Below are 71,508 nucleotides of genomic sequence, written 5' to 3'. Positions count from 1 at the left end.
CTTACTTTACTCAAGTTGTTAATTATTCTGATAGCAAGCTACCTGTAATCTCCGAATACTCAAAAACTCGATTTCCAAAGGTGTATAACAAAATCTATCAGTTTTCTTGACTACTTTCATAATGGTAATAAAAATCTCATCAAAGACAAAGAGCTTTCAGATTATGACTGTTGTAACAACCCGATACTGTTCTCACAAATTACAAAGGCTAAAGCGAAAAACGATTTCGTTTCAACTCTGTCACTCGTTAGATAATACGTTGATGTTATGTGGTTGCAAGCTATTTTATTCCAAAGAATTTTCTTTTTCAGAGTTAAATTTCTACGGTCGATGCCTATCAGCACTCGCTAATAATGGATCGCTTTCCAATAGTCTATTTAAAACTTACTAAAGCTTGATTTACAACTTTCAATAATCAGGGGTTAGTACCTATACAAAACAAACATTTAAGCACCTGCCTTTTAGCATTAGCGACTGCACGGAAAATCGAAGTGCTGTTCGCACCTGCCTGCTGGGCCAAAAAATATGTACCGTAAACGCACTTGCCCCACGTTGGGCGCCAAAAATCTATGTGGCGTAATTTCGCCGTTAAAAGGGGAAAACATAAACAGGGTATCGTTGTTCTCGATCATACCTCCGAGTGTTAACCACATTCAGGCTTGTCGACCCTTAACCATCAGCTGAGCGGGACCCATTGATTCCTAGCTCTAGCGGGAGATGTGGGGGGGGGGGTTTTTGCTGCGGATAAGGATTGTTACGTCAAAGGTTTTATTATAGAGTCCCTCCTGAATCTACACAATGAGACGATCCTCATTCGAAACCAACACACAAAACAATTGTCTCATAATTAGTAAAATATGAAACAAGGCAAAACTAAACTGCGAGAAAAAAATTGAGAAACGAAAAAGCACGAATTAGTGTTTGAGCCTGCAGGGGTGGCCTTAGGTGTTGTTCGCCACACCCTATATCTTTACCCTCCCAACCATGGTCCTTCTTGTAATCGTTAGCGAAAGACCCCAAAAGTATTTACGTATACATCAGTTTGTTAGTCTCCCATGCCATAAGTAAGAAAACTTAAAAATTCATCATCATTATAATAATTTTTAATAATCAAGCAAAAATTCCTTTCCGATATTTCTTTAGTGTACATCTCTCCAAATTCACAATAATAAACAAAATCCTAAGATAATTATGTTTTCTGCGTACATTTCAAGGCCTAATTTATTTATTTATTAATGTCTATACCCTATCCTTACATAGCCTATTTTATTTACTTATGTTAATATAATTATTTATTTAATCATTTATTTTTTTTTTTTTTTCAGTGTCATTATAATTTTATTTTGTTTAGTGTAAATCAGTGATAATGGTAATGTGGTGCCTAATTATGATGCTAGAAAATATTCTGAAAATATAACTATACCCATTTAATTGTTTTTATTTTTGTTGTTTTTTTTTTCGTTTGTTTTGGGTCTACATAATTTCATTTATTTATTATTATTCTATTTTTGTTTCGCTTACAATAAAACAGTTTCTATTGCTGAAAACAAGAAAATATGTATATGTAAAGGAAATAAAATAATTCGGTTGAAATTCTCTCAGTGTAGCGCATGTTTTGGCTTTACATTTAAATGCTTTAAATTTACGATGATAACATGAATCAGAATAAAAAAGAGGAATTGGCAAAATAGCAAAAAATCAATCGATGCTGATAAGCATTAAAGCCGGTAATCAGCCTTTACACTGGGTGACATAATTTGTTTTCTGTTTTCACTCACCCACTTTGTTGTTCTCGAAGAAGGCCTTCTTGTCAATGATGTTTTGGAGTGTATTAGGGGAAAATTAAAATTTAAAAATATAGCCGCATGATCTTAATTTGTTTGTTTGTTTTGTTTTTTTTTTTTTTTTTTTTTTTTAATATTTAAAATATGTAAAAGTTATTAAAATTTTTTTTTTTTCAGTTACGTTTTTTTTTCCTATCATATTGACTACTCATATGCATCACCATCACTACCACTGTCATTGTTTTTACACCGTTTACATGCCTATTTTAAATTTTTATTTCTTATCCAATTTGAGGCACTTCAATACTAATTCATTTCATCATTTGGCAATAATGACGATGTTTCGAGAGGGTTTTACTCTATTGGTATTTAATAAAAAAATAAGATTTATATATATGTAGTTACACTATTCTGCATGTTTTTTTTTTTTTTTCATTTTGCGGTCGGGTTTTGGAGATTTTACATTTTTACTAGTCGTGTATTTTATGAGTCGATTTAACCCATTTCCTCGTCTTCGTTAACTTTTAATTTGTCACTAGATTTTAAGGATTTTTAATTTAAAATTTTTTTTTTTAATCTGCACTGTGTTTACACGTTTATTTTTGGGTCACTTTTTGTGGGTTTTTCTCTGCTCCAAGCTGCTGCGAACTCCAAATAAATTTTCCCCAGCAGAGATAGCTGCTCCAGCCGCCTTTTTTGGCCAGAGCGGAATAGCGTAACCAATCTGCTCTGCTGCCTCGTTTAGCTACAGGAATTAAAATAATTAATGTTGTGCAAACGAGCCCAGGAATATTTTTAGAAATATTTACCCAGTGCTTCCTTTTCTTGTATTTCTTTCTGCTCAATCGACCTAGCGATTTCTCGCCGTGTAGTCGAAGAAAATAAGCGTGACCTACACGTGCAAAGAAAATATTATTATATGTCGATCGGCTTGGACATTTTTTTTTATAAAAAATATTTACCTTGCCGACACGGCAATCTTTGGCAGCCGGTAGATTGGCGTTTGATGATGGCCTTTTTCAACCGATGCCGAAATAGCAGTGGGATTAGGGTCCGGAGCACATGTGCATTTGCTCTCTTGTATATTTTCCCTGCTGGGTTCGGGACCAACTTCTCAGCTTGACGACTCCAATAGAAAAGATCGAAGCCAGAAGCTGGAGACCCGAAGAACCCTTCACCGATTTGCACTTCGGTATTCACCAGCTGGTGGTTTCAACTGTCATTTTTAAGACGTTGCCAGATAAGGGGGCGATACTAATTATCGCTACTATTTTTAGGCGCGTATCATTTTAATTTCAAAAAAAAATACTAAAAAGTTTTTATATGGGTCCATAACAATCTGTAAATTTGTACACAAAAAATTCACAACTCAGCTAATCCATCCACGTATCCACGGCAGAATATGTACTTATATTAGTTTTTACACGGCTTATACATTTGCATACTCAATTGTAAATTTGTAAACAAAAAGTTCACAACTCCGCTAATAATGCCTGTATCCACTTCAGAATTTGTATTTATAATAGTTTTACACGGCTAATACATTTGCATACTTAATTGTAAATTTGAAAACAAAAAGTTCACAACTCAGCTAATAATGCCTGAATCCACTTCAGAATTTGTATTTATATTAGTTTTTAAACGGCTAATACATTTGCATACTCAATTGTAAATTTGTAAACAAAAAGTTCACATCTCAGCTATAATGCATGTATCCACGGCAGAATTTATATTTAAATTAGTTCTTACAATGCTAATACATTTGCATACTCAATTGAAAATTTGTAAACAAAAAGTTCACAACTCAGCTAATAATGCATGTATCGACGGCAGAATTTGTACTTATATTAGTTTTTACACGGCTTATACATTTGCATAATCAATTGTAAATTTGTAAACAAAAAGTTCACAACTCAGCTAATAATGCCTGAATCCACTTCAGAATTTATATTTATATTAGTTTTTACACGTCTAATACATATGCATACTCAATTGTAAATTTGTAAATAAAAAGTTCACATCTCAGCTAATAATGCATGTATACACGGCAGAATTTATATTTAAATTAGTTCTTACAATGCTAATACATTTGCATTCTCAATTGTAAATTTGTAAACAAAAAGTTCACAACTCAGCTAATAATGCCTGAACCCACTTCAGAATTTATATTTATATTAGTTTTTACACGTCTAATACATTTGCATACTCAGCTAATAATGTCTGTATCCACTTCAGAATTTGTATTTATAATAGTTTTTACACGGCTAATACATTTGCATACTCAGCTAATAATGCCTGAATCCACTTCAGAATTTTTATTTATATTAGTTTTTACACGGCTAATACATTTGCATACTCAATTGTAAATTTGTAAACAAAAAGTTCACATCTCAGCTAATAATGCATGTATCCACGGCAGAATTTATATTTAAATTAGTTCTTACAATGCTAATACATTTGCATACTCAATTGTAAATGTGTAAACAAAAAGTTCACAACTCAGCTAATAATGCTTGTATCCACGGCAGAATTTGTACTTATATTAGTTTTTAAAAGGCTAATACATTTGCATACTCAATTGTAAATTTGTAAACAAAAAGTTCACAACTCAGCTAATAATGCCTGAACCCACTTCAGAATTTATATTTATATTAGTTTTTACACGTCTAATACATTTGCATACTCAGCTAATAATGTCTGTATCCACTTCAGAATTTGTATTTATAATAGTTTTTACACGGCTAATACATTTGCATACTCAGCTAATAATGCCTGAATCCTCTTCAGAATTTTTATTTATATTAGTTTTTACACGGCTAATACATTTGCATACTCAATTGTAAATTTGTAAACAAAAAGTTCACAACTCCGCTAATTATGCATGTATCCACGGCAGAATTTGTACTTATATTAGTTTTTAGAAGGCTAATACATTTGCATACTCAATTGTAAATGTGTAAACAAAAAGTTCACAACTCAGCTAATAATGCCTGAATCCACTTCAGAATTTATATTTATATGAGTTTTACACGTCTAATACATTTGCATACTCAATTGTAAATTTGTAAACAAAAAGTTCACAACTCCGCTAAAATGCATGTATCCACGGCAGAATTTGTACTTATATTAGTTTTTAGAAGGCTAATACATTTGCATACTCAATTGTAAATGTGTAAACAAAAAGTTCACAACTCAGCTAATAATGCCTGAATCCACTTCAGAATTTATATTTATATGAGTTTTACACGTCTAATACATTTGCATACTCAATTGTAAATTTGTAAACAAAAAGTTCACAACTCCGCTAAAATGCATGTATCCACGGCAGAATTTGTACTTATATTAGTTTTTAGAAGGCTAATACATTTGCATACTCAATTGTAAATTTGTTAACAAAAAGTTCACAACTCCGCTAATAATGCATGTATCCACGTCAGAATTTGTACTTATATTAGTTTTTAGAAGGCTAATACATTTGCATACTCAATTGTAAATTTGTAAACAAAAAATTCACAACTCAGCTAATAATGCCTGAATCCACTTCAGAATTTATATTTATATTAGTTTTTACACGTCTAATACATTTGCATACTCAGCTAATAATGCCTGAATCCACTTCAGAATTTTTATTTATATTAGTTTTTACACGGCTAATACATTTGCATAGTCAATTGTAAATTTGTAAACAAAAAGTTCACATCTCAGCTAATAATGCATGTATCCACGGCAGAATTTATATTTAAATTAGTTCTTACAATGCTAATACATTTGCATACTCAATTGTAAATTTGTAGACAAAAAGTTCACAACTCAGCTAATAATGCTTGTATCCACGGCAGAATTTGTACTTATATGTAGGATTTGAAACAGGCGGGTTTCCTTCGCGGCACACTCGAAGCGGTTTAAGCTATCTGGCAACGCGAGGTCAGGACGATATTGAAGTAATTCTCGATAGTTAGAATAAGCAGAATTAAGAAAATGGAAGATGCCATGTTTTGTCATCACTAGATCGTCGAGAGAAAAAAGAGGAGGTCGTGAAATAAGAGCTCGTGCAAACTAAAAGAAAAGAACATTGTAAAATTAATCTAAGCACTTATGTTTAAACCAAATCCCACAAATAAAATCATTGTATTGAATATTAAATTCCTACAATTTGGGGGCTCAACCGGGATTTAACCCAAACATCAAGTGCCAGACAATTGGAGAGTGCTGAAGTGCGTTTTCACACACAACTACAGATGAACAAAAATTGCGAAGTGTGGTGAAATTGCAACTGAAACGAGGCAGTTTGTGAAACGAGGCAACGCTGGAGAGCAACATTTTGAATGTGTGAGCGCATTTGAGACGAGCTAGAAGACACGCAAAGGAGACGCATGTGGATGTAGCGGCTGAAGTCCAGAGGCAGTGCATCAATTATCGTCAGAGCGGCAGTCTGAGATCGGGCCGGTCACGGAAAACTGAAGTTTGCAAAGGCTGATCTGTGGAAGGCGTTGGGAGCAGCGTAAGGCAGAGGCGAGCGGAGCAAGTCAGGTGCGTGAGGCAGGGACTGGACAAGCAGAGACAACGGAAGTGAATCTGGAGCAGGCAGATCATCGTGGAAGAGCACAGGCGGACAAGCAGAGACAACGGAAGTGAATCTGGAGCAGGCAGATCATCGTGGAAGAGCACAGGCGGACAAGCAGAGACAACGGAAGTGAATCTGGAGCAGGCAGATCATCGCGGAAGGGCACAGGCGGACAAGCAGCGACAAGCACAAAAAGTGACGCTAACTGGAGCAAGCAGATTTGGCGGTCAAGCAGTTGGCAAGTAACTGGTGGAAGGCGAGACAGGCGGTCAAGCAGTCTCGAAAGCAGTGCACCGGAAGAGGTGCAAAACGTTAAGGCGAAGAAGATCTAATTGGAAGTGGCTGAGAAGCAGTGTTAAGCAGACTGTATGTATAAAATTTGAACTGAACTGAACGTAAGAACAACTGAAACGTAAGAAATTCTTAAAATCTTGAAAAAACATATTGTTATTGTTAAGCTAATATCAATTATTGTAAACATTTCAAAATGCAGCTCGAAGAAATAATGGTTATGAGATGCGAAGATTTGCGCGCGAAGCTAGGAGAGTTGAATTTAGTCACAACCGGTAGAAAGCGCGATTTACAGGATAGGCTTCTTGCTCACTTTAATATTCGTGATGAGGATGAAAACAGCGATTCAGAAATCGAATCTGTAGCTACCGCTCTCGATCGTACAATGCCGGAAATGCCGAAAAGCCGTTCTATGTTCACTCTTAAAGATGTAGAAGGCAGTGTAACAACTTTTGCAGGAACAGGTAGCCCAGATGTTGACCATTGGATTCAAGAGTTAGAAGAATGTGCTTTAACCGTTGAGTGAAATCAGCTCCAACTATTTATTTACTCTAAACAGTTGCTCAGTGGAGCTGCAAAATCTTTCATTCGCAGTCAGGTTAATATTCGCAATTGGGATTCTCTCAAGGCAGCATTGCGTAGGGAATTTGCAGTTAAAATATCGTCGGCTGAGGTGCATCGCAAGCTAGGTCAGCGGGTGCAAGCAAAAGGAGAAACTCTTCAGGAATATTTGTATGCGTTGATGGAAATTGCTAAGCCAGTCAATTTAGACGAAGAGAGTTTAATCGAATACTTCGTGAAGGGAGTGCCAGATGCGAAGGCAAACAAGATCATGTTATACCAGGCCAAAACTATAAGGGATCTGAAGGAGCAGATCGAAGTCTACAAGAAAGTTCGTGGCACTTATAAGGGATCATTCAAGAATGAGCAGCGTACAGCTGAGACGGAAGGATCAAAAGGTTTTGTCTCAAAACCTGAATTTGTGCGAAAATGCTTTAAGTGCGGAGATCCGTCCCACTTAAAAAAGGATTGCAAGAAGAAGGACAATTTCAATTGCTATCGTTGCGGACAGCCAGGTCATCGTGCTGCACAGTGCAAGGCCGAACTCGAGGTAAAGCAAGAGAGTAACACTAATGCTATTCACTTGGAGACCGCAGCCACGAAACCAAAAAGCGAGTTTACAGCTTCCGGCCTTGAACTAAAAGTTGTAAAGCATCCCGTTGTTCAATTTAAAGGACTCGTCGACACAGGTGCAGATCTATGCTTGATGCGCAGGAACATTTTCCTCAAGATAGGCAGCAAACTTCTCACTGGAAGAGAGAAATGCTTGACTGGAATAGGCGACAGTCAGGTATTGACGTTTGGAAGTATAATCCTACCAGTTGAAATAGACAACATCGAAATGGAAGTAGAGTTCCACGTAGTTCCGGAAGAAGACATGGGTTTTGACGCTATTTTAGGCAGAACTATTCTTGACATTGTGGACATGAAAGTTACTAAAGAAGGCACCGAGTTTTTGCGTCGAAACGCATCCAGAAGTATCGATGAAGAGCAGAGCAACATAGATACCGAGTTTTTACAAGAGTTTAGGGGCATGTGTGCAGAACAGGTGGCAGTTTCAGGTCAAGTTGATTTGTCGCATTTAGATCAATCTCAGGTGGTCGAGGTCAAGAATTTGATCGAGGAGTACGTAGCCGAACGCAATGTAGACGCACCAGTACAAATGAAAATCATTCTGAAGGACGAGATACCTGTTTATCAGCATCCACGGCGCTTACCTGTCTGTGACCAGAAAACAGTGGACGATCAAGTTAAGGAGTGGCTTTCTGAGAAGATAATCCAACCGAGTACCTCGGAATATGCGTCGCCAGTAGTTTTGGTATCCAAGAAAAACGGAAAGAAGCGTCTATGTTGTGACTATCGGAAGCTAAACGAAAAGATTATACGAGACAATTTCCCTATGGCTCATATGGAGACCGTTCTGGACAAGCTGCAAGGATCCAAAATATTCACCACTTTGGATCTAACCAACGGTTTCTTCCACGTTCCCATTGAACCAGGTTCTCGAAAGTATACCTCATTTGTAACTCAGTCAGGACAGTTCGAATTCCTTTATGTTCCGTTTGGCATATCGAATTCGCCTGCGGTTTTCACCAGATTTATCATGGCAGTTCTAAGAGAACTCATTGCTACCAATGTTGTCGTTGTTTACATGGACGACGTAATTATTCCCAGCCAGGATATTAAAGAAGGACTTGCTAAGTTGAAAGATGTGTTAGAGGTCGCTTCTAGAAACGGTTTGCGTATCAACTGGAGTAAATGTCAAATACTGAGCAACAGAGTACAGTTTTTAGGCTACATAATTCAGAGTGGAACCATCACTCCAGGTCCCGAGAAAATACAAGCCGTGAAAGAATTTCCCGAACCGCGAGACAAGAAAGGTATTCAGAGATTCCTAGGTCTAACGTCCTATTTTCGAAAATTCATCAACGGATACGCTTCCATTGCCAGGCCCTTGTCGGATTTGCTGAGAGGTGATTTTAAGTATGAATTCGGGGAGAAACAACGATTGGCGTTTGAAAAGCTGAAGACTGCTCTCATCAGTGAACCAGTCCTGAAGCTGTATAATCCAAATTTACAAACAGAAATTCACACAGATGCTTCTAAGCACGGTTTCGGCGCTGTTTTATTGCAGAAAGATCCAGAAGACAGTTCCTTTCACCCGGTTCAATACATGAGCCGCAAAACTTCACCATTTGAAGAAAAATACGACTCGTACGAGCTGGAGGTGTTGGCTATTATTGGAGCTCTAGTCAAGTGGCGTGTTTATGTTTTGGGCATAAAGTTTACAATCGTTACGGACTGTAACGCATTCAAGATGACAATGAACAAGAAGGAAGTTCCTCTTCGAGTCGCACGGTGGGCGTTGTATTTGCAGGACTTCAACTACAAGATAGAGCATCGTTCAGGGACGCAAATGAAACATGCGGATGCTCTGAGCCGAGCTTCGTGTTATTTCTTATCGGACTCTGCAACACATCGTTTAAAGGAAGCTCAAGTTAAGGATGAGTGGACTCAAGCAGTTAGGAGCCTTGTGGAAAAGGATTCTTACCAGGATTTCTACATTCAAAACGACGTTCTTTTCAAAGACCCAAATCGCGAACTACTTGTTGTACCTTCGGCCATGGAAAATGAAATAATCCAAAACGCACATAATCAAGGACATTTCTCAACCAAAAAGACACAGGATCTCATCGAAAAGTCTTACTTCATTCCCAAGTTGAAAGAGAAGACAGAGCGAATTGTCGAAAATTGCATCAGATGCATAATCGTAAATGCCAAAGCAGGAAAAAGGGAAGGGTTTTTAACTCCTATTGACAAAGGTGAGCTACCATTTGTCACATACCACATCGATCACGTCGGGCCAATGGAGATGACGACCAAACGCTACAATCATATCCTTGTCGTAGTTGATGGCTTTTCAAAGTATGTGTGGCTCTACCCAACTCGTAGCACTGGTGTCGAAGAAGTCCTAACTTGCCTAGAAAAACAAGCTGCACATTTTGGTAACCCGTTTCGCATAGTAAGCGACAGAGGCACAGCTTTTACCTCTCTAGCATTCAAGGAGTATTGCGAGTCGAACAACATTCAGCATTTGCTTATAGCAACAGGCGTACCGCGCGGAAATGGCCAAGTCGAAAGGATCCACAAGATCGTTGTACCAATGCTGGCAAAGCTGAGCTATGAAAGCCCGTTTGCATGGTATAAATACGTTGGAAGAGTTCAGCAGATTATCAATAGCACTGAGCCGAGAAGCACGAAGATCACGCCGTTTAAGCTTTTAACAGGAGTGGAGATGCGACTGACTGATTTCGCCGAACTGAGAGATTTAATGCAGGAGCTCATAGTGAAAGAGCTGGATGAAGAAAGGGAGAAGTATCGTCAAACAGCAAGAGACAACATAAAGGCGGTACAGGACGAAAACAAGAAATCGTTTGATTCAAAAAGAAAACAAGAACGAGTTTACAAAATCAATGACCTAGTGGCGATAAAGAGAACCCAGTACGGAGTCGGATTAAAGCTTAAGGGAAAATTCTTAGGGCCATACAAGATAGTTGCTGTAAAGGAGCATGGGAGATATGAGGTAGAACGCATTGGAGATACAGAGGGTCCGTTTAAAACATCAACAGTTTCTGAATTTATGAAGCCATGGTCAGGTCCATTCGAGGCGAATGAACAGTCAGGAGGGCCGAATGTAGGATTTGAAACAGGCGGGTTTCCTTCGCGGCACACTCGAAGCGGTTTAAACTATCTGGCAACGCGAGGTCAGGACGATATTGAAGTAATTCTCGATAGTTAGAATAAGCAGAATTAAGAAAATGGAAGATGCCATGTTTTGTCATCACTAGATCGTCGAGAGAAAAAAGAGGAGGTCGTGAAATAAGAGCTCGTGCAAACTAAAAGAAAAGAACATTGTAAAATTAATCTAAGCACTTATGTTTAAACCAAATCCCACAAATAAAATCATTGTATTGAATATTAAATTCCTACATATATTAGTTTTTAAAAGGCTAATACATTTGCATACTCAATTGTAAATTTGTAAACAAAAAGTTCACAACTCAGCTAATAACGCCTGACCCCACTTCAGAATTTATATTTATATTAGTTTTTACACGTCTAATACATTTGCATACTCAGCTAATAATGTCTGTATCCACTTCAGAATTTGTATTTATAATAGTTTTTACTCGGCTAATACATTTGCATACTCAATTGTAAATTTGTAAACAAAAAGTTCACAACTCCGCTAATAATGCATGTATCCACGGCAGAATTTGTACTTATATTAGTTTTTAGAAGGCTAATACATTTGCATACTCAATTGTAAATGTGTAAACAAAAAGTTCACAACTCAGCTAATAATGCCTGAATCCACTTCAGAATTTATATTTATATTAGTTTTACACGTCTAATACATTTGCATACTCAATTGTAAATTTGTAAACAAAAAGTTCACAACTCCGCTAAAATGCATGTATCCACGGCAGTATTTGTACTTATATTAGTTTTTAGAAGGCTAATACATTTGCATACTCAATTGTAAATTTGTAAACAAAAAGTTCACAACTCCGCTTATAATGCATGTATCCACGGCAGAATTTGTACTTTTATTAGTTTTTAGAAGGCTAATACATTTGCATACTCTATTGTAAATTTGTAAACAAAAAGTTCACAACTCAGCTAATAATGCATGTATCCACGGCAGAATTTGTACTTATATTAGTTTTTACACGGCTTATACATTTGCATACTCAATTGTAAATTGTAAACAAAAAGTTCATGGCTCAGCTAATAATGTCTGTATCCACTTTAGAATGTGTATTTATAATAGTTTTGTGACGAAGTCACAAAACCCTATATGGGTAGGTAGGTATAAGTGGTGAGGCAGCCCTGGCCGCCTCCAATTAGAGCTGAGCTCCGTTTTGATCCACACCCTCGTTTTGCTGTTGTCTGCGCCCTACTTAGTACCAGCCCGTGTCATTCAGGTAAGCTAGGATGGCCGCTACTGGCTGCCTTCCAATTTCCCCTAGTGACTCGAGTTGGTGTGCTCCGAAGTGTCGGGCTCTTTGTTTGTTGAGTGCCGGGCAGTGGCACAGCAGATGCTCTGGTGTCTCCTGCTCGCTTGGTTCCTTGCAGCTTCTGCATTGTGGGTTGTAAGGTAGACCCATCTTACAGGCTTGCGTGCCTATAGGCCAATGGCCGGTGATGGTTGCCGCTATCCTCCTGATGTCCTTTTTGCTCTTGGAGATCAGTTCTGCGGTTCTCTTCCTATTGAATTCTGGCCAGCATAGTTTTGATCTTCTGTGCTCTGCCTTCGTCGACCATTCCTTGCTGGCTAGTTTTTTGAAATAGTCATGAATTTCCGTCTGGACTGAGTTCAGGGAGATCTGTATGTCTGAGATCTGTATGTCTGCTGAGTGTTCTTCTGACCCTTTTCTGGCCAGCTTGTCTGCTTTCTCGTTTCCGTCTATGTCATTGTGTCCGGGTACCCAGGCTATTTGTACCCTGTTGTCTTCTGCTAGTCTGTTTAGTGCCCCTTTACATTTGGCCACTAGTTTTGAATTCGTCCGTGCTTGTGCGAGGGATTTGATCGCCGCCTGGCTGTCTGAGTATATCCTCACCTTGGTATTCCGGAGGCCTCGGTTTAGCGAAAGTTCGGCAGCTTTCAGTATCGCGAGAACCTCCGCCTGGAAAACCGTCGCTGACTCTGGGAGGTGGAAGTATTCCTCCACCTTCCAGCTCTCGGCGTAGATTCCGGCCCCTACTCCGTCGCTCATCTTTGAGCCGTCGGTGTAGAGTGATACTTCGTCCGGTTCGGTTACTCTCCCTCTCTTCCAATCTTCCCTTGTAGGGTATATAGTGGTGTATGTGTTACCGAATCGCAGTTCGGTTGTCTTGTAGTCTGTGTCTACTGTCGTCCGATAGTTTATCTCGTTCAGAATCCTGCAGTGCCCGGTGTGGTAGTCTTTCCAGCTTTGGCTAGCCTTTAGTCGTACCGCACCTTGTGCTGCAGTGTTCCTGATGAAATGCTCTATCGGTATTATGTTCAGGATGGCGTTCAGCGCCGCCGCGGGGCATGATCTCAGTGCTCCTGTGGCTCCTGCGCATGCCGATCTCTGTATCCTTGTTAGTTTCTGTACGTTGTATGCCCTAGTTAATGCTGGCCACCATACTAGTGCTCCGTATGTGAGTATGGGTCTTACCACCGCTGTGTAAAGCCATATTATTATCCTGGGGTGGATGCCCCAGTTCTTTCCGAACATCTTCCTGCAGGAATAGAATGCTGTGCTTGCTTTCTTGACTCTCTCGTTGATGTTTTGTTTCCATGACAGTTTCGCATCCAGTATCACTCCCAGATACTTTGCCTGCTGTGATATCTCTAGTTCTATGCCATCTATCTTTGGCTTTGTGAAGCTAGGGATCTTAGTTCTTCTAGTGAAGAGCATTAGTTCCGTTTTACTTGGATTTATGCCCAATCCGCAGGCTTTTGCCCATGCATTGAGTTTAGTAAGTGCCCTTGTCATTAGTTCGCTGATGACGTCGGGGAATGGTCCTGAAGTGAGTAGGACTACGTCGTCTGCGTATGCTACCACTTTTACTCCTTCGCTATTTAGTGTTCTTAGTACGTCGTCCATGTTTATCAGCCAGAGCAGTGGGGACAGGACTCCCCCCTGAGGTGTGCCCCTCTTCACATATCTTGTGTGATGAGTGCCACTCAGTTCGGCTGTTATCCTCCTGCTCGTCAGCATTGCGCCAATCCATGCCCTGATGCCTCCCTCTACTCCTATACCGTTGAGGGAACTCAGGATGGAATCCGCATTGACGTTATTGAAGGCTCCTTCTATGTCCAGAAAGGTGGCCATGGCGTAGTTTTTGAAAAGTAGAGCCTTTTCTATGTATCGCACTACCTCGTGTAATGCTGTTTCCGTGGATCGGCCTTTCCTGTACGCATGTTGCGCATTGGAAAGGTTTTTCTCCGTTCTTTCTCTGATGTGGATATCAATGATCCGTTCCAGTGTTTTCATTAGGAAGGAGGTAAGGCTTATCGGCCTATAATCCTTGGCTTGGATGTGTCCCCTTCTTCCTGGTTTTGGTATGAAGACTACCCTCGCTTCCTTCCATGGAAGTGGTATGTGTGCTGTTTTGATGCATGCCTGGAAGATTGCTTGCAGCCATTTTCCCGTGCTTGCTTTTGTTGTTTGTAGCATTGCCGGTATTATTCCGTCTGGGCCCGGGCTTTTGTATTTGTCGAAGGAATCTATCGCCCAATGGATTCTTTCCATGGTGATGATCTCTTCTACTTGTAGCTGCTGGTCTGCCCCCTGGCTTTCCATTATTCTAGGTTCTTCTTTTTGGTTTCCTGGGAAATGCGTATTCAGCAGGATTTCCAGTGACTCTTCAGCCGACGTACTTCCTGTCCCGTCTGGTTTGTTTATGAGCGTGGGGCTTGTGTGTCCTCTCGATAGGATTTTACTTAGCCTCGCCGTGTCTTTGACTCCTTCCAGCGATTCACAGTAGCTGCTCCAAGATTCCTTCTTGGCTACGTAGACTGCCTTTTTGTATTCTTTGTGTATTGCTTTGTACGGCTGCCAGTCTTTGGTTCCGTAACTTGTGTTGAAGGCTTTTCGAACTTTCTTTCTGAGCTCGCATAGCTCTTTGTTCCACCATGGTGGGTATGTCTTCTTAGAGTATGTTAGTCTGCATGACTCTTTGTAGGCTTTGTTCAGAATATTTGTGAAGTCCTTGATCCTTCTGTCTTTGACCTTTGACTGTACAATCTTTCCGTATTTGTCCCAGTCAGTGTTTCGAGGGTTTCGCTTCGGCGCCGTTTCATATACCGGCATCACGATTTCGAAGAATATGTACCTGTGGTCTGAAAACGAGTCTTGTGTAGAGACTCTCCAATTTCTTACCTTGTAATCACTATGCTCCATTTCGAGGGTTATGTCTAGGACTTCCTCCCAGCCCTGAAATCCTTCCGTGCTTGGAAAGATGAAGGTGGGCGTGTTTCCTTTGTTACAAATATTGACGTCACGACATATAATACTATCGAAGAGAGACTCACCCCTTTCGTTTGTCTCCTTACTTCCCCACAGTGTGTGCCTTGCGTTGACATCGCACCCGAGGATGAGCGTCGTCTTAGTCTCCTCGGCCCATTGCATCACCCTATTAACCGCTTCAGGTGGTGCAGGTTCGTCGTGGGCCATGTAACCGGAGGCTATTAGTATGGCTGTCCCATCCGCCGCCTTGAATCTTGCCACTGCTAGATCTAAGTTGCTGAGATTGGGGTAGAGAAGAGCATTAAGGTTGTTTTTAATGATTATACCCGCCCTCGGCCTACCTGTCGAGTTTGTGTACAATGTTGTGTATCCCTTTATGGCCATGCCAGAGATTTGTCCGTCCCTAGTCCATGGCTCTTGTATAAGGCCGATGTCGATGTCCTTCTCCCGGAGAAGGACCCCCAGATTAGCTGAAGCGTGGGAGCTGCGCTTCAGGTTTATCTGCACGACCGTCGGCATTAGATCGGGGTGGTGTTGGGGGTGCTGTCGTCGATCGCCAAATCGTCCAGCAGCTTATTGGCGTCCTCGACTTCATCTTCCAGGATGTCGTCCGGTTCGTCTAGGAAGACCTTCACCTTGGCTTTCCTGATGCCGTACCGGACCTTGTTGTCTGCTGCCTTCAGCTGTTCTAGGCAGCGCTGGTTGATTAAGAACAGATATGGCTGGCTGGACTTCATTTCTCTCTCAGCTCTGAGAATGGCCCAGTCCTCCATGTCGACTCCCTTATTCATTGCTCGCAGAGTCTTGAGCACCCTTTCATGGCTAGACAGCCCCTTGGGCAACCAGATGCGAGCTCTGGGTCTCCTTGGGATGTCCTTGGCGGGGACTAGCTTTATGCTAATCCCTTTCCATGCCTTGCTTAGACTGGCAACGCAATCCGCCAGGAAATCCCGCGAAAACTCGTCGTCGCACCTGATTACCCGGTGCCCCCTAACCATGTCTGAGGAGTCAAAGGAGGGTGACTGGCCCGTTGGCTCGGACAGTAATTTGTCGGTTACCATCTCCGCCAACTGGGTCTCGACCTCCTCCCATTTCTCCATCAGCAGGCGCCCATCGTCGTTGAGCTCATCTATAAGTGCCATTGCGAGGCTGTCTCTGGCCACCTCGCTGAACTTTTTCGCCGGTTTGACGAACGTGGTCGGCCTCGGTGCTCCCTTAGCGTCCTTGGCCCTCTTTGGAGCGCTCTCACTCACCTCTTGTGAGCGGTTACGCTTTGCTTGAGGAGGCAAAGACGTCTCCGGGTGCTCCTTCTCGTAGCGCTCGTATTCCTCGATCACTGCTAGAAATCTGGCTTTGTCTGCAGCGTCGCGCGGGTCGGCTTTGCCCTCCTTTTCATTCCTCGCTATTTCGGCGAGGATGAAATGGGCCTTGCTTGCCTGCGCCTTTCGTTGTTGGTGTGTCCACGGTTTTGTCTTCCCGTGTTTACCGGTCGCTTTGGCTTGGCTTGCCGCCGCTTTAGTGTGCTTCAGTTGTGTCGTTTGAGGTGTGCTTGTCTTTACACCTCCCTCTGTATTGGACGGAGCTAGCGTCTCGTCGTCTGAGCGCAGTAGCTCCTCCTCGTCGAGTTCGCTTTCCGTCGATTTGTGGTGGGGTTTTACCTCCCCCACGAGGTCCGAAGCGGATTGTTTAGTTGTATTCATTTTCATAAACGCCCGCGTTGCTCGACAGGGCGAGCGCGGCGGGCCCGAGGGGTTCGGGGCATTGAAGGAAGGTCGACCGTGGCTTCGCCCCTAAGCCACGGCAAGGCTCGTTCCGACCCAGGGTTGCCCGGCCCTGGGAAGGCTCCGTTCGAACACAGCTGGTTTAACCCCTCAGCTGCGAACCTTATAGTCAGTGGGCACGGGTCGCTTTACACGCCTGACTTGAGGGGAGGTAGTTTTAAGACTTGCCCATGTCTCGGTAGGGATTGGGAGGCAGAGGATTATTAGGTGAGGGATTCACTGGAGATGCCGCTCGCATTGGCCGTACCGCAGTACGTTTCCAGGAGGTACCACGCGGAGGACCTTCTCCCAAGAGAAGGTGGTGTCTATCGAACCGATATTCACGAGTCGACTTGGTGTACCATTAGAGCCAAGGAATATTCATCAACAGTTGCTCTGTTGACTTTGCCTTGTATTGGTACACCCATACCACCCAAAAAACCCTATATATAAATAGTGTATATAAATAAGATAATTTACCCTAGAATTTAGTATATTTTATAAGTTAGGATTAGGCACATACACGCACACACCACACACACACACACCACACACACACCACACACACACCACACACACACCACACACACACCACACACACACTCACACACACAACTGTACGTGGGCAAGGGGGGGACTCTCTCCTGTCCAGCGAGCGGCTCTATTTCCCACGAACGCTCTCACAGCTTGGAATAGTTTCCACACGCCACTTTTTCCCTCGCGTTTTTCTCTTTTAGGCGCAACACACGATCAGCTGATCATAGTGTTGTGCAGCGCATGCGCAGCGAGCTTTCGCACCCGCGCAGTATTGGGAAACGCGAGCAGACAAATTCCCGCCATAGCCAGAACTTAAATTTAGATTTGGATTTGGATCTGAATTTGGATCTGAATTTGAACTTGAATTTGAATTTAGATTTTAAATTTTGAATTTTCAATTTTGAGTTTTGAATTTAGATTTTGAACTTTAAATTTTATACTTTAAATTTTGAATTTTAGATTTTAAATTTTGAATTTTGAATTTTAAGTTTTAAATTTTGAATTTTTAATTTTAGGTTTTAAGCTTTGAATTTTAAATTATAAATTTTGAATTTTAGGTTTTGAATTTTGAATTTTAGATTTTGAATTTTGAATTTTAGATTTTAAATTTTAAATTTTGGATTTTGAATTTTAAATTTTGAGTTTTAAATTTTAAATTTTGGATTTTAAATTTTGAATTTTAAATTTTGAATTTTGGGTTTTAAATTTCGAATTTTGAATTTTAAATTATAAATTTTAAATTTTTGAATTCGAGTTTTGAATTTTAAATTTTAAGTTTGAATTTGAGTTTAGGTTTGAATTTGGGCTTAGGTCTGGGTTTGGATTTGAATTCAAGTTTAAATCTAAATTTAAGACTTGATTTGATCTGGATCCAAGGTTTAAATCAAGCTCGGATTTGTGCTTAAATTAGGGCTTAGGAATTGTCATCCACATTCCGCAGTTGGCTCCGGTGGGGCTAAGAGCACAAGGCCAAGGATCTCGCCATTTTCCAACCCCCCCGCTGAGGCGGCGCCAACCAAAAGGGGCTCTGGGGACCGAGAAGGAGCGGTATAACTCCCATCAGGCATTCGCAGGGGGAAATCCCCGCGCACCGAGGGACCCCGCTAGGAGCAGGTGCGATGAGTGAGGAGAAGCTGCGATCAGGCCGGGACGACGAGACCCAGGCACTAGCAGTAATGAGAGCTGAGCAGGAGCTGATGCGGGACTTCCAGCGACTCAAGCAGAAGGTCCGGCACTCGCCTCCGGCCAGCGCGCCGGATATCCACCCGGTGTCAGCGCCGCCGAAAGTGCATCTGCCGGTTTTATGCTTTGGCGACATAATCGAAGATCAGGCAACCCCGAAGCGAAGCTGGGACGCGGTAAGCCCTGACGGGAAGCAGGCCGAAGCCCACAAGAGGCAAAAGGTCGAAGCTAATGCCCCAGCGCTAGTCGAGAAGCTAGGAGCAATGCTCGACGAAATGATTGCGAAGTTTACCGACACTAAGAGCAACAACAAGAAGGTAGTACGGCACGTCACGCAGGGGACGATCGATTCGATGCAAGCTATGAAGAAGCTGCAGCTCGAAATCGTTGCCGCACTCGCTGACGGCCACACCAAGGGATCCACTACGAGTGCAAGCCAGCAGACCACCCCCACGCTGGCTACCATGAACCCTAGTGCTGTGCCTGAAAACAGACCGCGAAATGCGGCATGGCAGCAGGTCAAGGCTAAACCCAGACCTAAGAAAGCAGAAGTCAAAGATACGAGCGGCGATAACAATGGGAGCCGTGCAACTCACCCTGCAATGCCCAGGAAGCAGCGCGCCGACGCAATTATAATCAAATGCAGCGCAGGATCATACGCAGACATGCTCAAGATTGTCAAAACTGAGCCCTCTCTACAGGGACTCAAGGACAATGTGCAAGGATTGCGGAGGACAGCGAACGGTGGACTCCTCCTAAGAATGCAGAAAAACCTGGACCCATCCACGCAGCAGCTGCAAGCAGCCCTAAAGACTGCCATCTCCGGTAAAGCAGAGGTGGCGGTTATGCAGGAGACGGTCCAAGTGGAGATCCGCGACCTAGACGACATGACCAGCGCGGATGAGGTCACCATGGCCCTGTTTGCGGGAGAAGAGTGCGACGTACCACGAGACGCCTCACCCAGGATGAGAAAAGGGTTCGGCGGAACGCAAATAGCGACGGTCAACCTCAGACCCGAGCATGCGCGGAGGTTGCTCGAAAAGGGCAGAATCCGGATAGGATGGGTCGTATGCCGTATCCGAGAAAAAAACTGAGCCAAAGCGATGCTACAAATGCATGGGCTTCGGACACACCTCGGCACGATGCCGAGCCTCCGACGCAACAGCTAAAGCCACACAGGAGTCATGCTTCAAATGTGGTGGCATGGGCCACAAGCACAATACGTGCCAAAACAAGCCCAAGTGCATCCTATGCACCCGAGGAGGCAAGCACGCGAAGGAGGCAGAGCACGCTACAATAAGCAGGACCTGCCCAGAATACCAGAGAGCCGTCAAGTATATGCAGAATGGTTAAGTTTCTCCAGCTTAACCTAAACCACTGCAGAGCAGCCCAAGACTTACTGTCGCAGACGGCGATTGAGCAGAGAATCGACATCGCTATACTGAGTGAACCCTACAAGGCAAAACCAGAAGGAGTATGGCAGCAAAGCGCGGATGGCGGGGCTGCCATCTGGAGCTGTGGACAGCCTCCGGAACACCTATCGCAGAGAGCTTCGAGACCTGGCTACGCCAGGGCCAAGTGCCAGGCGACTACAATATACAGCTGCTACCTTCCGCCAAGTATGCACATAGATGCATTCAAGGATGTAATCCAGGAGATTGCCCAAGACGCTCGGGGACGATCCCCGGTAATAATTGCCGGGGACTTCAACGCATGGTCCACCACGTGGGGGAGCACGGCAACAACTCAGAGGGGAACCGCCTTACTAGATGCCCTGGCGACCCTGGATGTCTGCCTTCTCAACGACGGAGGCAAATGCACATACAGCAAGGCAGGCCGAGAATCAATTATCGACCTAACCTTCGCCAGCCCGGAGCTCACTAGGAGCGTCTACTGGGAAGTCACTGACCTCCTCACCTACAGCGACCACGCAGCGATAGTGATAAAGACGAGTCACTCCCTGCCGAGCCTTCCGAATCGGCAACCTGCCTACAAAGTAGGCACTCTAAATGTCGAGGAACTCCTAGAAAACATGGATGGCAATACCATTTCTGGCGACGCAAACACTTGCGCAGACGAGGTATCTGCGAGGATCAAGACAGCTTGCGATGCGGCAATGGAGAGCTCGACTAGAGGACAAGGAAGGCGACCAGTCCCCTGGTGGAACCAAGAGATAGCCACAGCCAGGAAAGAGTGCATCTCTGCGAGGCGCAGGTGCCAACGAAGCCGTGGACGGCCCATGCAGGAGCTATTTGAGGCTCACCATCAGCGAAGAGGAAGTCATGAGCGCGGTGGCCAGTAGCAAAATATCCAAGGCCCCGGGACCAGATGGCATCCCAAACGCGGCACTGCACGCCGTAATCAGAGCAAATACGAGCCTATTCACAGAGCTGTACAACAAGTGCATCGGCGAGCGTACCTTCCCGAGAATTTGGAAGCAGCAAAGACTTGTGCTTATCCCGAAGCCTGGTAAACTGAACGACGATCCTTCCTCATACCGACCCCTCTGTATGCTAAACACATTGGGGAAGATATTTGAGCGCATCATCTGCAGCAGACTGGAGAGAGAAATCGAGGAACGCGGAGCACTCTCGGGCCACCAGCATGGGTTCCGAAAGAAGAGAAGCACAATCGACGCGATCCGAGAAGTGACCCAGCTTGCAGCAAATGCGATCGAAGGCGAAAGATGGCAGGGTGGCACTAAGCAATACTGCCTTGTATGTACCCTCGACGTCAAAAATGCATTTAATTCGGCAAATTGGAGCCTAGTCCTGCAGGCATTGCAGCGCGCTGGCATATCTGGATACCTGATCAAGTTAATAGCCGACTATTTCAAAGACCGAGTGCTCCTATATGAATCTGATGCCGGCCACCAACAGCACCAAGTCACAGGAGGCGTACCGCAAGGCTCAGTTCTTGGGCCTATCCTGTGGAACGTCATGTATGACGGGGTTCTCAGGCTCCCATTACCACCTGGCTGCGCGGTAGTGGGGTTCGCGGACGACATCGCACTGGTCACGGTGGAGAAGCACCTAACCGAAGTCTCTACAAAATGCAGCCGCGCCATCGACATACTGATGTCCTGGCTCGCAGACAACGGGCTCTCGCTGGCCGAGCACAAAACGGAAGCAGTGCTCATAAGCAGCAGAAAAATAGTAGAGAAGGTGAGCTTCAGGGTCGGCTCGACTACCATTGAGTCCACCCCGGTGATCAAGTACCTGGGAGTCATGATCGACCACAGGCTGAACTTCAAGACCCATCTGGAATATGCTGCGGCCAAGGCATCCAAAGCTACCGCTGCCATTTCGAGGATGATGGCCAACAACCGTGGCCCCAAGCAGCACAGCAGGCGACTGATAGCGACAGTGGTGACCTCGACCATCCTGTATGCCGCGCCTATATGGGCTGATGCCATGAAGACCGTTAGCTACAGCCGGCAATGCAAGTCTGTTTACAGACGTTGTGCACTGCGAATTTCCAGTTGCTTTTGCACGGTCTCGGAAGAGGCGGCGCTAGTGGTATCGGGAACCGTACCGATCGAACTTCTGGCAGAAGAGCGAAGGACCGGAAACTCAGGCAGCAGAACCCAACGGAGTGACACTATCGCACGGTGGCAAGTGAGATGGAACAACGCGAGCACAGGCCGATGGACCCATAGGCTCATCCCTGACCTGGTACCCTGGATCCAGCGTCGCACTGGGCAGTTGGATTTTCACACCACGCAGATCATAACTGGCCATGGATGCTTTAAGGCTTACCTGCACAGGTTCAAGCACGAAGCCAATCCATACTGCGACTACTGCGGGAGCGCAGTTATCGAGGATGCGGAGCATGTCTTTTTCGCGTGCCCTCTATTCTCGGCAGAACGAGCTGCGCTGGAAGCAGCCACGAATCGTCGCCTTACACCAGAAAATCTAATCAGATGTATGCTAGAGATGCCCTCCAATTGGGATGCTGTTGCGGAAATGGCAGCCACCGTGATGCGAGAGATGAGACGCCGGGAGCAGATCCGACGCACTGAAGACACCTGAAGGAAACCGGAAGAGCGGAGCCCTGAAGAGCGGCAACTGACCGCCAGCCGCCCCGTGAAGTATAGCTTTGCGGCAGTCCCGCGGGAGCGGACACTTCTCTTTCTTCCTCTACTACCTATGTATTATACTTATATCTTTTAAATAAAAAAAAAAAAAAAAAACAACTGTACGGAAGGAAGTTGTAGTACGCTGAACGGTGAGGTTGTGTTTTCCGGGGCGCTCCCCCAGGGAGGCGGAATAGAGGCCAATCCTAGTACGAATAAAAGTGTTAGTGATATGTGAAGTTGTAGGATGAACATGGGTCGGACCTACATGCCCGGTCCGCCGTTCCTAGGACCGTGGTGCTCTGCGCAAAGGGTCCACTCGATGGCCACAGCTCCGGCGGCAGGGGTAAGTGGGGGTGGCTCTTTCACCGAGAGCCTTTCTTCACTTTCTCTTCAACGCGTTGGTAATTGCTCTTACCAATGTGGCGGCCCGCACTAAGTGGCATATCATCCCAGCTGAGCGTTAGATCAGCTGTAGTAACAGTGTTGGAAAAGGCGAAAGTGCGTAAGCTTGTAGCCCGCGTAACTCGGCCCGTAACCAGTGGGCGCCAGAGGGCGCTTGGCCGGTAGGCGGCGCTGGCGATCAAACCAGTGCTGGCTGTTAAAAGCTAAAAAAAAAAAAAAAAATACTGTTTCGGGCGGCGGCCACGATCCTTTGGCAGAGGGTCATGGCAGGGACTTGAATCTCCCTCTCAGCACAGCGGAGGCCTTCGAGGTGGTAAAGGTCATGGAACGGACCAACTGCCATCCCCTCCGCGACGCGGCACACCCTAAAACGGGGCTCTGGCGACCGAGGAGGGGCGGTATAACCCCCAGCGTTAATGTCGTGGAGAAATCCTCGGCCATCGTTGGATGCCCCGAATGGTGCAACCCACGCCCGTAACGCACTTAGCCTGCCCCAAATGGGGCGGCTGATCAGTCTGCGTCTGTGCCATAATGGCCGGCAGGCTCGAGCTGCGACGACTCCCCAAATCCATACCGCGTCTGAGCCATATTGGCCGGCGGTATGGTCTGCGTCTGCACCGTATCGGTCGGCAGCAATCTAAACCTGGCAGGAGGTATAAAATGCAACCTGGCAGGAGGTATAAAATGCAACCCAGCAGCAGGGTATATTGCTGCATTTAAAGGAATAGGAATGCTTGGTATTAACAATAATACTCCAGGTGGCAGCCACTCAGGTGGAAATCCACCCGCGGTAAACTCCGCGGCTAGGGCACGGATTCTGGAGGCCCTAACTACCATTCCACCCACCACGGCGACGCCGGCGGCACACTTGGCCGACGTCAACCCGGATGCTACAAGTGTAGATGTAGATGAAGAACTGAGAGCGTTCCAGAAGGGCTCCCGCCTACGGCGCAGCCCGCCAGGAAATGCTGCTAAAGCGTCTGCTGTCCCAGCCCCAAGCGGGACCGCTGAAGGGGACAATTCGAGTACCCCACTAGCGAAACGCAACAGGGACTCCCCGAGTCCACCAGGGACTGAGCAGCCTACAAAGAGGCACAGAGCCCCCCAGCCACAGCTAGTGGAGATGGGGGTGATCCTCGAAGACCTGCTCACGAAGGTCAACGAGCAGAAGGTGCGGAGTATCAACCAGGGTATGAAGAATGCCTTCGCCAGGCTCAAGGAGCTCCAAGAAGCATTAATGCGCAACCCGGAGGCAAGGCCCCCCCACACACGGAGTGAGGAAACTGCGGAACGCGGGTGCCAGACAGCTCAAGTCTGTATTCCGCGCCACGACAAGTCAGCCCAAACCTCTCCGAGCAGGCGTGTCCGCCCGGATAAACGCGATCAGGGAAGCGACCCTAAACGCCACTTGGTGAGGAGCTCGCAACCACCGAATCCTAGGAGAATTGCGGAGGGCACCAATGGAGGAGACGGAAAGGCGCCCATCGAGCAAACACGACGAGCTCATCCCGGAGCAGGCCGGCGCGAGAGGCCCAAAAGACGGGGTAAGGATGCGCTGATCATAAGCCCTCCTCCAGACATGTCTTATAGCGAAGTGCTCGGTCTGGTTACGCGAGCTAATGACGCCAAGATGGAAGAAGTTGGCGATAGCGTCTCCAGAGTCAGAAAGACAGCTAAAGGAGAGTTGCTACTGGAGATTAAGCGCAACTCGCAGGCCCAAACCAGCGGCTTTAAGGAGCTGATTGGCAAAGCACTGGGAGCCAGAGCCACGATCCGCACAATGACGCCACAGGCCGTCTTCCGGATATGGGACCTGGACGAGCTGACCACAAAGGAGGAGCTAGTGAATGCGCTAGTCAAGCAGGCGGACCTCCCTACGAACTCGGTGACAATAAAAGGGATACGCGCCTTGGCCTCAGGAAGCCAGGCCGCAACCTTCACGGTTCCGGCGGGCGTGGCAGGCGCGCTCATCAAACTCGGCAAAATTAAGGTCGGATGGACTAGGTGCCGGATCAAGGAGCTGGAGCCCCAGCTCAAGTGCTACAGGTGTCTGGACACGGGGCACGTGGCCAGCAGATGCCGGAGCTCCGTAGACAGAAGCAAGGCCTGCTTTAAATGCGGGAAGGAAGGGCATAAGGCAGCAGACTGCCCTAATCCAGCAAACTGCTACAAGTGCGAGCAGCTCAAAAGGAAGGACACGAGTCACCAGGCCGGAAGCCGTTCCTGCCCACTGGTGGCGTCGTCCAGAGATGGCCTTAAACAAAGGGCATGAAAGTGATTCAGATTAATCTGAATCACTGCGCGGCAGCGCAAGACCTGCTGTCGCAGACGGTCCGGGAACACGGAACCGATCTCGCAGTGCTAAGCGAGCCGTACAGAGGTGGTCGCAACCACAACTGGGCCGTGGATAGTTCCGGCAAGGCGGCCTTGTGGGTTTGCGGAACCGCGTCACTGCGTCTGGAAAACGTTCACGCGGACAATGGCTTCGTGCGTGCCAAAGCTGGAGGCTGGTGGGTCTACAGCACATACCTAGCCCCTAGCCTCACGCTAGCAGAGTTTGCTGCCATCCTGGACAGGCTTGCTGCTGATGCAAGAGGCCGCTCTCCGACTCTGCTTGCTGGAGATTTCAACGCCTGGGCGGTCGACTGGGGCAGCGTTACCACAAACGCCCGTGGCAGAACACTCCTAGAAGCGCTCTCAACGCTAGATGTGGCCTTACTCAACGTAGGGCAGGAGCACACGTTTAGCAGGGCGGGAGCAGGATCGGTGGTGGACCTCACCTTCGCCAGTCGCTCGAGAGCAGGGCAGTGCAGGTGGATACTTAGCGGGGTGTACACGGCAAGTGACCACGCGGCTATTTTTACCACGCTGGATGTTCGCAGCACGCTCCCTCCACCTCCCCCCGCGCAGCAGCGCAAAAGCTTTAAGGCCGACTTGCTCGACACCCAAGCCTTTGCACTAAGGATGCAGAGTGTGGAAGCGTCAGGCGACTCCGATGTCATGGCCAGTTCGGTGATGGGTCAGGTGCTATCGGCCTGTGAGGAGTGCATTCCATCCAGGTCCGCCCACTCTAGGCACCGCGCCTCCGTGTACTGGTGGAACCAGGAGATAGCAGAGGCACGAATGGAATGCGTGAGAGCCAGGCGACTTTACCAACGGTCGCGCGGATCCCAGTCACACCTGGTAAAGCGCGAGGCATACCATCGGTGCAGAAGAGCCCTCAAGGCGGCAATAAAGGGCAGCAAGAGAAAATGCTTTCTGGAGCTGTGCGAGGCAGCGGACCGAGACCCGTGGGGGAACGCTTACAAATTAATTGTAAAGAAAGTCGGCAGAGCGAACAACTGCGCCCCACTGGACGCGGAAAGCCTCGGGAAGATAGTTGCGCACCTATTCCCCAGGATGTCTAACCCTGAGCTTGCCACGGGGGCTGGCACCTACCCGATGCATGAGCTCGAGCCCGTCTCCGAAGAGGAGATGATGGCGATGGCGGGTAGGATCAAGGTGACGAAGGCGCCAGGCCCGGATTGCATTCCCAACAGGGCGCTCAAGCTAGCCATTTGTCTTCGCCCGGACATATTCGCGGTGCTGTTCGGGAAATGCATGCGGGAGGGGCTCTTCCCCTCAAGATGGAAAGCGCAGAGACTGGTTCTGCTGCCCAAGCCGGGTAAGCCGTTGGATGATCCAGCATCCTTCAGACCCATATGCCTGATAGACGGGGCCGGCAAGGTGCTGGAACACTTAATCAGCACGAGACTGGAGAGGGCTATCGTAGCGGCAGGAGGTCTCTCTGACTCCCAGTACGGGTTTAGAAAGGCCAAGTCTACCGTCGACGCTATCTCCAAGGTGGTGGACATTGCCTCCGCGGCGATCGCCGGACAGCGCTGGAAAGGGGGCTCTAAGGAATATTGCCTTATTGTCACCCTGGACATACGCAATGCGTTCAACACGGCGAGATGGGGACGGATAATGGATGCCTTGTCCAACTTCGGAGTTCCCACCTATCTGCTCAACCTGATGCGAAATTACTTTCACGACAGGGTGCTGCAGATAGACTCGGACAGCGGTACTCAAGCGGTCGAGCTGTCGTGCGGTGTTCCACAAGGGTCCGTGCTTGCGCCACTTTTGTGGAATGCAATGTACGACGGTGTCCTCCGGCTTCCACTGCCTGGGAGAACGGAGATTGTGGGCTTCGCAGACGACATAGCGGTGGTCACCGTCGCAAAGGAGATTGCAGGAGCAGAGGAGAACAGCAGCCTGAGCATAGCCATAATCAACGAGTGGCTGTCGAATGCCGGACTGCAGCTAGCGCCGCAGAAAACCGAAGCCGTCCTGGTGAGCAGCAGGAAGAAGGTGGAGGTGGCAAGCGTGCGGGTCTGCGATGCATCGGTCAGATCTTCTAGAGCTATTAAATACCTAGGAGTGATGATCGACACCAGACTCTCCTTCAGGGAGCACCTGACTTACGCAAGCTCCAAGGCTGCCACGACAGTGAGAGCACTCTCAAGGATCATGCTGAACCATCACGGCCCAAGACAAGCGAGCAAGCTCCTCTTAGCGAGCGCAGCTAGAGCAACTATGCTATATGCAGCCCCCGTATGGAGCCACGCCATGGCGACGCCTTCTTACGGCCGCGGGCTGATGGCCGCACACCGTCTGGCCGCTCTTCGCATTTGCAGTGCGTTTAGGACGGTCTCTGATCAGGCGGCGCTAGTCATAGCTGGCACCCCGCCGATAGATCTGCTGGCCAAGGAGCAGGCCGATATCTTCAAGAAGGTCCACGGCCAAGCACTGTCGCCCCGTGAGAAGAAGGAGGCAAAAGCAGAGGCGAAAATGGCAACGCTAACCGCGTGGCAATCACGCTGGGATGCCTCCACAAAAGGCCGGTGGACGCACCGTCTAATCCCGTGCCTGGAGACGTGGACCAAGAGAAAACACGGACAGGTTAATTTCTTCCTGACGCAGGTACTTAGTGGCCACGGGTGCTTTAAGGGCTACCTACATAGGTTCGGCCACGAGGAGAGTGGAGGCTGCAGTCGATGCGGCCAGGACGTTGAGGAGACAGCTGAGCACGCGCTGTTCTCGTGTGTTAAATTCGAGAGCGAGCGGCGCGCGGTGGAGTCCCTTCTACATACCAGTATTAGCGTGGAAAACCTCGTTGCAGTGATGTTGAGGAGCGAGGTAAACTGGCAAGGAGTCTCCAGCTTCGCCGCCGCGATCATGGGTAAGCTCAGGATCGAGGAGAGGCGCAGGAATCAGGAGGAGTCATAGTCTGGGAGCGGCGCCCGCGCGAAGCAATGCTTCGCGGCCGTACCGCGCGAGTGAACTGCCCCCCTTCTAATGTTAAACCCCACCCTTCCCTTATGTACATGCCCCCCCACCCCTAATGTTAAATAAACGAATTTAAAAAAAAATAAAAAAAAAATAAAATAAAAAAAAAAAACACAACTGTACGGACGGTCGGTGTGGAGACAGAGATGTGAAGCTTGAACGTTGAGGTTGTGTTTTTGACCGCGCTCCGTCTGATAATCCTTTCTTCGGTCGGTGCCGCCGTGTATTTAGCCTGAAAAGTACCCAAAGTGTAGTGCAAGGCTCCTAGTACCCCGGTACGTACCTGGTACTGCTCCTGGGTCGGCCCCCGCAGTCTTCCCCGGTTGCCAAAACCAACCTGGGCACTTGACCCGCAGGAGGGACTCGAGGTAAGGGGAGGGGGTGACTTCTCGCCTCTCCTCCGCACAAACGCCTTTTCCGCTCTCACTTTACTTTCTTCCTCACACCTTCCACAAGCCGCTTTTCCCCGCGTTTTCTTTCCAAACGTAAACACAGCTGATCGCTCTAAGATCCTAGTGTTGTTAAACGCCAGTGGAGGAGCTTCTTACAGCCGCGCTTAACAGCACAAGCATTACCAGTGTTGGAAAACGCGCGTTGCTAAGCTTTCCCGCCCTATTATCTTTTTAAAAAATAACATCGGCGCGCATAAATAAATTGTTTGTTTACTTATCTTAATAAACAAAGTTATCTCCCTGAGGCCGTGCACGGCTGCGCAGTCGGCTGGCGGGAAAAGGTCACGGAGCCGACCAAAATCCGATCCCCCGCGCAAGCGGTGTCCCGAGCAAGGGACGTCGGGGACCGAGAAGGGGCGGTATAACCCCCGTCGCATAGCCAAGGGGAAATCCTTGGCCAGCGTGGGAGCCCTGCGCGGACGACAAGCCGGCCATGGAGAATGATGAAGATCCCTTTGCGTGCGGCTCGACTCTAGCGAGGACGCCCCGCCAAGAGAGGGAAGGGGATGAAGCAGAGGCCTTCAGGAGGAGCGGCAAGGTCTCCCGAACGCCCACAGCGCTGGAAGCCCTAGAAGATGGGCGGAGCCCTGGGCCAAGCTCAACGCCGCCCCCCAAGAGGACGCGGGATCCTGCGAGCCCGACCAGCTCGCAAAGAACTACGCCGGCCAAGAAGAGTAAGGCGGCAGAGGAGGCAGCCAGCCTGCAGGACCTCCAGGAGCTGGGAAAGCTGCTGCAGGAAGTCTCCACGAAGATGATGGACAAGACGACGCGCCACATCACCGTCTCCACGAGGGAGCTGTTTGCCAAAATGAAGGCGCTACATGCGAGCATTCTGGCGGCGAGCAGAGCGGCAGCCGCGGGTTCCAAAGAAAGGCAGGAGTGCGACGTCGGGACCAGTCTGTGCCCAAAATGCGCCCAGAGCACATGCAGCGCCGACAAGGAGCAGCAGACAAAGACCGTCGGGAAAAAGGAGGCTACAGCCCAAACAGAGCCCTGGCGTAGGCTTAGCCAGCCAAACTGGCCGGAACTACCCGCGCCTGTGCCTGCCCCTAAACCAGCCGGCGCAACCCAGCAGGGAAGCGAGAGGGGGCCCAGAAATCCCCGGAAAAAGACACAAGGAGCCCACTCAGAGTCCGCGGAGGCACACACCGCCACCCGGATCCTCGAGAACACCGCAAAGCCCACCGGTGAATGGAGGGTAGTCGCCAAGAAGCCGAGGGCAGCGCGCCGTGGACGACCCGATGCTGTCATCGTGCAAGCAAACGGCAAGTCTTACAGCGAGGTACTAGCTATGGTGACCAGGAGGGACGACAAGCAGTTGTCGGACCTGGGCGCCTGCGTCTCAAAGGTTCGGCGCACCAACAACGGCAACCTGCTCCTAGAGGTGGCTAAAGGGAGTGGTGAGAGCGCCGAGGAGATGAAGGAGAGCATCGAGAGGGTGCTCGGTGACTCCGCGACTGTGCGTGCGTCGACGGAGGACACGAAAGTGCTGGTTCTGGAGGTACGGAACATCGACTCTATCACCTCGAAGAAGGAGGTCTGCGCCGCTATTGCCGGCCAGTTCAACTTCGAGGCAGAACGGGTGAGAGTCCGGAGCATGCGCAGTGGCCGCTCAGAAACGCAGCTGGCGGTGGTCAGCCTGCCCGTCCCATTGGGCAAGGCAGTCCTTCAGCGCGGAGAGGTGCGGATCGGATGGTCATCCTGTAGGATCCGCGAAAGAACCGGCCCACCGAGGTGCTTCAGGTGCCTGGAAACCGGGCACATTGCGATCCACTGCAAGAACCCGGTGGATAGGAGTGCCTGTTGCTTCAAATGCGGAGAGATGTGACACAAGGCGGCCGATTGTTCCAAGGAGCCATCGTGATTCCTGTGCAAGGCGGCTAGTAGCAAGGAGACGAGGCACCAGGCAGGCGGCACGGGCTGCCCAGCCTCAAACAGAGGGAAAGGGAACCGTACGCCTGCATGCAGTTGATCCAAATCAACTTGAATCACTGCAGAGCGGCGCAGGACCTGCTTCTGCAGACGGTGAGCGAGGTAGCGGCGGACGTCGCTATACTTAGCGAACCATACAAGGCGAGGGAGGGAGGAGCATGGGCGAAGGACCGCTCCGGCAAGGCGGCCCTTTGGCTCTGTGGCGGCGGACAGCGGCGGATGTCCAACATCCTTTCAGCCGATGGATTTGTGCGGGCGGATATCAGTGGCTTTTGCATTTACAGCTGCTACTTGGCCCCCAGTCTCCCGCTGGATGCATTCAGCAGGATCCTGGACAACCTATGCAGCGACATGCGTGGCAGGGCCAAGGTTGTAGTCGGAGGCGATTTCAACGCCTGGGCCCTCGAGTGGGGATCCGTCTCCACTAACGCCAGGGGACGCGCGGTGCTGGAGGCATTTGCCTCGACGGACGTGGTCCTCCTAAACGACGGGATGAGGCACACATTTGCCAGAGCAGGAGCCGCCTCAATAATCGACCTGACCTTTGTGAGCAGCGCAATTTCCCAGGACGCCAGCTGGGGGGTCAGCGACGCTTACACCGGGAGCGACCACGAGGCGATCCTATGCACCGTGGGTGCGCCGGAGGGGACCACCCGCACACGGCTGCGGCCCAGGAAAGCCTACCGGCCGGACACGCTGCGCACCCAGGCATTCGCCAACGCGCTGGACGGCATGTCAGCCGAGGCGCTGGGTGAAGCCAACGAGGCTGCAAACCAGATCGCAGCAGCCCTGGAGCACGCCTGCGACCAGAGCATGCGGCTGAGAGGGACATGTCGGAGGAATCAAAGGCCAACATTCTGGTGGAGCGAAGAGATAGCCGATCTCCGGGCAAAGTGCCTCCATGCTCGGAGGCAAATGACCCGGGCACGTGGCTCCTCTCGACTGGTCGAGTGCTGCGAAGCCTACAAGTCGGCCAGGAGGGCCCTAAAACTGGCCATAAGAGAAGCAAAGAGAGAGTGCTTTCTGCGGCTCTGCGACGAGGCGGAAAACGACCCCTGGGGCGGTGCCTACAGATTGGTGGTCAAGGGGCTAAAAGCAGGCAGCACGGCTCCTTCGGACCCGGAAGCCCTGGACTCCATAGTGCAGGCACTGTTCCCGAGGGGAGCCCCGGTGGTGATGACGCAGCCCAGTGCGGAGCGCCACCCCATCGTCGACTGTGAGGTCTCCGAGGACGAGGTGATCCGGACGGGAAGGAGCGTTCGCACCAAAAAGGCGCCTGGGCCGGACGCAGTACCCAACAGGGCCCTGAAGTTGGCTATCGCGCTTCACCCAAAGGAGTTCGCCACCCTATACGCCAGATGCCTCCAGGAGGGTACTTTTCCGGAGAGATGGAAGAGGCAAAAGCTCCTGCTGCTGGCTAAGCCAGGCAAACCGCCTGGGGAGCCATCCTCCTACAGGCCTATCTGCCTTACCGACACCACTGGCAAGGTGTTCGAGAAGGTGATAGCAGCAAGGCTGAATGCCGCCATCGAGAGGGCAGGGGGTCTCTCTCCTAGCCAGTTTGGCTTTAGAAAGGGGAGATCAACGCTGGACGCGATCGAGATGGTGAAGCAGATAGCGGAAACGGCGATCACAGGAACAAGGTGGAAAGGCGGCTCCAAAAATTACTGCTTAGTAGTCACGCTGGACGTAAGGAACGCCTTCAACACTGCCGACTGGAACCGGACGCTGGAGTCCCTCGCTGCGCTGAACATCCCAGGGTACCTACTGGAGATAGCTAGGAGCTATTTCAGCCAGAGGGTGCTCATTGTAGACACGGATGTGGGTTCCAGAGTATACGAAGTCTCAGCCGGAGTCCCTCAGGGCTCCGTGTTGGGACCCCTGCTCTGGAATACCATGTACGATGGGGTTCTACGACTCCCGATGCCCAGCGACACCACTACCGTAGGCTTCGCCGACGACGTAGCGGTGGTGGTAGTTGCGAAGGAGCGCACGGCTGCAGAGAGTAAGGCGAATGCTGCGATCAAGGCGATCGAATCGTGGCTCTCGAGCGCTGGTCTGGAGCTAGCGGCGCACAAGACGGAGGCGGTCCTCATTTCGAGCCGGAAAAAGGTGGAAACGGCCGAGATCCAGGTTGGCGGAGCCGTGATCGAGTCGCAGAGGGCTGTGAAGTACCTTGGAGTTCTCCTCGACACCAGGCTTTGCTTCAAGGAGCATCTCCAGTACGCCCAGAAGAAGGCCAGTGGGACAGCAGGAGCACTCGCGCGGATACTGCTAAATACACGAGGACCCAAGCAGAATGCCAGAAGGCTGCTGGTAAGCGTCGTCACCTCTCAACTGCTCTATGCGGCGCCGGTGTGGGCCGAGGCGGCGAAGAAGAAGTCCTTCATGCGGGGAGTCGAGTCAACTTATAGACTCTGTGCCATCCGAGTGGCGAGCGCCTTCCGTACGATTTCGGACGACGCGGTACTGGTGCTAGCCGGTCTAGTCCCACTGAAGGAGTTGGTCAGCGAGAAGTCGGACATTCGCGCTGCGCTGCACAGCCAACAAGGACCTGAAAGAGCCACGACTGCCGAGCTGAAAAGCGCGGCCAGGGCAAGGAGCTATGTGAGCTGGCAGGCCAGGTGGGATGCCTCGCCCAAGGGACGGTGGACGCATAGGCTCATCCCCAACATCGAGGCCTGGATGGAGCGGAAGCACGGGGAGGTAGACTTTTACCTAACCCAGGTGCTGAGCGGGCATGGCTGCTTCCGCAGCTACTTGAAAAGGTTCGGCCATGACACGGAGGATGGATGCCCGGAGTGCGGATCCGGGATAATCGAGGATGCGGGACACGTATTCTTCGAATGCCGCCGATTCGACGAGGAGAGGGACGAGCTGGAGGCGGTAGCGGGGTCAGCGATCAGGGTAGACACTCTGGTGCCGTTGATGCTGTCGAACCAAAGGACGTGGGATGCGGTGGCGGAATTCGCAGCTAAGCTGATGAAATCCCTCAGGTCGCTGGAGAGAGTACGAAACGAGCGGACTGGCTGAGCGGCCTTCTATTGTGCGAAGCATTGCTTTGCGGCCGTACCGCACAATGCGGGCCCTTGGCCCCGTCAATACCTAGTTTGTTTGTTGTATAGTATTTGTTAAGTGTAGTTAATAAATAATAAACGTATATAAAAAAACGGTCGGTGTGTGTAAGTCGCGGTGAACGGACGCCCCATCGGGGGCTCCGCAATAGACTCGCGCTGTGGCAGTGCCCCTAGGGGAATAAAAGTGGTTACAGTACGTAGGACGCAGTGTGAGTGTAGCCTCCAGACTTACCTGTCGAGGCACGGCTCCTGCGGCCCGCGGAGGGCACCGAAGTGCCCCAATGTTTTGGAGAGATGGACGATGGATAGGGGTAAGAGGGATCTTTCTTCCCTGGAACTTTCTCTTCCTTCTCTTCCGCCGCTGCACTCTCTCTTTGGGTCAAATGTGGATGCCCCCACAATTTTGTGCCGGTCACGTCAGCTGATTGCTCGATCAGCTGGTGAACAGTGTAGAGTAACGGGCGCACTGCAGCGGAGTGGCAGCGCTGCAGCGCCGATGCACTCTACATGCGCACATTAGCGCCCCCTACGGAGTAAAACCAATGACAGGTGTCAGAAGCAGAATGCTACAAGCTTCAGCAAACGATCGCTGCGGAAATCCGTAGCATACATTCCAGGGCTGCTGCTCGAAGTCCTTGGCAAGGAGACGGAATTGGGCCACGTTCCATCGAATTCGAGGTTCACACGAGCGGCCAATTGGTGGAAAAGGTCATGGATCAGACCGACTGCCATCCCCACCGCCCTGGCGGCACACCCAAAATGGGGCTCTGGCGACCGAGGCGGGGCGGTATAACCCCCAACAAACGAAGTCGGAGGGAAATATTCGACCAGCGAGGGAGGCTCCGTGTCGTCCCGATATGGTGGAAGTGTTCGCCACACCCAACGGCTTATTCCACGCAGCGTCTGCCCATACTGGGCGGCTGCGTGATCTGCGTCTGCGCCATAGTGGCCGGCAGTGGAACTAGCCTTTTTTTTTTTTTTTTTAAATTCGTTTATTTAGCATTAGGGGGGGGGGGGGGGGGGGGGGCATGTACATAAGGGAAGGGTGTGAGTTAACATTAGAAGGGGGCAGTTCACTCGCGCGGTACGGCCGCGAAGCATTGCTTCGCGCGGGCGCCGCTCCCAGACTAAGACTCCTCCTGATTCCTGCGCCTCTCCTCGATCCTGAGCTTACCCATGATCGCGGCGGCAAAGCTGGAGACTCCTTGCCAGTTTTCTTCGCTCCTCAACATCACTGCAACGAGGTTTTCCACACTAATGCTGGTATGTAGAAGGGACTCCACCGAGCGCCGCTCGCTCTCGAATTTAGCACACGAGAACAGCGCGTGCTCAGCTGTCTCCTCCACGTCCTGGCCGCATCGACTGCAGCCTCCACTCTCCTCGTGGCCGAACCTATGTAGGTAGCCCTTAAAGCACCCGTGGCCACTAAGTACCTGGGTCAGGAAGAAATTTACCTGTCCGTGTTTTCTCATGGTCCACGTCTCCAGGCACGGGATTAGACGGTGCGTCCACCGGCCTTTTGTGGAGGCATCCCAACGTGATTGCCACGCGGTTAGCGTTGCCATTTTCGCCTCTGCTTTTGCCTCCTTCTTCTCGCGGGGCGACAGGGCTTGCCCGTGGACCTTTTTGAAGACGTCGGCCTGTTCCTTGGCAAGCAGATCTATCGGCGGGGTGCCCGCTATGACTAGCGCCGCCTGATCGGAGACCGTCCGGAACGCACTGCAAATGCGAAGAGCGGCCAGACGGTGTGCGGCCATCAGCAGACCCGCACGCTAGCCACCTCCACCTTCTTCCTGCTGCTCACCAGGACGGCTTCGGTTTTCTGCGGCGCTAGCTGCAGTCCGGCGTTCGACAGCCACTCGTTGATTATGGCTATGCTCCGGCTGCTGATCTCCTCTGCTCCTGCGATCTCCTTAGCGACGGTGACCACCGCTATGTCGTCTGCGAAGCCCACAATCTCCGTTCTCCCTGGTAGTGGAAGCCGGAGGACACCGTCGTACATTGCATTCCACAAAAGTGGCGCAAGCACGGACCCTTGTGGAACACCGCACGACAGCTCGACCGCTTGAGTACCGCTGTCCGAGTCTATCTGCAGCACCCTGTCGTGAAAGTAATTCCGCATCAGGTTAAGCAGATAGGTGGGAACTCCGAAGTTGGACAAGGCATCCATTATCCGGCCCCATCTCGCCGTGTTGAATGCATTGCGTATGTCCAGGGTGACAATAAGGCAATACTCCTTAGAGCCCCCTTTCCATCGCTGTCCGGCGATCGCCGCGGAGGCAATGTCCACCACCTTGGAGATGGCGTCGACGGTAGACTTGGCCTTTCTGAACCCGTACTGGGAGTCAGAGAGACCTCCTGCCGCTACGATTGCCCTCTCCAGTCTCGTGCTGATTAGGTGTTCCAGCACCTTGCCGGCCCCGTCTATCAGGCAAATGGGTCTGAAGGATGCTGGATCACCTAACGGCTTTCCCGGCTTGGGCAGCAGAACCAGTCTCTGCGCTTTCCATCTTGAGGGGAAGAGCCCCTCCCGCATGCATTTCCCGAACAGCACCGCGAATATGTCCGGGCGAAGGCAAATGGCTAGCTTGAGCGCCCTGTTGGGAATGCAATCCGGGCCTGGCGCCTTCGTCACCTTGATCCTACCCGCCATCGCCAACATCTCCTCTTCGGAGACGGGCTCGAGCTCATGCATCGGGTAGTTGCCAGCCCCCGTGGCAAGCTCAGGGTTAGACATCCTGGGGAATAGATGCGCAACTATCTTCCCGAGGCTTTCCGCGTCCAGTGGGGCGAAGTTGGTCGTTCTGCCGACTTTCTTTACAATTAACTTGTAAGCGTTCCCCCACGGGTCTCGGTCCGCTGCCTTGCACAGCTCCAGAGAGCATTTTCTCTTGCTGCCCTTTATTGCCGCCTTGAGAGCTCGTCTGCACCGATGGTATGCCTCGCGCTTTACCAGGTGTGTCTGGGGATCCGCGCGACCGTTGGTAAAGTCGCCTGACTCTCACGCAGTCCTTTCGTGCCTCTGCTATCTCCTGGTTCCACCAGTACACGGAGTCGCGGTGCCTAAAGTGGGCGGACCTGGATGGAATGCACTCCTCACAGGCTGATAGCACCTGACTCATCACCGAATTGGCCATGTCATCGGTGTCGCCTGACGCTTCCACTCTCTGCATCCTTAGTGCAAAGGCTTGGGTGTCGAGCAAGTCGGCCTTGAAGCTTTTGCGCTGCTGCGCGGGGGGAGGTGGAGGAAGCGTACTGCGAACATCCAGCGTGGTGAAAATTGCCGCGTGGTCACTTGCCGTGTACACCCCGCTAAGTATCCACCTGCACTGTCCAGCTCTCGAGCGACTGGCGAAGGTGAGGTCCACCACCGATCCTGCTCCCGCCCTGCTAAAAGTGTGCTCCTGTCCTACGTTGAGTAAGGCCACATCTAGCGTTGAGAGCACTTCGAGGAGTGTTCTGCCACGGGCGTTTGTGGTAGCGCTTCCCCAGTCGACCGCCCAGGCGTTGAAATCTCCCGCAAGCAGAGTCGGAGAGCGGCCTCTTGCGTCAGCGGCGAGCCTGTCCAGGATGACAGCGAACTCAGCTAGCGTGAGGCTAGGGGCGAGGTATGTGCTGTAGACCCACCAGCCTCCAACTTTGGCACGCACGAAGCCATTGTCCGCGTGGACGTTTTCCAAACGCAGTGACGTGGTTCCGCAGACCCACAAGGCCGCCTTGCCGGAGCTATCCACGGCCCAGTTGTGGTTGCGACCACCTCTGTACGGCTCGCTTAGCACTGCGAGATCGGTTCCGTATTCTCGGACCGTCTGCGACAACAGGTCTTGCGCTGCCGCGCAGTGATTCAGATTAATCTGAATCACTTTCATGCCCTGTGTTTAAGGCCATCTCATGCACCCCTTTAGCGAAACGCAACAGGGACTCCCCGAGTCCGACAGGACCCGAGCATCCTACCAAGCGGCTAAGAGCCCCCCAACCACAACTAGTGGAGATGGGGACGATCCTCGAAGACCTGCTTATGAAGGTCAACGAGCAGAAGGTGCGGAGCATCAACCAAGGCATGAAGAATGCCTTCGCCAGGCTCAAAGAGCTCCAAGAAGCCTTGATGCGCCACCCGGAAGTTAGGACCCCACGCAGCCGGATTGAGGATACAGTGGATCGCGGGTGTCAGACAGCCCAAGTCTGTACTCCGCGCTCTGATAAAGCTGCACAGACCTCTCCGAGCAGACGCGTTCAACCGGTCAAGGAAGGCCCGGGAAGTGACCCAAAACGCCCCAAGGCGCGTAGCGCACAACCTCCTAACCCCAGGAGGATGGCCGAGGGCAATGATGGAGGGGACAGGAAGTCGCCCACCGAACATCCGCGCCGTGTTCGTACAGGAGCGGGCCGGCGTGAGAGGCCTAGAAGACGAGGCAAGGATGCGCTGATCATCAGCCCTCCTCCAGAGATGTCCTACAGCGAGGTGCTCGGTCTGGTTACGCGAGCTAATGACGCCAAGATGGAAGAAGTTAGCGACAGCGTCTCCAGGGTCAGGAAAACAGCCAAAGGCGAGCTGTTGCTGGAGATCAAGCGCAACTCGGAGGCTCAAACCAGTGGCATCAGGGATCTGATTGGCAAAGCCCTCGGAGCTGGAGCCACGATCCGCACGTTGACGCCCCAAGTCTCCTTCCGGATATGGGACCTCGACGAGCTAACAACAAAGGAGGAGTTAGAGGATGCGCTGGTCAAGCAGGCAAACCTCCCCTCGAACTCGGTGACCGTTAAAGGTTTACGAGCCTTGGCCACAGGAAGTCAGTCCGCAACCTTCACGGTTCCGGCGGGTTTTGCAGGCGCCCTCAATAACCTTGGCAAGGTGATGGTCGGATGGACCAGGTGCCGGATTAAGGAGTTGGAGCCCCAACTTAAGTGCTTTAGGTGTCTGGACACGGGCCACACGGCCAGCAGGTGTCGGAGCCCCGTAGATAGGAGCAAGGCCTGCTTTAAGTGTGGGAAAGAAGGGCACAAGATAGCAGAGTGCCAGAACCCAGCGAACTGCTTCAAGTGCGAGCAGCTTAAAAGGAAGGACACGAGGCACCAGGCCGGAAGCCGCTCCTGCCCACTGGCGGCGTCCTCCAGAGAAGGCCATAAGCACAGGGCATGAAAGTGATTCAGATTAATCTGAATCACTGTGCGGCGGCGCAAGATCTGCTGTCGCAAACGGTCCGCGAAAGCGGAGCCGAGCTTGCTGTGCTAAGCGAGCCGTACAGAGGCGGACGCAATCACAATTGGGCCGTGGATAGATCCGGCAAGGCAGCTCTGTGGGTTTGCGGAAACACGCCCCTGCGGCTGGAGAATGTCCTCGCGGACAAAGGCTTCGTGCGTGCCAAAGCTGGAGGCTGGTGGGTCTACAGCATATACCTCGCCCCTAGCCTCTCGCTAGCAGAGTTCGCTGTTATCCTTGACAGGCTCGCTGCTGATGCTAGAGGCCGTTCTCCGACTCTGCTAGCGGGCGATTTCAACGCCTGGGCGGTCGACTGGGGTAGCCCAAACACAAACGCACGTGGCAGAACCCTATTAGAAGTGCTCTCAACGCTGGATGTGGCCCTACTCAACGTAGGACAGGAACTCACCTTCAGCCGGGTGGGAGCTGGTTCTGTAGTAGATCTCACCTTCGCCAGTCGGTCGAGAGCGGGGCAGTGCACGTGGATGCTCAGTAGGGTGTACACGGCAAGCGACCATGCAGCGATCTTCACCACGTTGGACGCCGGGACAACACGGCCACCACCTCCCCCCGCGCAGCAGCGCAAGTGCTTCAGGGTGGATTCGCTCGACACCCAAGCCTTCGCGTCTAGGATGCAGAGAGTGGAAGCGACGGGCGACCCTGAAGCAATGGCTAACTCGGTGATGTCACAGGTGCTCACGGCCTGCGAGGAGTGCATTCCTTCCAGGACCGCCCACTCTAGGCATCGCGACTCTGTGTACTGGTGGAATCACGAGATAGCAGAGGCACGGAAGGACTGCGTAAGAGCCAGGCGGCAATACCAACGGTCGTACGGTTCCCAGTCACACCTGGTAAAGCGTGAGACATACCACCGGTGCAGAAGGGCTCTCAAGGCGGCAATAAAGGGCAGCAAGAAGAAATGCTTCCTTGATCTGTGCGAGGCAGCTGACCGAGACCCGTGGGGAAATGCGTACAAGATTATTGTGAAGAAGGTCGGTAGAGCCAACAACCGCGCCCCACTGGACGCCGAAAGCCTCGAGAGGATAGTCGCGCACTTGTTCCCCAGGATGACTAACCCGGAGCTTGCAGCAGGGGCTGGCACCTACCCGTTGCATGAGCTGGAGCCCGTCTCCGAAGAAGAGATGCTGGCAGTGGCGGCAAGGATCAAGGTGGCGAAGGCGCCAGGCCCGGACTGCGTTCCCAACAGGGCGCTTAAGCTAGCGATTTGTCTCCGTCCGGATATATTCGCGGCGCTGTTTGATAAGTGCATGCGAGAAGGGCTCTTTCCCTCAAGGTGGAAAGCGCAAAGGCTGGTCCTGTTGCCTAAGCCGGGAAAGCCGCTGGACGACCCAGCATCCTTCAGACCCATATGTCTGATTGACGGGGCCGGCAAGGTGTTGGAATACCTGATTAGTACGAGACTGGAGAGGGCCATAGTAGAGGCAGGAGGCCTCTCTGACTCCCAGTACGGGTTCAGGAAGGCCATGTCGACCGTCGACGCAATCACCAAGGTGGTGGACATTGCCTCCGAGGCTATCGCCGGACAGCGCTGGAAAGGGGGCTCTAAGGAATATTGCCTTATTGTCACCCTGGATATACGCAATGCCTTCAACACGGCGAGATGGGGCCGGATAATGGATGCCCTGTCCAACTTCGGGGTTCCCACCTATCTGCTCAACCTGATGCGAAGTTATTTTCACGACAGGGTGCTGCAGATAGACTCGGACAGCGGCACTCAAGCGGTCGAGCTGTCGTGCGGGGTTCCGCAAGGGTCCGTGCTTGCGCCACTTTTGTGGAATGCAATGTACGACGGCGTTCTCCGGCTCCCACTACCAGGGAGAACGGAGATTGTGGGCTTCGCAGACGACATAGCGGTGGTCACTGTCGCAAAGGAGATCAAGAGAGCAGAGGAGACCAGCAGCCAGAGTATCGCCATCATTAACGAGTGGCTGTCGAACGCCGGATTGCAGCTAGCGCCGCAGAAAACCGAAGCTGTCCTGGTGAGCAGCAGGAAAAAGGTGGAGGTGGCAAGCGTTCGGGTCTGCGATGCAACGGTCAGATCTTCTAGAGCTATCAAATACCTAGGAGTGATGATCGACACCAGACTCTCCTTCAGGGAGCATCTGACGTACGCAAGCTCTAAGGCTGCCACGGCAGTGAGAGCGCTGTCCAGGATTATGCTGAAACACCATGGCCCAAGGCAAGCGAGCAAGCTCCTTCTAGCGAGCGCAGCTAGAGCGACCATGCTGTACGCAGCCCCTGTGTGGAGTCACGCCATGGCATCTCCTTCGTACAGCCGTGGTCTGGTTGCCTCACACCGTCTGGCCGCTCTACGCATCTGCAGTGCGTTTCGGACGGTCTCGGACCAGGCGGCGCTGGTTATAGCTGGCACCCCGCCGATAGATCTGCTGGCCAAGGAGCAAGCAGAAATACATAAGAAGGTCCACGGCCGAGTCCTATCGGCCGGGGAGAAGAAGGAGGCACGAGCAGCTGCAAAGAGTGCATCTCTAACCGCTTGGCAAGCAAGATGGGATGCCTCACCAAAAGGGCGTTGGACGCACCGCCTAATACCGTGTCTAGAGGCGTGGACCAAGAGGGCGCACGGGCAGGTGAACTTCTTCCTGTCCCAGGTCCTCAGTGGCCACGGTTGCTTCAGAAGTTACCTGCACAGGTTCGGCCACGAGGAGAGTGGAGGCTGCAGTCGTTGCGGCCATGATGTCGAGGAGACAGCCGAGCACGTGCTGTTCTCGTGCGAAAAATTCGTGAACGAGCGTCGCACGGTTGAGACCCTTCTAAGGACCAGCATCACGGTAGAAAACCTTGTTCCCGAGATGCTGAGGAACGAGGAAAACTGGCAGGGAGTCTCCAGCTTTGCCGCCACGATCATGGGCAAGCTCAGGATCGAGGAAAGGCGCAGGAACCAGGAGCAGACGTAATGGGGAGCGGCGCCCGCGCGAAGCATTGCTTCGCTGCCGTACCGCGCGAGCGTTATGCCCCATCTACTGTAACCCCATTTTCCATTATGTACATGTTCCCCCCCCCCCCCCCTTTTTAACTCTAAAAAAACAAATTTAAAAAAAAAAAAAAAACACACACACAACTGTACGAGAGAGAGTGTTTTTCTACTCACAGTGGTTGGACGCGTTTTTCCGAGCTCCGAAAGTGAACCGTCTAGGAGCCAGTATAAACACCTCGGAAGCAGCTGAAAAGCAGTATTAGTGCAGTGTGAGACACCTCGGGACAAGGGTACGTACCAGAACCGGCCCAGGGAGGATATCCGAATCTTGGGAATCTTGGTACTCGCGATCGCCATAGACCCCGAGGGCAAGGGGGGGGACCGCTCTCTCGTCCAGTGAGCTCCTCACTCTCACGAGGCCCACCCATACGGCCCCAGTTAATATTCCGCAGCTGGCTCCAGTGGGGCAACGAGCAGAAGGCCAAGGAACTAGCCGCTATCCAACCCCTCCGCTGAGGCGGCGCCAGTCAAAAGGGGCTCTGGGGACCGAGAAGGAGCGGTATAACTCCCATCAGGCATCCACTGGGGAAAATCCCTGTGCACCGAGGGACCCCACTAAGGAGCAGGTGCGATGAGCCAAACGAAACCGCCTGCAGGCCGGGACGACGAGACCCAGGCATTAGCAGTAGCTAGAGCAGAGGAGGAACTGCTGCGAAACTTCCAGCGCAACAAGCAGAAGATGCAACACTCGCCTCCCGCGAGCATGCCAGAGAAGCAACCGGTGTCGGCACCGCCAAATGTGCAGGGACCCGTGTTTGTTTTCGGCGAGACTGAGGAGGAAACGGCTACTCCGAAGAGAAGCTTTGATGCTGTGAGCCCCGATGGGAACCAGTCAGGAGCGCACAAGAAGCAGAGAGTGGACACTAGCGCACCAGCACTAGCCGAAAAGCTGGGGAAGATGCTAGACGAGATGATCGCCAAGTTCACGGATACCAAGACAAACAACAAAAAGGTGGTCCGCCACGTCACCCAGGGGACAATCGACTCCATGATGGCGATGAAAAAGCTGCAGGTCGACATCAGTGCAGCGCTGGCCGATGGCCACACCAAGGGCTCTACCTCGAGCGTAAGCCAGCAGACCACTCCCACGCTGACAGCCACGATCCTTAAAGCGGCCTGCCCCACCGGGCCAGGAAATTCGGCATGGCAACAGGTCAGGGCCAAGCCTAAACCCAGGAATTCCCAACCGAGACCGGAGAGCAGCGAACCCAAAGGGACTCGAGCACCAAACGCTGTCATGCCCAGGAAGCAGCGCGCCGACGCTATTTTAATAAACTGCAGCGAAGGCTCGTACGCAGATATGTTGAAGCTGGTCAAAACTGAGCCCTCCCTCCAGGGACTCAAAGATAATGTTCAAGGCTTGCGAAGAACTGCAAATGGCGGACTCCTATTGAGAATGCAGAAGCCTCAGGACCCGTCCACACAGCAGCTGCAGGCAGCACTCAGGACGGCCATATCCGATAAAGCAGAGGTGGCGGTCATGCAGGAAACTGTGCAAGTGGAGATTCGCGACCTGGACGAGATGACCAGCGGCGAAGAAGTCACTATGGCTCTGTTTGCCGGAGAGGATTCAGACATCGCAAGCAACGCTGCACCTAGGATGCGGAAGGCGTTTGGCGGCACGCAAACAGCAACCGTCAACCTCAGGCCTGATCATGCGCGGCAACTGCTCGATAAGGGCAAAATCCGAATCGGATGGGTCGTCTGTCGCATCAGACAGAAGACCGAGCTAAGGAGGTGCTTCAAATGCATGGGCTATGGGCATACCTCGACGAGATGCAGGGCCTCAGACTCAGTAGCCAAGGCCACACAAAACTCCTGCTTCAGATGCGGGGAAGAAGGCCACAAGCACTACACGTGCCAAGCCAAGCCCAGGTGTATCCTATGCACCAGAGGAGGCAAACCCGCGGGTGAAGCTGCGCACGCTACTTTGAGCAGGATCTGCCCTTAGTACCTGAAGGCCATCCATAACACGCAGAATGGTTAAGTTTTTACAGCTTAACTTAAACCACTGCAGAGCTGCCCAAGATCTGCTGTCACAGACGGTTTTCGAGGAGGAAATTGACATTGCTGTACTGAGTGAACCGTACAAGTCAAAGGCAGAGGGAGTATGGCAACAGAGTGCGGATGGTGGTGCAGCCGTATGGAGCTGCGGGCAGTCCCCCGGACACCTGTCGCAGAGGGCGTCGAGACCTGGCTATGCAAGGGCTAAGGTCCAAGCAACCACCATCTACAGCTGCTACCTTGCCCCGAGCTTGCATATAGATGCCTTTAGAGACATCTTGCAGGAGATCGCCCGAGACGCCCGCGGAAGATCCCCAGTACTAATCGCTGGGGACTTCAATGCGTGGTCCACCGCCTGGGGGAGCTCGAAAACGACTCAGCGGGGAACCATCCTTCTGGACGCCCTGGCCACATTAGACGTTTGTCTCCTGAACGATGTAGCTAGATGTACCTATAGCAAGGCAGGCAGAGAGTCAATCATTGACCTGACTTTCGCCAGCCCGGAGCTCTGCCGGACCAGCCACTGGAAGGTCACGGATCTGCTCACATACAGCGACCACGCAGCCATTATCACCCAGACGATGCACAGCCAGCAGGGCCCGTCTCTCCGGCAATCTGCGTACAAGGTACACACCCTTAACGCAGATACACTCCTAAGCAGTATGGATGGCAACGTCATCACTGGCGACGCCAACACCTGCGCCGACATATTAGCTGCGAGAATCAAGGCTGCTTGTGATGCCGCCATGGCGAGCTCCACTAGAGGAAATGGAAGGAGACCAGTCCCCTGGTGGAATCATGAGATATCCGTCGCCAGGAGCGAGTGCCTCTCTGCAAGGCGAAGATGTCAACGAAGTCGAGGGCGTCCCACGCAAGCGCTGTTCGAGACATGCTACAAGGAGAAGAAAAAAGCCCTCAAAATCGCTATTAAGACGAGTAAGAGCAGGTGCTTCCAAGAGCTGTGCGATGCAGCAGACCAGGAACCCTTCGGCTCGGCCTACAAGCTGGTCATGGGCAAGCTCTACAGACCGCCGACTCCAACCTCCCAGGAACAACTTGGAGCTATAATCTCCACGCTCTTCCCGTCGCAGCCGCCCCTCGTGCTGCCAAACATAGTGAAGCGATCTTCACCAGCGAGGAGGAATTACTGTGCGCGGTGGCCAGCAGCAAGGCAGCCAAAGCCCCGGGACCCGATGGCATTCCCAACGCTGCACTTCATGCCATAATGAAGTCATACCCAAGCCTATTTTCACAGGTATACAACAGGTGCATTGCGGAGCGCACTTTTCCAAGAGCATGGAAGCAGCAGAGACTAGTGCTTATCCCTAAACGAGGCAAAATGAATGACGACTCGTCCTCATATCGCCCCCTGTGCATGCTCAACACACTGGGGAATATCTTTGAGCGCATAATCTGCAACAAGTTAGAGAGAGATATCGAAGAGCGTGGAGCCCTATCGAATCAGCAGCACGGTTTCAGGAAGAAGCGGAGCACGATCGACGCGATACGAGAGGTAACGCTAATGGCAGCAAACGCGATCGAAGGCGAAAGATGGCAGGGAGGCACCAAGCAATACTGCCTGGTCTGCACCCTAGATATCAAAAACGCTTTCAACTCAGCAAATTGGAGCTTAGTCCTGCAGGCACTCCAACACGGCGGCATATCAGGGAACCTCACCCTCCTGATAGCGGACTACTTCAAAGATCGCGTCTTTCTGTACACATCCGACGACGGCAACCAGATGCATCACGTGACAGGTGGTGTACCCCAGGGATCTGTTCTTGGGCCAATCCTGTGGAACGTCATGTACGACGGGATCCTGAGACTTCCACTACCAAATGGCTGCGCCGTAGTAGGGTTCGCTGACGATATAGCGCTAGTCACGGTGGAGAAGCACCTGCCCGATGTCTCTGCTAAATGCAGTCTTGCAATCGACATGATGATGTCTTGGCTGAAAGACAATGGTCTCTCGCTCGCCGAACACAAAACGGAAGCAGTGCTCATAAGCAGTAGAAAGACCGTAGAGAAGGTCACCTTCCGGGTTGGCTCGACATACTTCGAGTCCAGTCCGGCGATCAAGTACCTCGGAGTCATGATCGACCATAGGCTGAATTTTAAGAGCCACCTGGAGTACGCAGCGGCCAAGGCATCTAAGGCCACGGCCGCTATCTCTAGGATGATGGCCAACACCCGTGGCCCAAAGCAGCATAGCAGACGATTAATAGCTACAGTGGTGACCTCGACCATCTTGTACGCCGCTCCGATTTGGGCGGAAGCCATGAGGACTGTCAGCTACAGCCGGCAGTGTAAGTCTGTCTACAGACGCTGTGCTTTGCGCATCTCGAGCTGCTTCTGCACGGTGTCAGAAGAAGCTGCATTGGTGGTATCGGGAGCAATCCCAATAGACCTACTGGCAGAGGATCGCAGGACTGGGAATTCAGGTAGCAGAATCCAGAGAAGCAGCACCATGGCTCGATGGCAGGATAGATGGAATAACGCGAGCACAGACGATGGACCTACAGGCTCATCCCCGATCTGGTTCCCTGGTTGCAGAGACGACATGGTCAGCTGGACTACTACACCACGCAGATCATCACACGACATGGTTGCTTCAAGGCTTACCTGCACAGGTTTAAGCATGAGGTCGACCCGTACTGCGACTACTGTGGCAGCGCTTTTACTGAGGACGCGGAGCATGCATTCTTCGTATGCCCCCTTTTCTCGGCGGAACGAGCCGCGCTGGAAGCGGCAATTAACTGCCGCCTGACACCCGACAACTTAGTCTGCTGCATGATGGAGACCCCCTCCATATGGGATGCGGTTGCTGAAATGGCAGCATCCGTGATGCGAGAGCTGAGGCGCCGGGAGCAGACCCGTCGCACTGAAGGCCGATGAGCGGCATTAGGACCGCCAGCCGCCCCCGTGAAGTATAGCTTTGCGGCAGTCCCACGGGTGCGGACTCTTCCACTCTTTCCCTTTTTGTATATTACACTTAACTCTATATTCTTTTTTAATAAAAAAAAAAAAAAAAAAAAAAAACACAACTGTACATTTAGCGGGCATGAAGCCCAAAGTTACTTTGCCCAAGAAGGGCCAAATTAGATTTAAATTAAGACCGCAACGAACAAGCGTATACATTTTTCAAAGACGGACTGTAGCGACCGCGCTGAAGACATTTCCCCTCTCCGCTGCCGACGCAAGCCGACGCGAACAGCGGCAGAGGCAGCGACATTTCCCCTCCGACGATCGTGCGTGTTTACGTTTTGATCGTGTTTATTTACATGACGATCAAAACATAAACAAAAACAATAATAAAGCCGACGGCCGAAAGCTGCGCTGCCCGGACATTTTTGGCAGAGACTAGGCGACAAGGGCTTTGCAATTTTCGACCGCGATCACTTCCCTGGCAGCGTCGAACGCGATCGTGACTTCTCTGGCAGCTGCGAACGCGATCGGTCGAACTTAGTCCCGCGATAAGTCCAAAAGGACTCGAAAACCATCGACGCAGTATCCAAGTCCCAAAAGACACGCGAGTGCCCGAGGAGCCTTCGGCTGACGGACACGTGTCCTCGCCCACCGACAACAGTGGGTGAGCCATGTCAGAGTAGCTTTTCTGGAGTGTGGCGTAGGGCCAGGCAAGGTGTTGTTAACCGTAGCCAAAGTTAGGAATAAATGTACACAGTTACGTAATAAAAATGAAGATCAAAATCGTATCGTTTTCTCCCTCTCACTCACACCGAACTCCGCGTAGCAACAGTCAACCCTTATTGTGACGCGTGCCAAAGTGTTCCCCTCCCGCTCACTCACTCGCCGAGCTGGTGGCTGGGTTCCCCCGCACCAACTTCGCGTGGCCGCTGGGCAAACTCCGGGCCGGAGAAGCGGGACGGGAGCGGGATTTGTCGCCGCTGGGTTTTCCCGGGCACAAATCTGGCGTGGGCATCGGGGCTGCTGGGTTCTCCCGAGCTACGAGTTCATCGCCGCCGGCGCGTGTTTTCCCCTTTTCCCTCTCCTTTCCCTTCCGATCTGCATTTTGCCCGCCATCGCCGCTGGGTCATCCCGGGCGGCGGAGATTTTGCCGATCGAAAGAGTCGCCGAGCGGGCGCCGGAAACGGAGGAGCACCTGGCCATCGCCAGGGTAATCGCGTCCAAGGTTCCCATTTCATCACGTCAGATTTTTCCCCTCGAAAACGAGCCCCCTTTCGCTGCTATTATTTGCCTAGAAAATTCATTAAAAGTCGGCGTCCATGTTCTGGCCGTCTCTAAAAATATAAATATTTCTGGAGAGGAATCCTGGGCCGCTGAGGTTTACCCCGGCCTAAGACACATCCTTACAGTTTTTACACGGCTAATACATTTGCATACTCAATTGTAAATTTGAAAACAAAAAGTTCACAACTCAGCTAATAATGCCTGAATCCACTTCAGAATTTGTATTTATATTAGTTTTTACACGGCTAATACATTTGCATACTCAATTGTAAATTTGTAAACAAAAAGTTCACATCTCAGCTAATAATGCCTGAATCCACTTCAGAATTTATATTTATATTAGTTTTTACACGTCTAATACATTTGCATACTCAGCTAATAATGCCTGAATCCACTTCAGAATTTTTATTTATATTAGATTTTACACGGCTAATACATTTGCATACTCAATTGTAAATTTGTAAACAAAAAGTTCACATCTCAGCTAATAATGCATGTATCCACGGCAGAATTTATATTTAAATTAGTTCTTACAATGCTAATACATTTGCATACTCAATTGAAAATTTGTAAACAAAAAGTTCACAACTCAGCTAATAATGCTTGTATCCACGGCAGAATTTGTACTTATATTAGTTTTTACACGGCTTATACATTTGCATACTCAATTGTAAATGTGTAAACAAAAAGTTCACAACTCAGCTAATAATGCCTGAATCCACTTCAGAATTTATATTTATATTAGTTTTACACGTCTAATACATTTGCATACTCAATTGTAAATTTGTAAACAAAAAGTTCACAACTCAGATAATAATGCGTATATCCACTTTAGAATTTATATTTAAATTAGTTCTTACAATGCTAATACATTTGCACACTCAATTGTAAATTTGTAAACAAAAAGTTCACAACTCCACGGCAGAATTTGTACTTATATTAGTTTTTAGAAGGCTAATACGTTTGCATACTCAATTGTAAATTTGTAAACAAAATGTTCACAACTCAGCTAATAATGCCTGAATCCACTTCAGAATTTATATTTATATTAGTTTTTACACGTCTAATACATTTGCATACTCAGCTAATAATGCCTGAATCCACTTCAGAATTTTTATTTATATTAGTTTTTACACGGCTAATACATTTGCATACTCAATTGTAAATTTGTAAACAAAAAGTTCACATCTCAGCTAATAATGCATGTATCCACGGCAGAATTTAGATTTAAATTAGTTCTTACAATGCTAATACATTTGCATACTCAATTGTAAATTTGTAAACAAAAAGTTCACAACTCAGCTAATAATGCTTGTATCCACGGCAGAATTTGTACTTATATTAGTTTTTACACGGCTTATACATTTGCATACTCAATTGTAAATGTGTAAACAAAAAGTTCACAACTCAGCTAATAATGCCTGAATCCACTTCAGAATTTATATTTATATTAGTTTTTACACGTCTTATACATTTGCATACTCAGCTAAAAATGTCTGTATCCACTTTAGAATTTATATTTATATTAGTTTTTACACGTCTAATACATTTGCATACTCAATTGTAAATTTGTAAACAAAAAGTTCACAACTCAGATAATAATGCATATATCCACTTTAGAATTTATATTTAAATTAGTTCTTACAATGCTAATACATTTGCATACTCAATTGTAAATTTGTAAACAAAAAGTTCACAACTCCGCTTATAATGCATGTAACCACGGCAGAATTTGTACTTTTATTAGTTTTTAGAAGGCTAATACATTTGCATACTTTATTGTAAATTTGTAAACAAAAAGTTCACAACTCAGCTAATAATGCATGTATCCACGGCAGAATTTGTACTTATATTAGTTTTTACACGGCTTATACATTTGCATACTCAATTGTAAATTGTAAACAAAAAGTTCATAACTCAGCTAATAATGTCTGTATCCACTTTAGAATGTGTATTTATAATAGTTTTTACACGGCTAATACATTTGCATACTCAATTGTAAATTTGTAAACAAAAAGTTCACATCTCAGCTAATAATGCATGTATCCACGGCAGAATTTATATTTAAATTAGTTCTTACAATGCTAATACATTTGCATACTCAATTGTAAATTTGTTAACAAAAAGTTCACAACTCCGCTAATAATGCATGTATCCACGTCAGAATTTGTACTTATATTAGTTTTTAGAAGGCTAATACATTTGCATACTCAATTGTAAATTTGTAAACAAAAAGTTCACAACTCAGCTAATAATGCCTGAATCCACTTCAGAATTTATATTTATATTAGTTTTTACACGTCTAATACATTTGCATACTCAGCTAATAATGCCTGAATCCACTTCAGAATTTTTATTTATATTAGTTTTTACACGGCTAATACATTTGCACAGTCAATTGTAAATTTGTAAACAAAAAGTTCATATCTCAGCTAATAATGCATGTATCCACGGCAGAATTTATATTTAAATTAGTTCTTACAATGCTAATACATTTGCATACTCAATTGTAAATTTGTAGACAAAAAGTTCACAACTCAGCTAATAATGCTTGTATCCACGGCAGAATTTGTACTTATATTAGTTTTTAAAAGGCTAATACATTTGCATACTCAATTGTAAATTTGTAAACAAAAAGTTCACAACTCAGCTAATAACGCCTGACCCCACTTCAGAATTTATATTTATATTAGTTTTTACACGTCTAATACATTTGCATACTCAGCTAATAATGTCTGTATCCACTTCAGAATTTGTATTTATAATAGTTTTTACACGGCTAATACATTTGCATACTCAATTGTAAATTTGTAAACAAAAAGTTCACAACTCCGCTAATAATGCATGTATCCACGGCAGAATTTGTACTTATATTAGTTTTTAGAAGGCTAATACATTTGCATACTCAATTGTAAATTTATATTTAAATTAGTTTTTACAATTGTTGGAGCACTAGATTAGCGATTGATATTATTGTTAAAATGAATTTACATGAAGAAAAAAATAGAACTAAAACGTAACCAATGTGAAACAAAAAGCTTATCGCTTGCACTCAGCCGAGCTGAATAGCCGAAACGTATAGCTTTCATAGCGAGGCAATTCGGACGCTGCTTGTGTAAAGGTAGTAGCCGATTAAGCTTTGGAACTGCTGGCTGCGCCAGCGCAATAAAACTTTTTCGTGCGACTGCAGTTCTTCTCGTCTTCTTTTCTTTGCCTTCGAGTGGAAATTCCCCAGCTAGGCCGCTAGTTGCTAGTCGCCTTTTTTTTATTCGAATTTTTTGTCCGGAAAACCCTCACGGATTTACATTTTGGCGCCCGAACAGGGACTACGACTAGCTTTTCGATTTCGCGTCGGAAAAACGAACAAAAATAGTGCATTTTCGTCGTCTCGGCACTTGTTCCGTTTTTTTTATATATTTGGCGAAAAAACCTAGCTGGCGGAACTCGGCAAATCTTGGATCGGATTGGATCAAATTTTGGAAAAAAGGAAAGTTCTGGAAATCATGCCCAACGATCAGGTATTCAGTGCCAAAAATTAAAACTTGGAAGCACTCCACGTTACGTGTCTTTGTGTGCAATTATCTGGCTGTAATTCTTGGCACTTTGTATATTGGAAAACCAATTTAAAACCAACATATAAAACCTCCAAATAAACAAATAAAAAGTGAACAGCCTTTAATAATTTTTGGAATTAAGTTGTGAGAAAATTGATGTGCGTGCGGTACAGTTAATTACATACATATCTACATACTTATATACCAGCGTTTTGCCGCCAAGTTCATTTCCCTTTTGTGCAGTGGCAGAGCAGTTATTTTTGAGCTATATACTCTGGTCAGTGGCTTTCAAACCGTACATAGTGGCATATCGGTTAATTTCGACAGCATATACTCTGTCAGTGGTATTCAAACAGTATTCAAAGTAAAATTCCTGCAAAACTCGGCAGTGAAATTAAATTCTGCACATATTATTATATGTACATATGTATGTATTTACGTGCGACATTAATTGTGATACAGTTTCTGGCTTTGGCGGTGCTTGTGGGCATCTTTAACCCGTATGGGATCCACTTAAATATTTTCGGACAGTTTATTTGTCAAATAAAATTCAACTTGGTGTTTAATTTCGGCGGTGGTTTTTGGCATTATTAATCCTTATATAACCCAAATAAAATTTGGTGTGCTTGTGAATTTATATTAATAAAGTTTAATATTGGGGTATCGGCGAAATTGTATCAAGTGAATAATAATTACGCAATCATTTGCGAAAGTGATTTATTAAAACTTAGTGCCAATCATTTACATTTGGAGCATTTTTATTAATTCCCAATCAATTTCAAAATGGCTGAAAGAGATTCGGCTGCAAAGCCAAATGCAAAACTTTTGATGGCTATGCAGAAACACGATATGGTTCTGAGTGACATCGAGCGAATGAAAAAGGCATTTGAGGAAAGAACTATTTCATTCGACAAAATTCAAATGGAATATCGAATGCAACTTCTCGAATCGTACTGTTAAAATCTAATGGATATCCAGGCAGACATTGATATACTATACTCAGAAAATGATCTGAGAGCGTCGGTTGAGGATGCATGTATCATTACAAAGGCATTGTATCGCTCCGCAATGATAGAAGTTGAACCTCAGAGAATTAGTCAAGGGGATTTCAGTGGTTATCGTCATTCATCGCAATTACCAAAAATGAATCTGCCGAAGTTTAGTGGAAAACATTCGGACTACAAAAATTTTATAAGTCTATTCGAGAGTTTAGTTCATAACGATCCATCCCTTACAAAGGTAGAAAAGTTCAACCATTTGCTTACATGTCTAACAGGTGATGCATTAGGAACTGTAAAGGCGTTTCAAATTTCCGAGTTAAATTATGAGAAAGCATTGGCTAGCTTGAAAAACGTGTACGACAATAAATGTTTGATTTTCTTCGACACGATTTCTCAGTTGTTTGACCTTCCCCAGGTATCGAAACCCTCTGCATCAGGCTTGAGGTCTCTTGTTGATGAGATATCGGCTCTGTATGCATCATTGCAGTCGTTGGGTAGTGAACAGGAGATCAATAATGCAATTTTTATTCACATAGCTATGTCCAAGGTAGATCACACAACAAAATCCCGATTTGAGGAGCAGCTAGATTACAATAAGTTGCCGACATGGTCTGATTGTGCGTTTCAGTTGAATCGGCGATACCAGCATTTAGCTGCTGAGGAATCAACGAAAAGTAAAGGGAAGCCTAGCCAAGGTTCGAATAAGGGATACTCAAAATCGTCATTCTCATGCACAAAAGCAGATCACAAACCAGATTCGAAATGTCAATATTGCTCAGCGACGAATCATAATTTAGGTAGTTGCCAAGCCTTTATGGCTCTGTCCGTGATTCAGCGTTTTGATTTTACGAAACATAATCGGCTGTGCATAAATTGTTTAAATCCTGGTCATCCAGTTAAAAAATGCAAAGCAACATAGTGTCGCGTCTGCTCTAAGCCTCATAACACACTTCTTCACAGATATGGGGTAGAGCAGCAACCTGTAGCTTCGGGATCAGGTTCTCAAGTGCAGTCACAGTCGTTTCCTGTAGCATTTGATCATTAAAATCAAGCCCACTCATGTCATGTTGCAAGTAGCGACCAAGTGATTCTTGCCACTGCCGTCGTTAAGGTGCGGGATAGATTCGGACAGTTTCAATTAGCACGAGCTCTTTTAGATTCCGGGTCGCAAATAAACTTTATGGCCGAAGATTTGGCACAACGTTTACGGCTACATAGGGAGGAGTCTTATTTGAATATTACTACTGTCGGGAAGAACGATTCGGTAGTGCGGCACAAGGTGCACACGTCAATTCACTCTCGCGTCAATGCTCATAGTTTCGCAACCGATTTTTGGGTGTTAAGGTCAATTTCATCATATCAACCTGACTATGAGGTCAATTATGCCCAATGGAAAATTCCAGCAAACATTGAATTGGCAGACCCTCGTTTTCACAAGCCCGCAAAAGTGGACTTGCTTATTGGCGCAGAATCCTTTTTTGAACTTCTAAGCGTAGGCCAAATAAAATTGGGTTCCGACCATCCTTCGCTTCAGAAAACATTATTAGGATGGATTGTGTCGGGAAAGTACACTCAACGATTAGCGAGTTAAGCTCAAGTAGGCAGCGTCACTGTCAGTGAAAATATAAGTTCTCTCGACTCTCTGGTGGAACGATTTTGGGAGTTGGAACAAGTCCCTGAGAGATCGAAGGCTGTTTACACAGCTGAACAAGTTGCTTGTGAGAAGCATTTCGAGCACACAGTAAAAAGACTTTCTTCAGGTCGTTTTGAGGTGAAGCTGCCATTCAAGACAAATCCAAGTGTTCTAGGCTTATCCTTCGAAACGGCAAGACGCAGATTTCTTTCGTTGGAGCGCAGACTTGCGAATGACTGCGAGTTGCAAGACATGTATCACGATTTTATGAGAGAGTATCTTAACCTTGGGCACATGTCACGGCTTCCAACGCCTCCTCCAGGACAACACTACTATATTCCACATCAATGTGTCCTGAGACCTGATAGTAGCACCACAAAGTTGCGAGTTGTTTTTGATGCGTCAAGTAAAACGTCAACCTCGATCTCATTAAATGAGACACTAATGGTGGGTGCAACTATTCGAGGGAGCTTTACGCTATTTTGGCAAGATTTAGATTGAACAAATATGCCTTGACATCAGATATTTCAAAGATGTATAGGCAAGTAAACGTTGCCAATGAAGACCGAAATTTCCAACTCATTTTGTGGAGGGAAAAATCTACTCAAGCTCTCCAAACCTTTCGCCTAAACACTGTCACTTATGGGACAGCCTCAGCTCCATTCTTAGCCATTCGTTGTCTCTTTGAGCTATCAAAAATTTACGCTAAATCACATCCGGTGGCAGCGGAAGTAATTTCGAGCGACTTTTACGTCGACGATATGCTTACAGGAGCGAACAGTTTGGACGAATTGGAAGTGATTCGCAAGGAAGTCACTGAGGTTTTGGAGTTAGGGGGTTTCCATCTAGCCAAATGGGCAACAAATCATCCAAGTTTGATGACTAACCAGGGACCAGAAAAATCTCTTATATTTAACACCTCTGAGTCCGTTAAGACGCTTGGAATGAGGTGGAACCCTCAGAATGACGCATTTCATTATAGTTTGGAGGATTCGCACGGTGGCTGGGACAAATAGGTTATCGAGACTGCTAACCGCTAAGTCACGAGTGTCCCCGCTAAAAACCAAATCAATTCCAAGGCTCGAATTATGTGCAGCGCATTTGCTGGCTAAGCTATGGACTCAAGTATCTCCTTTGCTACACAAGATAGAGTTGGAGAGCGTTAATTTTTGGTCGGACTCCCAAGTCACTCTATACTGGTTAAAGAGGGATCCGTCTACTTTAGCAACATTTGTCGCGAATAGAGTTGCTGAAATCCAGGAACTCTCAGAGAATATAGTCTGGCGTCATGTGCCTACAGAAGAGAATCCGGCTGACTTAGTGTCACGTGGAACAGATATAGAGGGTTTGAAGCGTACTCTATGGGAAAATGGACCTGACTTCTTACTGCGAAATCCAGACGAGTGGCCTAGTTCTCATCAGGTTGAGGTATCACAGGAGTTACAGTTGTCCGAGAATAAAAAAAGCGTAGCAGTATGTTCCGTCACAAAAAACCAACCGAATGTCTTTATTGAACTTGTTGGACGATGTTCGTCATTTAATAAATTAATGCGGATCATGGCATACGTAAATCGATTTATTCAAGGGAAGAAGCGTCAACGCGATGTTGTTATTTCGGCCAACGAACTGAAGCTGTCGTTTCTTAGGATGGTCCAAGTGTTGCAAAGAGTTGAATTTGAGTCAGAATATGTCAAGATAGAGAAATCTGAAAGTTTGAGTCCACATCTACAACGTCTAAATCCTTTCATACACTCCAGCGAAATAGATGGTGTGAAGTTTCAACTAATTCGGGTTGGGGGAAGATTATTAAACGCGCCAATTCCGTATGATGCCAAATTTCCGTTGTTACTGCCATCGAAGTCAGAATTTGTTTCGTTGTATCTTCGCAACTTACATCGGACTCATTACCATGCTGGTGTCAAGGTTTTGGTATCGCTCTTGAGACAGCAGATATGGCTCATCAATGCTCGAGGAGCATGCAATAAAATTGTCCGTAGCTGCGTACACTGTTTTAGGTACAAACCAGTGCTAATGGACCAGATAATGGGTAATTTACCCGCCGATAGGGTCAAAATGGCTCGCCCCTTTTTGGTTTGTGGGGTAGACTTCTGCGGTCCATTTTATGTATCATTGAAGATCCGCGGTAAACCCCCGATTAAGACTTATGTGGCCGTCTTCGTGTGTTTCTCGTCAAAGGCTGTTCACCTTGAGCTTGTGATAGACCTATCCACTGACAGTTTTTTATCTGTTTTTAAAAGGTTCGTCGGGAGGAGAGGGCTGCCGAAGAAGGTGTACAGCGACAACGCCACGAATTTCGTAGGAGCGAGCAACGTGCTGCAGGAGCTGAACGCAGCGTTTCACCACAGCGAGGATCAGCTGAGAGGGTACGCGGCTCAGAGAGGCGTCGAGTGGTATTTCATACCGCCGAGGTCACCACACTTCGGAGGACTGTGGGAGGCAGCCGTCAAGTCCGCCAAACATCGATTGCTGAGAGGGGTCGGCAACGCCAAGCTAACGGCCGACGAGTTGAGCACCCACCTGGTCGAGGTAGAGGCGCTGCTCAATTCTCGACCAATCGCATCGCCTGGCAACGATCCCAACGATGGAGAGGCGCTGACACCAGGACACCTGCTGATCGGTCAGGCTCTTCTTTCGCTGCCGCAAGAGTCCGACACAGGCGTAACCTCCAGCAAGGGCGTATGCGAGTACTTGAGGCGGTGGCAAATGCTGTCCGCTCTCAAGCAGTAGTTTTGGGACGGTTGGTCCAAGGACTACTCGTCAGCCTGCAGCAGCGCAACAGGTGGAGCACCGGATGCAGCGATTTGGAGGTCGGACGCTTGGTGCTCGTACACGAGGACAACTCGCCCCCACAACGGTGGCTCACAGGGCGCGTGGTGGCAACAACAGTCGGCGCGGACGGTAAAGTGCGTGTAGCACACATCCAGACGTCAGGAGGCGTCATCAAGCGCGCCATCCAGAAGTTGGCATTGCTGCCGATAAACATCGCTCCTAACGAGGAGGTTAAAGCGCCGGAGGCCTTCAACGGGGCCGGAATGTTGGAGCACTAGATTAGCGATTGATATTATTGTTAAAATGAATTTACATGAAGAAAAAAATAGAACTAAAACGTAACCAATGTGAAACAAAAAGCTTATCGCTTGCACTCAGCCGAGCTGAATAGCCGAAACGTATAGCTTTCATAGCGAGGCAATTCGGACGCTGCTTGTGTAAAGGTAGTAGCCGATTAAGCTTTGGAACTGCTGGCTGCGCCAGCGCAATAAAACTTTTTCGTGCGACTGCAGTTCTTCTCGTCTTCTTTTCTTTGCCTTCGAGTGGAAATTCCCCAGCTAGGCCGCTAGTTGCTAGTCGCCTTTTTTTTATTCGAATTTTTTGTCCGGAAAACCCTCACGGATTTACAACAATGCTAATACATTTGCATACTCGATTGTAAATTTGTAAACAAAAAGTTCACAACTCCGCTTATAGTGCATGTATCCACGGCAGAATTTGTACTGTGGTGACCAGTCGCAAACCGAAAATAAAATATATAAGAAACTAGTAAGCCAGGCGAACTCCGTTACGCCACCTTCGGCAAATTATCCGTTTAATTGAAGTGTTCTTTGGTAAACCACATTTTTTGTGATGTATTGTGGTTAATGGAATTACTTAGGGACCAAATAGCCCCTGGGATGTTAAAATCACCAAGAACTACTAAGTGGTCCCTATCCGAAAGTCTTTTAGAGACCAACTGAATAGTGGAAAGATGGTTTCAATAAATAGGAAGTTCCGACAATGGAGGAAAGATGAAACTGTCTCGTTGGTGGTATTGCCATAAGGGGTTTTTTCAAGGTAAGCTGATTATCCGCCTTACCAATTTCGGCCGGTAGTCCGGGCCTGACACCCTGGTAGGGAACTGGGGCTCTGAGAGGACAATTGTTGGGACCCTCCAGTGGACAAAACGGATATGGGCAACACCGGGGGCACGGTCGGATAACGAATATTTTCTAGCACTCTATCTTAGGATTCTTGAAATTTTGTCCTGAGGTCGATGGCTATGTCGAGGAAGGCTGCTGTTAGGAGCCTGCCACGCTGGTTGGGATCCGCTTAGATGCTGCACACCAGTTGATCTTCGTGTGCCCACGCGTTGTCTCAATCGGGCATTTTCCCTTACTACATTTCGTCTCTCCTCGCTTAAGTTCTGTGAATACACTTGTTGCTGGATTGCATGCCTTGTGCGGAGACCGATGTTCACACGTCGTGCTATAGGCATTTTCGACTATAGGCAGAGCGGTTAATTTAACCTCTAATCCACATAATTTACACAGTTCAACTTACCACCCTAAATACAAATGCTGATTTCCAATTGCACTGATATGAAACGAATAACTTATTTTTTTTTAAAAAATGAACACAATTTCGATTTGTCATAAAATAAACTGAGTAGAAAATTATGGCATGCTATGTGTCAGTGTTGGCGCTTTATGCAAAAATGATTTTACCGCTTTCTGTTGCAATTTTTCCTGAATTTTCTTTACTGCATAAAATCACAAATTCCGAGACCTTTCCAACGAATGCAAAACCGTGGAAATCGGTTCGTGCGTTCTGGAGTTATTTGATCCCCGCAGAAAACTTGACTTATTTTTATATAATAGATAAAGAAATTAATTTGTAAACATTGCGAAAATGCAAATCACATTTGAATTCGCATATGCTCACAAGCAAAACGTAGAGTATAGCGGAGAGCGTCGATAGAAGCTTATCTGGCCTGCTCTCGCATACAGCCTACCTGCATAGCGCTAACCCTTTCTCGTGTGCACCGAATGCGTGTGAAGACGGAAAAGGAGAAGAGCGACTGGAAGCACTCCGTTAGGTGAAGTTTGGCAACGCTGCAATTGCGTACAGCTAACTTCTCGAGTCAGAGTTCTCGCTCATTTCATTTTTGGCACTGATAACGTTCGCATGCAAACCGCTGCTGATCGTAGTAATAGTAGTGGAAAATTTTCAACCGCGTGGCCGAAAATTGTAAAGTGTTTTCTGGCAAGGAAAAGGAGTTCACCAGTGCAGAAGGAGTTTCGGAGAAACGAACCAAGCGCAAGGGGTAAATATTTCCGTGAAAAGTGCAAATGAAAAGGCAGTGTTTAAGTGCATATTTTTGTGTAGGAAAGAGACGGAAGATACGTCGGCCGGCAACTTCAGCGCCAGAGCTGCAGCATTACGCCAGTTCTCGGGTGTTGGTCACCGGCTGGTGGACCGTTTTGGAGGCTGCTGGCCAAGATCAGTGCGACAACCGCCGTATTGTTTTGGACGTGCCGCGTGTAGAGTGCCACGTTTTGAGGTTGGAATCGACCTGCGCGTGAGCACGCCCAACATAAATCGGACTTAACCACAATTTTGAGAGACACTTCGGCCGCGACAACCGTGTGCCACATGGAGGTTCGGATTTAACCTTAATCCGACCTGCCGTTCCCAATCAGCCAATCCATCCCAGGCGTGGTGTCGGAGTACCCATGCGGGTTAAGCTACCCTAAGGAACGCGAGGAGGAGGAGAAGGAGCTACGAGCTCCTGCAGAAGTAACGACGATCGGTTGACCGCTGGTTTTGCTGCCGTAATTAAGAGGAAGAGACGAATGTGAGGCGACGCTAGCCTACTCTTTGCGCGCACGTGCCACGTGCGGCACCATATCCCAGAGCGGGATGAAATAGGGAGAACAGACCTTTCGTCTGGCATGCGAAGACGCCAAACCCTTCGTATGCGGTGAATCGAACAGGAGACCTGGAGGAGAATGCCGCAAGGAGGCATCGCCATGTGCAGAGCTGCAGCCAGATCATTTTCTTTGTTTAGGGATTTAAAGCCAATGTGCTGAATTTGTAGATTTAATTCTTTGATAATTGCGTAGACAATATACTGTTTGTATTCAAGTAATGTAAATTTAGGGTCGTTTGAGCAACACAAAAATAATATTTGTCAGAAGTTAACAACATTTCTTGATTAAATCTAGCACAGCGTCTTCAATGGGCCCACCGAACCTGCTTCAACCGGATTTGTGAGTAAGTGAGATCTCTCCTTATAAAAACATATTGATTTCTGACTTTACAAATATATTCTATTTTTGTGGATGCATTTTTATAACGATACGCCATATAATTAGTCGAATGACATTTAAATATTTTTACGATTCGATTAAAGTAAGTTTTAGTAGCATTATGGTTATGAGTTAAATACATCGTAAGCAACAATAAGAATTTAGGAGCGAATAAGAATTTGTAGACGATAAGATGATGCGATTTGAAAACCTTTTGTTATTGTTTTGGGCATTTGGCCAATATGATCGAATTTATGCGATTCTTTGTTTTGATTGATTGATCCTTTTTCCAATATGTTGGAGTAATTTAAATTAGTTTTCGTGGATCGATCTTGATGCTGCCGCAATGTGAATTAGAATTATTATATAAGAATAAACTTTGATTAAGGGATAACCGCAAACATAATCTCTCGAGTTATCATGGCAGGGAGGGTACAGAAAGGGATGGCGAATAACAGCTAGCCACCCCTACTCCTGGTGTTCTCTTGATTAGCTTACTGGTCCGTCCGCGTATACCAGAATCCGAATATATCCTTTGTTGTTTTGAACTGTAGATTACAGTTAGTGCACTTAAAACTTTTCTTTTGCGTAGTGCAGTGTGTATATAGGGAAGATGAGGAAAACCCACGACAATCCGACGAGCTTAGCAAAGAGCAATGCTAGAAGTACACGAAACCGAATCTCCTTGTACACTAGGTTACCCTTAACCCGGTGAACACAGGCCAGGGAGCCCTGACGGGCAACCGACGATCCTAGTCTGGCTGACATAGAAAGACAAGGGAGAACCGACTAGCTGGCTGGCTACAACAGTACTTATATTAGTTTTTAGAAGGCTAATACATTTGCATACTCAATTGCAAATTTGTAAACAAAAAGTTCACAACTCAGCTAATAATGTCTGTATCCTCTTCAGAATGTGTATTTATAATAGTTTTTACACGTCTAATACATTTGCATACTCAGCTAATAATGTCTGTATCCACTTCAGAATTTGTATTTATAATAGTTTTTACACGGCTAATACATTTGCATACTCAATTGTAAATTTGAAAGCAAAAAGTTCACAACTCAGCTAATAATGCCTGAATCCACTTTAGAATTTGTATTTATATTAGTTTTTACACGGCTAATACATTTGCATACTCAATTGTAAATTTGTAAACAAAAAGTTCACAGCTCAGATAATAATGCATATATCCACTTTAGAATTTATATTTATATTAGTTTTTACACGTCTAATACATTTGCATACTCAATAGTAAATTTGTAAACAAAAAGTTTACAACTCCGCTTATAGTGCATGTATCCACGGCAGAATTTGTACTTATATTAGTTTTTAGAAGGCTAATACATTTGCATACTCTATTGTAAATTTGTAAACAAAAAGTTCACAACTCAGCTAATAATGCATGTATCCACAGCAGAATTTGTACTTATATTAGTTTTTACACGGCTAATACATTTGCATACTCAATTGTAAATTTGTAAACAAAAAGTTCACAACTCAGCTAATAATGCCTGATTTCACTTCAGAATTTATATTTATATTAGTTTTTACACGTCTAATACATTTGCATACTCAGCTAATAATGTCTGTATCCACTTCAGAATTTGTATTTATAATAGTTTTGACACGGCTAATACATTTGCATACTCAATTGTAAATTTGAAAACAAAAAGTTCACAACTCAGCTAATAATGCCTGAATCCACTTCAGAATTTGTATTTATATTAGCTTTTACACGGCTAATACATTTGCATACTCAATTGTAAATTTGTAAACAAAAAGTTCACATCTCAGCTAATAATGCATGTATCCACTTCAGAATTTATATTTATATTAGTTTTTACACGTCTAATACATTTGCATACTTAATTGTAAATTTGTAAACAAAAAGTTCACAACTCAGCTAATAATGCATGTATCCACGGCATAATTTGTACTTATATTAGTTTTTACATGGCTAATACATTTGTATTCTCTTTTGTAAATTTGTAAACAAAAAGTTCATTACTCAGCTAATAATGCATGTATTTTGTAACGGAACTGCCTTTTGCCAGGGCAATGCCGGGCTAGCTCAGAGTGGCCCATCGGGTTCGACCCGATGCCCGCAGTCCGCACAATCGAATACCGACAAAATATCGGACGTCTCGACTAACACTATCGCTGACAAAACTCACATCACTACGTAAAAAATGTAAACAAAGACTTGGACGACAATTTGGACGAATTGGTGGCTTAGATGTGTACGCCACGACGCACCCCCCCATCCAGTGATGCCTCCTGGTCATCTCGGGGCATCACCCATTCTCCGGCGGACCGGAGTCTATTCCAGGCGGTCTCGCGACCGACTCATCTCCCCCAGGTAATACCACTTATTTACGATTAATTTCGCTTTAATACTTTATAATATTTCGATTTCAGGTATGCTTACATAAACATGGCAGAGTACGTGTTTGTAACACAGGTAACACCTCACTTGCTCCCGGCGAGAGCGTGGCCTCAGCCAGGGATGCGCTCGCGCCAAGGCTGCCAAGCAATTGTTTCCAGATATCGCGGAGGAGAAGCGGCGCTCCGCTAACACGCAACAGGCCACAACCTGGCCAAAATAATTTGCTACTTCCAACCTGATATCCCTACTGGAGCTCCAAGAGAAATAAAAGGGGAGAGGGTTCTACTTCGATTTTTGGTCCAGCTTCTTCACCCCGAATCGGCCCTATTGCAGCCTTGTGTTGCACAAATCCCGGACCCAGGGACTACGACAACGCAGAGGACAAATTACGGCGATACGTGAGTTTACAAAAAAAAAAAAATACATCAAACACTAACAACTATTAACAAAGTTTTATGCACAATATCTTATATTTCCGGCTGCGGAGAATCAATGGCTATTGATATGGGGCATGCAAAACCCAGGCGAAGAGACTACGGTCAGGATTGGCGGCGAAAATATATGACTCCGACCACTTAGGTTAGGGCCGGCCGATTTTAATCGGAACGGACTCACCGCTGTCCTCCAGTTTATGTTGGGTTTGCCGGTTGCTCCCGGTTTCGCCTGATGGTGGCTTGTGCCGGCGGCCGCTGCTGTGCAGGTGCGCTGGGACCTGGTGTCGCGCGGTGGTCTCGGGAAGTGAGGTCTCGCCCAGACAAAATCCACCTAACGCTCGGAGACGCGAATGCACCAACACCAAGGAACACAGAAAAAAAGACCCGTGGCCCGTGTTATTCGTCACGGCCACGCTGTAAGAAAAAAACCATATATTTTCTTTGACAATCACTATGGCTATTTTCCTTCGCGCCACTTCACTCACGTTTTTCTTTTTTAAATATTAAATTTCACTTTTTCTAGATGCTAACGCGCCGGCTGACGTCCCGCTAATCTCCTCCTCTTCCAGTCTCCTGGCCCCCTATATAGGCTCCGTTGTCCGAGTTCCCATTTTCGGCTTACCGTAATCTTGGGGCGCTCAGTGCAACGGCCTAGTGAAAAGGATAAAAACCCTTTCTCTTAAGTTTGGTATTTCCCGGTTCGCTCACCAGTCCCTGCCTCCCCCTGTTCCTACCGACCCTAGCTCTATCGATAGCCCTCCAGCCCATTCCGACTTGAAATGCAACAATTTACGGCAGAATTTGTACTTATATTAGTTTTTACACGGCTTATACATTTGCACACTCAATTGTAAATTGTAAACAAAAAGTTCATAACTCAGCTAATAATGTTTGTATCCACTTCAGTATGTGTATTTATAATAGTTTTTACACGGCTAACACATTTGCATACTCAATTGTAAATTTGAAAACAAAAAGTTCACAACTCGGCTAATAATGCATGTATCCACGGCAGAATTTGTACTTATGTATATTAGTTTTTAGAAGGCTAATACATTTATTTGCATACTCAATTGTAAATTTGTAAACAAAAAGTTTACAACTCAGCTAATAATGCCTGAATCCACTTCAGAATTTATATTTATATTAGTTTTTACACGTCTAATACATTTGCATACTCAATTGTAAATTTGTAAACAAAAAGTTCACAACTCAGCTAATAATGCATGTATCCACGGCATAATTTGTACTTATATTAGTTTTTACATGGCTAATACATTTGCATACTCTATTGTAAATTTGTAAACAAAAAGTTCATTACTCAGCTAATAATGTCTGTATCCACTTCAGAATTTGTATTTATATTAGTTTTTACACGGCTAATACATTTGCATACTCAATTATAAATTTGTAAACAAAAAGTTCACATCTCAGCTAATAATGCATGTATCCACGGCAGAATTTGTACTTATGTATATTAGTTTTCAGAAGGCTAATACATTTATTTGCATACTCAATTGTAAATTTGTAAACAAAAAGTTTACAACTCAGCTAATAATGCCTGAATCCACTTCAGAATTTATATTTATATTAGTTTTTACACGTCAAATACATTTGCATACTCAATTGTAAATTTGTAAACAAAAAGTTCACAACTCAGCTAATAATGCATGTATTTACGGCAGAATTTGTACTTATATTAGTTTTTACACGGCTTATACATTTGCACACTCAATTGTAAATTGTAAACAAAAAGTTCATAACTCATCTAATAATGTCTGTATCCACTTCAGAATTTGTATTTATATTAGTTTTTACACGGCTAATACATTTGCATACTCAATTGTAAATTTGTAAACAAAAAGTTCACATCTCAGCTAATAATGCATGTATCCACGGCAGAATTTGTACTTAGATTAGTTTTTAGAAGGCTAATACATTTGCATACTCAATTGTAAATTTGAAAACAAAAAGTTCACAACTCAGCTAATAATGACTGAATCCACTTCAGAATTTGTATTTATATTAGTTTTTACACGGCTAATACATTTGCATACTCAATTGTAAATTTGAAAACAAAAAGATCACTTCTCAGCTAATAATGCATGTATCCACGGCAGAATTTGTACTTAGATTAGTTTTTAGAAGGCTAATACATTTGCATACTCAATTGTAAATTTGTAAACAAAAAGTTCACAACTCAGCTAATAATGCCAGATTCCACTTCAGAATTTATATTTATATTAGTTTTTACACGTCTAATACATTTGCATACTCAGCTAATAATGTCTGTATCCACTTCAGAATTTGTATTTATAATAGTTTTGACACGGCTAATACATTTGCATACTCAATTGTAAATTTGAAAACAAAAAGTTCACAACTCAGCTAATAATGCCTGAATCCACTTCAGAATTTGTATTTATATTAGTTTTTACACGGCTAATACATTTGCATACTCAATTGTAAATTTGTAAACAAAAAGTTCACATCTCAGCTAATAATGCATGTATCCACTTCAGAATTTATATTTATATTAGTTTTTACGTCTAATACATTTGCATACTTAATTGTAAATTTGTAAACAAAAAGTTCACAACTCAGCTAATAATGCATGTATCCACGGCATAATTTGTACTTATATTAGTTTTTACATGGCTAATACATTTGTATTCTCTATTGTAAATTTGTAAACAAAAAGTTCATTACTCAGCTAATAATGCATGTATTTTGTAACGGAACTGCCTTTTGCCAGGGCAATGCCGGGCTAGCTCAGAGTGGCCCATCGGGTTCGACCCGATGCCCGCAGTCCGCACAATCGAATACCGACAAAATATCGGACGTCTCGACTAACACTATCGCTGACAAAACTCACATCACTACGTAAAAAATGTAAACAAAGACTTGGACGACAATTTGGACGAATTGGTGGCTTAGATGTGTACGCCACGACGCACCCTCCCATCCAGTGATGCCTCCTGGTCATCTCGGGGCATCACCCATTCTCCGGCGGACCGGAGTCTATTCCAGGCGGTCTGGCGACCGACTCATCTCTCCCAGGTAATACCACTTATTTACGATTCATTTCGCTTTAATACTTTATAATATTTCGATTTCAGGTATGCTTACATAAACATGGCAGAGTACGTGTTTGTAACACAGGTAACACCTCACTTGCTCACGGCGAGAGTGTAACGGCCAGGAGTTCGAATTTTTAATACGAATATTTAAAAGCTTCAAAAGTTTTTTATAATAGCTGAATTAAAAAAATTAGCTATATTAAAATCTGGCATCGCTGAAAGAAAATGGCTTATCTTAAGCTTTCTCTCTTAATGCAGGTGCATTGATAAGCGCAGCCAACTTTGGTCCAGATAAAGCTTTCTGAGCTTATCTATATAAACCACCCACGCGGCTTTATTCGATCTTTTCCGGCCAATATAATAAAACTCCGCAGACATCGATCTTGTGTTTTGTGCAGTGAAAAATAAAAAAATTCAGGTTACATCCGTTTGCGCACATTTTTTTTATACACAATTATTATTGCGCCCCAGAGCGTAAATAAATTGCGCCCAAGCGCTTTATTTAATAAATTGTGCCAACGGTTGGAAAAGTGCTTTCAGTTTTGGGAGACAAATTATCTTCTTGGCTTCAACTTCGAGTTGGCCAAAGAAAACTCCCGGGCGAACGGTCCGGAAAACTGCAAATAACCCTTGCAGCCTTTTCTGAAAGGTATGTGTTTTTTTTTAAACGGCAGAATTAAATTGCGTTTTTCTAACGCCAAATTTATTTCATATTAGTGTTGCCTTTGGAAGCTGAAAAACTCTCCCAACTACGGGAAAAGAAGAAAATTACATTGGAAAAATCTTAAGTGAGGAAAACCGTCCATTTGGATCCCGGTTTGAGGAAAAGTCAACCCGAAATCCGCACCTGGCCAGCCCCTAAATCCGCACCTGTCCCCAGCAGCGAAAAGCACAGGGCAGCGGTAGCGCTTGGTCCAGCGACGCCGGCAGAGGCAGAGCAGAGGAATGATAAGGCGGAGGCAGCGATCGCACCACGCGTTTTAGGAAAAGGGTTTTGTTGTAAAAAATGGTTGTTGTTTTTCTAAGCTTGTTTTGCATTTGATTTTCTTTTGTTCTCTTTTGCTCGGCAAATGCATAAAAAGTAAAGAGAGTGTTGCGACGTAGAAATGACCTAGAATTAAATTAAATTAAAATGCCAAATTAAAGTCGATAGAAATTTTTTTTCCATTCTTCCGCTAACTTAAAGTTTTAGTAATTAAAAAAAAAAAATATTACATATGAGAAGTTAAATTCAATTTTTTAAAGCTTTTGCCCCCCTTAAGCCTTATGATCATCATGTAACCCCGCTGGAAGGCCTTTCAACGATGGAAAAGTAAACGTGTGAGTAATGCCTTAAACAAAAAAAAAAAATATATATATATATATATGCTAGCTTTAAGTTGAAATTATCTTCTCCAAAATATTGCGTGAATTAAGTACTAATAATAAATAATGAAATAATTATTTTGATACACAGAAAAAAAAAATTAATTAATTAAAATATAGTCTATATAAAAAAAAACAAGAAAGGAAGCTAACTTCGGCACGCCGAAGTTTGTATATCCTTGCAAATATTATTTCATTACATTTTACCTATACTTATTATGTTTACAGTTTGACAGTTACAGTTTTGCATTCCCAGCATTACATTTTGTATACATCTACCGATCGGTTTATATGGCAGCTATATGATATAGTTGTCCGATTTTTATGAAATTTATACCAAAATTCTAGAACAATAAAAAAAGCCTATATCTCAGAGTAGATACAAATACGTTGAAAAACAACGAAGCTATAATTTTTTTCCTATTAATTTCCCGATCGTTCCTATGGCAGCTATATCATATAGTCGTACGATTTTCATAAAATTTTTACCAAAATTTAGAAATAATATAAAATGGCCATATCTAAAAAATGGTGCAAAAATATTGAAAAACAGCAAAGTTATAATTTTTTTTCTAAAAATTTATCGGACATTTGTATGGCAGCTATATGATATAGTCGTCCGATCCGGCCCGTTCCGACATATATAGCAGTGAGAGTATATAGAAGACTATATGCAAAGTTTCATTCAGATAGCTTTTAAACTGAGGGACTAGTTTGCGTAGAAACGGACAGGTGGACAGACGGACAGACGGACAGACGGACAGACGGACATGGCTAGATCGACTCGGCTGTTGATGCTGATCAAGAATATATATACTTTATAGGGTCGGAAACGTCTCCTTCACTGCGTTGCAAACTTCTGACTGAAATTATAATACCCTGCAAGGGTATAAATATATATATATATAACAAAATTATTAGAAATACATATTGAAACAATAAAAGTAAGGAAATAAAATAATCGTAATATAGTCAACCAATTTAAAATGCCATAGATCATTTTTTTTAATTAAAATTATTATTAATTTTTTTAAATGTAGCCTTTAAAAATTTTCTACTTTATCTCGCACCTTTCGCGCATACCCAGCTGTCCTTTTATAAACAATAATGAGCCTACACTGAAGAAAAATAGACAGAAGAAAAAATCTATATATATAAATTAAATAAATAACAAAATAAAATCACAATCAATATGCAAAGCTAAAGCAAACTAAAATTATTATAGGTAAATAAATAATTCAACAACAACCTTTAAAAAATGTAAACTACGCTAAAAGAAAAAGAATTTTCGTAAATTAATAATTCCCTTTATTTTCAATAATCCTATACAACAAAACAACATGAATTAAAATTTATTATGTATTAACAATTTTTCGTTTAGGTTTAATTTAGTAGCTTTAGGGACTACACTGTAAGAATAAAAGGGATAAAACTTTAGAATTCGATCATTTTTGGAATTATTTCCGGATAATGGATTTGTTCATTTATTCAGACTTGAGTTTTGTTGTGTTTAGGCAATGGAATATATTGTTAACGATTACGAATTAAAATATGGAGAATTGAAATCATGATGTGCTAAATTTTATTATGTTCTGGATTGACATGGCAACTTAAAACTCGTCGGAGGAATGTTTTGGGATCTTCCGTAATTTTTTTCGCTTCGAAGATCATGGTTGGGTAGGGTACAGACAGCGAGAGTCAAATATCACCTAAGACCTTGCTAATCGTCTATAGTTCGCAGTCCGATTCTAGTTATTTTTTTCCAATGTGTTTGCTTTTAGTTTTGGTTGATTTGGTTTACTTCATGGAGTTGAGCTCCTGTTTATAGTGTCAGTAGGAATCCTAAAAATTAAAGGTTATGTGAATGTGGAATGGAAATGGCAAAAACCCACCCCAAACGCCCAAGAGCTAAGGCACAAGAGGATTCCGCCCGTCATTCTTCCGGACCCGAAGAGAGTGAGAATGAGAGAGAAGCCCCGAAGACCAGTAATATATTTTCTTCCTTTGTCACACCTCACCCGCACGTTACATATACTTTTTGGCGCCCGAACGTGGGGCGGGGAAGAACGTTGTATAGATTTCTTTTGCCCCGAATGTGAGGCAGGAAAAACGGTACATATACTTTTTGGCGCCCGAACGTGGGGCGGGGAGGAACGTTGTATAGATTTCTTTTGCCCCGAATGTGAGGCAGGAAAAACGGTACATATACTTTTTGGTCCCCCCCAAAATATTTTTGTTGAGTATATTTTGTTCGAGTTTCTAGTAGTACTACAGCTGAAGTAAGTTAGATCTGATAGGTCTTAATACCGCTAAATAGTATTCTAGGAGGGAAGTCTGTTCACTGGCCTACGAATATGTTTATTCAGACGGGATAACGTACGAGAACCAGGGAAAGAGCGTATCGTTGAAGAAAATGTAGAATTCCAATGGGTCTTATACAGTTAAGAACTTGGGTTCATGCTCATCAAGAAAAATTGCTCGTGTTACTTCGTGATTTGGAGTTCAATTAGTTAATTTCGGAAGATGTGAAGTCGTTATTTGACGAAGATAGTTTTGGAGAATATTGCGCATTCGGCTGAGATCAGATGCCAGTACTCGATTATCGCGTTAGGTTGAACCCTTTCTTCATGATGAAAATTTAACGATCCTGAGACCCCAAAGACACCTCTGAGATGAATTTCGAGATACAATTTGTTTATTTTTGCACTTAGGTAACTGTTGTCTGGAACTCGTTTAAATGCTACATCGCTTTACGTGCCGAATGGAAACCGCTAGTAAGATTGTAAATCAAGTATTTAGTCTCATTTCAGTTTAGTTTCAATAGCCCAGAAAAACGTAAATTCCTTATCGGATACTGCAAGCTAGGTTATTTGCTCCGAGTTTTTTTTGTTGCCAAATTAAGTCAAATCCAGAAGTTAGAAAATTGAAAATGCCAGTTGTAAATACTCCGCCACGCGCCTCTTCAGCGTTGAGGGAAAATAACTGTTTATTATGCGCCACAATATTGGATAACACCAATCCGTGTTATTTACTCACGTGTGGACATGTGTTTCATAAAAATTGTGTAGAAGCCTGGTTGACAGAAAATACAGTATGCAGTATTTGTAGTGTCGCCATTATTCGAGATGAACTTAGGGTCGTGGTAGGCAATTGTTCGCCACCCAGACCTCAGCAACCTGCACCTTCCGCGGTACGAGATACGCGAGGTGTTATGACGCGAAGCGCTAGAGCTCTAGCTTTAGCAGAAAATCCGAATGTCAATTCAATTCAAAACCCTCCAGTTGAACACGTAGGAGAGGTTAGTCCTCAAGCCTTAGATGGTAGTAACAGCACCAATCAGGGAGAGGTCATTGCTGAAAGACCTTCTAGAGGTAGGCCTCGTAGCAATAGGCAAAACCGTCCCCCTAATAATCGTCACAGTCAACCTGTAGACTACAATACCATTCAAGAGATGATAGAACAGACGATCAGTAGAGTTATGGCTTCCTTGAATGTTAACCAAACACCACAACGCAACCCTTCAGTTGTAACAGGGAGTAGAGCATCACCTGTATCTACACAGAAAAAATGGTAGAACGAAAAAAT

At 46.9% G+C, this 71,508-nt stretch overlaps 4 protein-coding genes across 4 annotated transcripts; 3 read left to right on the top strand and 1 right to left on the bottom strand.

Moving 5' to 3' along the window:
* Positions 1–15,721: 15,721 nt before the first annotated feature.
* LOC121502676 (uncharacterized) lies at positions 15,722–16,903 on the bottom strand. Its single transcript, XM_041776377.1, has one exon. It carries the CDS (start codon positions 16,901–16,903, stop codon positions 15,722–15,724), a length of 1,182 nt encoding a protein of 393 aa, XP_041632311.1.
* Positions 16,904–18,618: 1,715 nt separating this feature from the next.
* On the top strand, positions 18,619–22,713 carry LOC138929312 (uncharacterized). Its single transcript, XM_070288760.1, has 3 exons — positions 18,619–19,712; positions 20,066–20,875; positions 20,928–22,713. Exons 1-3 carry the CDS (start codon positions 18,619–18,621, stop codon positions 22,711–22,713), a joined length of 3,690 nt encoding a protein of 1,229 aa, XP_070144861.1.
* Positions 22,714–44,146: 21,433 nt separating this feature from the next.
* LOC121502670 (uncharacterized) lies at positions 44,147–45,397 on the top strand. The gene has a single exon (XM_041776371.2). It carries the CDS (start codon positions 44,147–44,149, stop codon positions 45,395–45,397), a length of 1,251 nt encoding a protein of 416 aa, XP_041632305.2.
* A 9,932-nt stretch (positions 45,398–55,329) lies between these two features.
* On the top strand, positions 55,330–57,636 carry LOC138929311 (uncharacterized). Its single transcript, XM_070288759.1, has 3 exons — positions 55,330–55,397; positions 56,827–57,285; positions 57,351–57,636. Exons 1-3 carry the CDS (start codon positions 55,330–55,332, stop codon positions 57,634–57,636), a joined length of 813 nt encoding a protein of 270 aa, XP_070144860.1.
* Positions 57,637–71,508: the final 13,872 nt, after the last annotated feature.

This window comes from Drosophila kikkawai, unplaced genomic scaffold, assembly GCF_030179895.1.
Source record: "Drosophila kikkawai strain 14028-0561.14 unplaced genomic scaffold, DkikHiC1v2 scaffold_128, whole genome shotgun sequence".
Taxonomy (NCBI): domain Eukaryota; kingdom Metazoa; phylum Arthropoda; class Insecta; order Diptera; family Drosophilidae; genus Drosophila; species Drosophila kikkawai.
This window is presented reverse-complemented; position numbering and strand designations above follow the sequence as displayed.

What these genes read in the sequence shown, in the direction of transcription:
- LOC138929311 (XM_070288759.1), top strand. Translation starts at nt 55,330, where the DNA reads ATGCTTACAGGAGCGAACAGTTTGGACGAATTGGAAGTGATTCGCAAG. An exon ending in GAAGTCACTGAGGTTTTGGA is followed by an intron (nt 55,398 to 56,826) that starts GTTAGGGGGTTT and finishes TGTTTTTAAAAG; the next exon opens with GTTCGTCGGGAGGAGAGGGC. An exon ending in GTATGCGAGTACTTGAGGCG is followed by an intron (nt 57,286 to 57,350) that starts GTGGCAAATGCT and finishes ACTACTCGTCAG; the next exon opens with CCTGCAGCAGCGCAACAGGT.
- LOC138929312 (XM_070288760.1), top strand. Translation starts at nt 18,619, where the DNA reads ATGAGTGAGGAGAAGCTGCGATCAGGCCGGGACGACGAGACCCAGGCA. An exon ending in AGACCCGAGCATGCGCGGAG is followed by an intron (nt 19,713 to 20,065) that starts GTTGCTCGAAAA and finishes AAACCACTGCAG; the next exon opens with AGCAGCCCAAGACTTACTGT. An exon ending in ATAGCCACAGCCAGGAAAGA is followed by an intron (nt 20,876 to 20,927) that starts GTGCATCTCTGC and finishes CGGCCCATGCAG; the next exon opens with GAGCTATTTGAGGCTCACCA.
- LOC121502676 (XM_041776377.1), bottom strand. Translation starts at nt 16,903, where the DNA reads ATGAATACAACTAAACAATCCGCTTCGGACCTCGTGGGGGAGGTAAAA.
- LOC121502670 (XM_041776371.2), top strand. Translation starts at nt 44,147, where the DNA reads ATGGTTAAGTTTTTACAGCTTAACTTAAACCACTGCAGAGCTGCCCAA.